Below are 72,089 nucleotides of genomic sequence, written 5' to 3'. Positions count from 1 at the left end.
GACTCTACTGCCCACATTGTTGTTGGGAGAACTGATCAACGGTGAAGTGCCTGGCACCGTGCCTCGCACAGGATGTATATCCAATATGTGTTAGTTGTTGCTCTTATCTTGTCCTCCTCTCAGACCTACCTCCAGGCTAACTGCACATGCCTTCTCTCCAACTCACACTTATCCATCTGATCTTGCTTTACTGGGCCGGGAAAGGGTGAAGACTCAGGGTTCTTCACTGACCGTATTGTAGGGCCAAGAACAATACAGAGGCTCAAACACTCTGTTCCATAACTTCTGCTGCATCCTTCCATCAGACTAGGCATTTCACCAGGTTGTTGGAGGGGCCGAGGAACAGTAATGCCCTGGCTGTGTTAGGTTTCATTGTAAAATAAATCATCTCTAGGAAAAGGATACTCCAGTCAGGCACTGAACTTCTAATGGTAGCAATTCTGAGGACGGCCAGTTACACAACTAGATGTAGTACCTTGCCCTTTGCAACTATCTGAAAATGATTATTGTTTATTTAGCTAATAAATTAAATATACTTCTGCATTTAAAAAATCTCTTTCCATTATCTATATCCATCTGTAAGAAGTAGTTGTGACTACTATCATTACATCCAAGGAGATAAATTGATTTTTTTTTTTACTGGATTGTGTCTGATTACACCTTTTATCCTCACATTGGAATATTATTTATGGAGTTGGTGAGAAGCAATATTTTTCATTAATGTGGTCTTCTAGGTAAAACCAAAGTCTTCCCTTTAAAAAAAAATACTGCATATTTTAGAGCAGTTTTATATTTACTTACATAAAAAACACAAAGATAGTACAGAGAGTTCTCATATACTCCATACCCAGTTTCTCATATTATTATCATCTTATTTAGTATGGTACATTTGTTATAATTAATGGATCAGTATAGGTATATTATTATTAACTAAAGTCCTTAATTTACTCAGATTTCCTTGGTATTTACTTAATGTCTTTTTTCTATTCTGTTTTCTATAGAATAATGTCTTTATTCTATTCTCATCCAGGATACCACATTACATTTACTTGTTGGGTCTTCTCAGGTTTCTTTTGGTTGTGACAATTTCTCAGAGTTAATTTCTTCTTGAAGAGTACTGGTCAAATATTCTGTAGAATGTACCTTAATTTGGATTCATTTGACGTTTTCCTAATGATTAGACTGGGTTACTGATTTTTGAGGAAGACCGCAAAGATAGTGAATCATTTTCATCACATTGTAGCAAGGGTCCATTCCATCAACATGGCCTATTACTGTTGATCTTGACCTTGATCACCTGGTTTGTTTGATTAGTTTGTAAGCCCCTTCCATACTGTACTCTTTGTAAGGAAGTCATTATGTACAGTCAACGCTAAAGGGGTGGGGAGATATGTTCCACCTCCATGAGGGTGTGGTATCTACGTAGATTATTTGCAGTACTTATGCATGGAAGATTTGTCTCTTTGCCCTCATTTATTTATTTATTCAATTATTTATTTATATTAGTATGGACTTATAGGTGTTTATACTTTAGGTTATAGTCCAAGACTATGTTTTTATTTTATTGCTCAAATCGTTCCAGGTTTGGCCATTGGGAGCTCTTTCAGTTGGCTCTTGTATCCCTTTGACATCTCTCTATCATTGTGTGTGTGTGTGTTGGTGTGTGTGTTAATACTTCCTAACTTTCTGGAACTACAAGTTGCTCCAGGACCATCTTGTGTATTTCCTGACCTAGTCCTAGAGTCAGCCATTTCTCCAAAGAGCTCTGGTTCCTTTTCTTGATGCATGGTATTAGAAAACAAGATCTGGGCACTAGGAGTGCTCCTTGCTGGAGATGTCATTACTTCTAGGCTCTCTCAGCTGAAAACAAGGAGATATACTTGTGTATACTAACCCCTGTATATACATGTACTTATAAATATTTCTGTATGTAATTATATGGATCTATGTTAAAGAAAACATGAGTTCATACTGATAGCGCCAAATCTAATCCATTACCACATTGGCCATTCTAGCCTACTCATTGCTTATCTGTGAATTCCCACTCTTAACAGTGAGAAATCTGGCTTTCCCGCTATCCACCATCCATTTACTTAACTGTTCATTTCCAGTGTACATGTATAACAGTATCAGGATTATTAACCTGAAACCCCATGGGAAACAACTTTATCCAACTAGAGTACAGTTTGATATACATTTTCTTTTGCCTTTAGTCTCCAGACTCCAGCCATTTCCAAAAATACTTAAGTGAGCACTTATCTCCCTATCTCCTTCAGTGAAGTTGTTTCATATATTTTTAAAAACATCTTTATTGGAGTATAATTGCTTTACAATGGTGTGTTAGTTTCTGTTTTATAACAAAGTGAATCAGCTACACATATACATATATCCCCATATCTCCTCCCTCTTGCGTCTCCCTCCCTCCCACCCTCCCTATCCCACTCCTCTAGGTGGTCACAAAGCACCGAGCTGATCTCCCTGTGCTATGTGGCTGCTTCCCACTAGCTATCTATTTTACATTTGGTAGTATATATAGTCCATGCCACTCTCTCACTTCATCCCAACTTACCCTTCCCCCTCCCCGTGTCCTCAAGTCCATTCTCTACATCTGCATCTTTATTACTTTCCTGCCCCTAGATTCTTCATAACCATTTTTTCTTTTAGATTCCATATGTATGTGTTAGCATATGGTATTTGTTTTTCTCTTTCTGACTTACTTCACTCTGTATGACAGATTCTAGGTCCATCTACCTCACTACAAATAACTCAATTTCATTTCTTTTTATGGCTAATATTCCATTGTATATATGTGTCACATCTTCTTTATCCATTCATCTGTTGATGGACACTTAGGTTGCTTCCATGTCCTGGCTATTGTAAATAGAGCTTCAGTGAACATTGTGGTACATGACTCTTTTTGAATTATGGTTTTCTCAGGGGATTGCTGGGTCATATGGTAGTTCTATTCTTAGTTTTCTAAGGAACCTCTCTTCCTTAAAACGTACTGTTCTCCATAGTGGCTGTATCAATTTACATTCCCACCAACAGTGCAAGAGGGTTCTCTTTTCTCCACACCCTCTCCAACATTTATTGTTTGTAGATTTTTTGATGATGGCCATTCTGACTGGTGTGAGGTGATACATCACTGTAGTTTTGATTTGCATTTCTCTAATGATTAGTGATGTTGAGCATTCTTTCATGTGTTTGTTGGCTATCTGTGTATCTTCTTTGGAGAAATGTCTATTTAGGTCTTCTGCCCAATTTTTAATTGGGTTGTTTTTTTGATACTGAGCTGCATGAGCTGCTTGTAAAGTTTGGAGATTAATCCTTTGTCAGTTGCTTCATTTGTGTTTCATATATTTTTAATCTAGTTAGATTGTTCTGTCACTTCCTGAATGCCTTCCCAGGATCCCTCAACTTCCTAAATCAGTTTTTTGTTTGTTTGTTTTTTGTGTTATTTTTGCTGTACGCGGGCCTCTCACTGCTGTGGCCTCTCCAGTAGTGGAGCACAGGCTCCGGACACGCAGCCTCAGCGGCCATGGCTCACGGGCCCAGCCGCTCCGCGGCATGTGGGATCTTCCTGGACTGGGGCACGAACCCGTGTCCCCTGCATCGGCAGGCGGACTCTCAACCACTGCGCCACCAGGGAAGCCCCCTAAATCAGTTTTTAAGTTTGCATACATTAAGGTTCAGCCTTTGTGTTGTGAAGATCTTTGGATTTTGACATATGCATAGTGTCACGTATATATAATTACAGTATCATACAGAATAGTTTCACCACCTCAAGAAATCTCCCGTGCTTAATCTACTTAACTCTTCCTCCCCTCTCCCTGAGCCCCTGGAAATCACTGATCTTTTCTTTCTATCTCTATAGTTTTGCCTTTTCCAGAATGTCAGAAAATTGGAATCACATAGGGTATAGCCTTTTCAGACTGGCTCTTTTCACTTAGCACTATACATTTAAAATTTATCTGTGCATGCATGACTTGATAGCTCATTTCATGTAATCTCTGAATAATATTGCATTGCATGGACATACCACAGTTTGTTTATCCATTCACCTATTGAAAGGCATTGTTCTGCTTCCAGTTTTTAGTAATTATAAATAGAGTCACTATAAATATTCTTGTGCATGTTTTTCCTTGGACATAAATTCTCAGATCAGTTGAGCGAATACCTAGGAGTGCAATTGTTGAATTATACGGTAAGTTTATGTTTAGCTTAGCTGCCGTATTTAACTAACACGTGCCACTCCTCGAAATCAAGTGGTGACTACCCCGAAAATCATCCATAGCCATCACCATCAGCTATCTACTCCTTCCACACCCATTGCAATTTTCAGCACATGAATATGGTTACTGAGCTTCCCTCCTATGTCAGAATAATCATTTTTTATATTTTTCACAGTCCTTTTATGTACATGATTACAGTATCAGTATAGCAGCCAACCTGTTCAAGGGAGAATGCTGACTCTGCCCCTACCCTACAACCTGACTCTGGGAGAGTATCTAAATCTTTTCACCTGTAATAGGGGATACTAGTAGTGCTCATCTAAACCTTCCTCAACATGCTGTGAGAATTTAATGAGCGCTTAGAGCAGTGGCCTTCTTTGACCAAGTTATGCTGCTTGTTTGAAGGCTCAGCCAAGATTAGATGCAAATCTGTTGATTCCTATTTCCATGCTCTTTCCACTAGAGATGAGTTAACACCCCAACTTTATTTTCCTGCTACCTAGCCAATATGTGGACCTCATTGACACCAAAGCCATTGATCTAACCTAGTCAATTTAGGAAAGCCCTTGGTAAATTTTGTGTATATGCATGGTAGGCAAGGGATCTGTTTTTAGTTAAATGGGATGATCCAATAGCCATCAGCAGAAGTAGTCTTTTCTCATCTTTAAATGAAAGAAAAAGAACATTTTAAGGTATAAGCTCTCAGATCAATGAATGTACTAAGCACTGAAGTAGTTTAATGATCCATGAATTTAACTGTGTGAACATGAATTAGTGCATTAAAACGCTATGAACAAACCAAAAAAAAAAAGTCTTAAAAAAAACCCCTCTATGGACATAAAACAGATCTGTTCAGAAACAAGTTTGGGCAGTTCCCATATGATACACAGTGTTTTAAGAGTAAGGTTTAATTATTTCAAGAGGTTTTAGAGCTCTGTATCCCAGCCAGAGAATGCTTATCTGCTTTATGCTAGTTTTTACCTGCAGAGTTTTTGTCTCTGTGACATCATTTATTTGCTCCTGTATTTTAAAATGCATTGCACAATGGTGAGAACTGAGTTAAGAAGGTTAATCATACCCTGGCAATCCCTGAGCATGATGGGAGTTACTGAGAAAATTTGAAGAAGAATGTTATTTCAAGATACACCAGGGTCTCTTCTATATGGCCAGGTTGACTTTCTATGATTATTTGTTTGCTTATGTAAACAATGAATGTACAAAATTCCTCTAGGACTGACAGGCAGAGATTAACATTGTGTTAGCAAAATAAGCAAACACAAAAAAATCCACAAGTGCTTTCACACACACACACATGCACAAACATACCTTTGCTGCAATCTGTTTGGCTTGGACTAGATGTATGTGTGGGACGTGACTAGAGCTATCAAAGAGTATCATCAAATTTCCAAATCACTTGCAATGATTGATATCAGTTAAAAATGCTTTAATTATCCAGTTGACCAGTGTCACAGTCTAGTTTGGAAACCATTTATAAATAAAATCACATTCTACACACAACAGAAAAATTTAAATATGCAGGTATTTTTATAATGATATAAATATTTCAACTAAATATTAATTACATCATAGTGTCATTAGCAAGGGAGAATAATGATCATATCATCCAGTGTTCTGTTTCTAATTATAATGTGAAGGATAGCTTTCTGTTGGGGGGGCCAAATGTTTGTCCCTGGAATATTGGTGTCCGAACTTAGAAGTGTTTACTGACCTGTGTACTCCTATCGGGAAAAGCAGGAAGTGTAGAATTTTTTTGTTCATTACGTCACTTAGTTTATTCATTCTACAAATCTTCAGCACTCACTATGTACCTGGTATTGGACTTGACACTGGCGAACAGACAATCCAGTGGTGTTTGGGGAATTGAAACCGTTTATAGAGCCAAGTGCTTTGACTGACTACATGTTTTAATTCATAGTTGAAGACTCAGGCAAATTAAAACAACCAAAAAGTTTTGACTAGTTTTACCGTGCACACCTAATACGCCCACACCAACCTTTCACTAAATCTTTCTTGGTATCCTTGCATGCTTTCTAACCATGGCCTATTGGCTATAACTCCTACAGATATATTGGCTATAACTGACACATTTAATGGCTTATAAATGTAAACAATCTTCATTTATTCACTTCAGCTACTCAAAGTACAATGAGAGTCAAATATAGGTGTCATTTCATACCAAAAAAATCAGGTATAAGGTTTTAAATTTTTACTTAAAAACATCAAAATGGACCCAGAAATGACCACAACAGAGGTGGGTGATCATTCCTTAGAACCTCTTTCTACTGTCCATTTGCTGGCACTGTTTTCCCATAGTTTATTCCTTCATTTTGGATCACAGATGACAATTTGGTAAGTGTGTTTAATTCCCCTGCAATTAGATTTGCAATTAGATTTCATTTTAATGAAGAAGTTTTTGAACTGCAGCCAAATTGCTGTAGGACAAGCAGATTTTGTTTTCTTACAATTTCATTAGTAAAAAATGAGGATACCAATATTGAAATGTCACAAATAGGGAGTTTTAAGTCAAACATCTGTGTTCCCTTAAAGGAGAATATCTTTTCTGAAGCTTGGGAGCTTCATTAGTGAACAAACTAGAAATAAACCTGTAATAAAATAAAAAGAATTCAATCAAAGTAATGGGAATTTTCTTTCATTACAAATGTTCCATTAGTTTGGTTGAATTCTTTTTGTTTTACTGCAGGTTTATTTCATTACTATAAAAATAGAAAAAACGCATAAAACTATATAAGAGTAAGAAAAAAAAATAATCCACTTTGGCTCCACTGTGTAAATGACTCTGATGTGCTTCACTGAACACAAGATGTAACCTGAGCCCCCAAGAAGCTGGTTCTTCTCCCTGGCTTGACACAGCATCTGTTTCTCACAAATGACTGAAAAGATACCCAGCCCCTCTGGGTGGCTGGAGCTCATTTCCATTCATTGCACTACCATAACACAGAGTGTGATCATATATTCCGTCTGTAAGAGATGAAGGCTCTAGTGTTGAATGTTTAGTGTACTTCAACTTCTATGTATGAATGAATGTTTGGATCTCCCCAAAATTCATACGTTGAACTCCTAATCTCCAATATGATGATATTTGGAGGTGGGGCCTTGAGGAGGTAATTAAGTCATGAGGTTAGAGCCCTTGTGAGTGGGATTAGTGCCATTATAAGAACAGACATGAGGAGGATGATCTCTGTCTCTGCCATGCAAGGGAGGGGCAAGAAGGTAGATCAGGAAGTGGAACCTCACCAGAAACCAACCACGCTGGCATGCTGTTCACAAACTTCACAGCATCCAAAACTAACAGAACTACCTTGCTGTTTTAGTGACTCAGTCTATGGTATTTTGTTATAGTAGCCCCTGCAGACTAAGACATCCTCGTACCAAAAAGAAAAATCACTGAATTCACGGCCCACGGTTGTACGAACAATAGGGAACATCATGTCTAGTGCTGCAAAAAAAGTAAGTGAAAGAAAATAACAATCTCTTATTTAGATAAAGTAGTTAAGAGCACATATCCAGTGCAAAGGAAGCAGTATCTATTCCTCTTAGCTCTGGGGATTGCTATCTTTAATAACTTCAGAGAGACACTTATGAACTGGAATGTGAGTGCATAACTGTTGTGTTCCGTACTGACTACACATTCCTGGTACGGAGCAGTCAGTGGACACTCATAAATAGTCAAGTAAATGAAAGGAGAACAACCAGCATGTGGTATAGTTCTAAAACAGGCCTAAACAGGCTGTGTGACCAAAGAAGATGAACACATTTAGCCGATGAGAGTCTCAGGGGACACAAAGTTCTCTTCGAAGTATTTGAAAGAAATCTTCATGTAGAAGAAGTCTTAGGCTCAATTTGGAGAACAAAATAAGTGACTATATACAGAGGAATTTACAAGTACAGCTGCCCCAAATTGGAGAGTAGCCACTGTAATAACTCTTCATTAGTCTTGCCCATGCTAATTCTTAGTTAGTCCCCACATCTTCCCGTCACTGGAGTTGTTCATTTATTCATCTGTTCCTTCAGAGCCATGTATGGAGCGTCTTCAATATGCCAGACACTCGATTAGGTACTGGGGAAACAACAGTGAGCCCAACAATCATGGCCTCTTCGCGCATTCAGTTTATGAGCTAGTGAAGGAAACACTCAACAATGAAATCAGACGTTGCAAAGTAAATTGCTCAAACAGAAGCTGCATGATTATTTGTTAAAGGAAACAAAAAGGGAAATTCTGGATAACATGTAAGGGCTGGACAAATGATCTTACTAGTCCTTAGAAGCCTGGAGATTGCTGGGAGTCTACATTTTCTGTCTGTATTCCCATCTTTTAGGGACCCCGTGATGACACCTGGGAGTCATTATGTTCACCTTCATCCTCCTCCCCTCCACTCTTGACCATGCTAATTCTAGTTCCCACACCCATACCACAAGGTTATCCTTATGGTTGCTGACATCTCCTAACTGGGCCCACTTCTCCAGTCCAGCAGTGTGCAAAAGACAGAGGGCAGCATTCCCGGAGATCCTAACGCAGCTCGTCTGCTGATCATAGGTTGAGAAATAGAATTCTTCTGTGTAGTGGGTCGAATGGTGGCTCCCCCAAAGATATGTCTATGTCCAAATCCCTGGAACCTGTGAAAGTTATCTTATTTGGAAAAAAGAGTCTTTGCAGACATAACTGAGTTAAGGATCTTCAGATGAGATCAGCCTGAATTCTCCAGGTGGGGCCTAAATGCAATGACAAGTGTCCTTAGAAGAGACAGAAGAGGAAAAGACAGAGCGGGGAGAAGGGGATGTGAAGATGGAAGCAGAGACTGAAGTCATATAGCCACAAGCCAAGGAAGCCAAGGGTTACCAACAGCCACAGGAGGCTGGAAGAGGCCAAGAAGGATTCTCCCAGACAGCCTCCAGAGGGAGTGCAGCCCTACTGACACCTTGATTTCGGACTTCCAGCCTCCAGAACTTTGAGAAAATAATTCACTATTTGTGGTATTTGCTACAGCAGCCTTAGGAATCTAATACTTTGTGCCTCCCACCATCCACAACAACCAATTCTCCACAATGCTGTCAGGGGGATCTTGCTAAATGCAAATGTGACCATCTCACACCCCTGCTTTCAATAACCCTTTGCTGTCTCTGTGCAGCCTGGTAGCAGCACTTCCTTTCCTTGTCACGACTCTAGGAAAGACAGTGTTCTCCTGAGTGACACAGTCCCCTGGGGGCACACAGGTGATGATCAACTCACAGCATGATGAAATTAGTGTCACCTTCCATCCCCTCAAGAATTCAGATCAGAATGGAACTGAGTGAGATGAAACTTTTATAGGGATAGACACCCTGATTTAATTATTAAATGTAATAAAAACAGAAAAGAAACCATTTGCAAACTGCCTCTTGCCGTTAGATTACTTGACACGCACCCCGCTGATCATACTTTGCCGACTGCCTGGTGTCTGTCTGTCGCCCTCCTCAGCTTCTCCCCTGAGCAGGTTAGGTTCAGCAGTGCCAACCTGCTTCTAGTTCTGAAGACACACCTTGCTCGTTCAGGCCTCTTAGCTTTTGCACCACCTCTTCCCTTTTCTTGGAATGCCCTTCCATACTTAGTTACCTCCTAACTCCTATTCATCTTTTTTTTTCCTATTCATCTTTTAAAACCAGATTCATAACATTTAATCCACGAAGGCTCTTTGTCCATATAAGTTTTGATCATTCCCTCGCTTATGCAATGATATTACTTTTCATAAAATACAGAGTCTTGGTTTACTTATTATACTATAATCGTTTATGTGTCCATTTCCTTGAAGGTCAAGCCATTTAAAACTCACCTTAGTGTCTGAGTGTCTAACGCACAGAAGCAGCTCAAAACCAGTCTATTGAATTATTTTGGTTCAGAATTTACACTCTGGAATTGGTGATCATGTTTGAGGCTCGTGATATTTCTTTTGTGACAAAAATAGAACAAATATCAATACTTAATGGAATTTCTCATTATTTTCAGGGAGCAGTTGTGAGAGGTTGGTAAAGATAGTGAAGAAAATGCATTTATTCCTTAGGCAGCCACACTGGATTTCACAGAATGAATTTGAGAACTGAAAACACGATGATCTACTTTACGAAGACCTGGTGATAAAATTGAGTTAGTTTTATACTCCACAAAAAGAAACAGAAGGAGTTTTGAGAGTGAGACAGCATTTTCTCTTACGTTTCTTGTGTTTCACATGCAGATTTGCCCTGGACCCTGGTCTTTGTAAACTGTCATCTGCTGTGTCCCTCCACGTAGCTTTCTCCACCCTACCAGTACAGTCCTGTTTTCCCCAGAGACACAGAAGGGCATTGTGGTTCAGGGTTCCTTTGGGAATGGATGTTTGGAATAAAAATAACACAACAATACCATTTTCCATGAGTTCTCTAAATGGCTTAAAAGGACATCTCTTGGTAAAAGCACTGTTTCTATCCCTGTCCTGAAGCTAGGATTCTGCCTGAGCTATTTTCAGCCTTGTTTCCAGTTGCCGCTGGCCAGTGGCAGGATTTCATACTCGGCTGCCACTTCTCATTATTGCCCACAGCTCCCTTTCTTGGGAAGGCTTCTCCTCCCAGGCAGACACACGCACACGGGAGGCGGACTGCAGATGGGTGGGGCGCTGCCCCTGTCTTGCTGGGACAAGAAGGATGCTCGGGGAGGTCTGGTGTATTTGCGTTTTGGCTAGGTAGGACCTGCATCTCACCTTCCGGATAGACTGTGCTTTCTCCCCCAAAGCTGTGTGAGCAGGAAGTTTAACTACTTCCTTAGGAAGTTGCAGTCAGAAGTTCATCCAGATAAATGCAGCTGAAGCAGACATCTCTACCCCGGGACGGTGAGCTATGCGGACAACAGGGATAGGTTTCCTTGCACTCTGGCTTCCGCTGGAGCTTGGCCAACAGGGAGCCCCAGCAGGATCTGGAGGCAGAAAAGTGAGGTCAGCATCCATTTGCCCTGATTCCCTTTCTGAGAGGTTGCCTCGGGCTAGCTATGCTCCTTGACCAAGTCACTGTTCCTCTCAAGGTGTTTCTCTGCCTAGGACTCTCTCCTTCTGAGTTCCAGTAACTGCTGCCTTCCTTTGTGCTTTCAGGCGCAGGCATGGTAAATGCTGTGCAGTTACTAACCTTGGGTTTCTGCACTATCCCCTCTGGCTCTACTAATCCCCTGCACCTTTGTAGATCTTCAAGTTGAGTGTGCCATCTGTTTGCTATTGGGACTCTTACTGATACACTCACCTAGACTGGAGTTATACTAAAAGGTCTAATGAACGGGGATTTTTGTGGTCTCGAGGAATTATTTCGTTTCGAGGAGCAGAGACTCACTCAGACTTTAAATGTAAAGAGGCCTGATTGAAAGGATACAGGAGAACTGAAAAACAAAGGATGTATGACAAGGTCAAATCATCCCCTCTGAGAACTAGAAAGACTCTATGTCTTGACTTTTGTAGTTTCTTGTCTCTGTCATCTGTTCCATTTTCTCTATAGAGCATCCTCCTCTGTTTTCTCTTGATTCTTCCTTCATATCTCATCCCCAAACTTCATCTTGTGTGTGAATTTGTCTTGCCAAAATACTGACTTTTATTTTTCACCTCTGACCTGGCAGTTGCCCTTAGTAATTAAGTAGAAACTATTGGATCATAAAGAAAATTAATAAACAACAAATAATATTGTAGTTATTAGTGAGGAGATGAAAGCAAACTCAAATACTTTTTGGAAGAGGTAGAGTGCAAAATGAATGTTTGCAAATGATGAAAAGTTGGGTTGGTCGAGGTATGCACATACCTATTTCTTTCTTTCTTTTTTTTTTTTTTTTTTTTGCGGTACGTGGGCCTCTCACTGTTGTGGCCTCTCCCGTTGCGGAGCACAGCCTCCGGACGCGCAGGCTCAGCGGCCATGGCTCACGGGCCCAGCTGCTCTGCGGCATGTGGGATCTTCCCGGACCGGGGCACGAACCCGTGTCCCCTGCATCGGCAGGCAGACTTTCAACCACTGCGCCACCAGGGAAGCCCCCTATTTCTATAGCATCATAAATGGTGACGTATGTCTACTAGGTACCCGTATTTCTCAGAAACGAGAGTCAAGTCTTCCAGGCAGTTAAAGAGAACATCGTTGTTCTCAGGCATGATATTTTAAGGACAACATAAAATGGGAGGCCATAGTTTTCTGTACACAGTGGCCTAGGAGCCCTGCCTCCCTCAAGTTGGTTTGAATGCTTCTGGGAGCTCAGAATATGTTTGTTTGAATCTTATAATGGTGATAAAGAACCCACAGCAGCTTGATAATGGTTAAGTTTATTAGACTTCGACAGAGACTTCGAGTTGACAGGACACTTTACTTTTCCATCTGGTGTGCCCAGGTCCTAGGAGTGAATTGGAGAAAAGAGTAAGCACTAAAACTCCGTTGGTTTCAGCCAAGGTGACATTTATTGCTAAAAAGATCATTTACTTTAACACCATTATTTTACATGAGGAAATTAAGGCCAGGAAATGTAATTGACCTAGTCATAGTCACACAGAGAGTTGATGTATCCTGTCCCAGTTACTCTTTAGTTAATTACCTGTAGTACCCAAGATGTCTTCAAATCTAGGATGGCCAGGATAGAGGCAGACTTCAGTGTTCATGGAAAACCCTTGAGAGACTGACTTCCACAGTAGGTTGATAAGACATGAGGTAACCATATAATTTATTGTTCTAATTGGGGCCATGTTTAGAGTGAAAACAAGTGCTGTTAATAATTGGGCCAGAACATCAGGCAAAATCTGAGGGTGTCTTTCTATGTAAGAGGCCATTCCAGAGAACTGGTAAAGAGGAAACTTTATGCTAATCCATGAAACCAGTGAAGACTGAAGAATAGGTGCCAATGTAATTAGGTCCTTGTCAGTGAAGTTTGTCAAGGTTCTGAGCCTCCACTTCCTGAAATCAAGAAGATGGACTTGTCTTAAACACAGAGCTTTGGATTGAGGTTCTTTATGTAATTGGGGGTTTACTGTTTCCTTTGATGGGAAAGAAGAATCATTTATCTGTCAAATTATAGGCCACTAGTTTGAACAAAGATGTTATGGTATCAATTCCACCACTGATTTTGCTCTGTTCTCTTTTACTTTGTTTAAAAAAAAAAAGTAGGAGTAATGTAAGTCCTTTTATAGTGCAGATCAATGCTCTCATTTATCTCACTCCATAAACAGTGGACCAAGCTACATAATGTTTCCAGGTCACTGGCCATTAACGCTTCTCCCATGTCTGTATCATGGCACCACTGTTAAAGTCTAGTGTTAATTGAACTCCAGCCCTAAGTTGTAGAAAATAGGGCTGTATACCAAGTCCTTTGTCTCTCCTTTCCAATGTATATTCAAATAACGTGTTACTGTTATGCAAAAGAATAGGATCCTATGCCTTCCAGACAAGGCAAAAAGGAAGAAAATTTTCTGCTCAGGACTTGGTTTTATTTTTTTCAAAATACAAGCAAATGAACCTATTAACTAATAATTTCCAGAAAGAGCAAGATGGCTGAAAAATACCAAAAGTATAATTTCTCAATTGATAGACAACCTTCCTCAATTAATTGAAACAACTCCATCAGGTAGATTATTTATTCATTCATTTGTTCTTTCTTTCCATCAATAACCCTTGAGTTCCTTTGGTCTGGCCCTAAGCTGAATACTAGGTGGTAGTTTATTTCATCATGTTAATTTTTGGTATATTTTTCTTCTAATCTATCCTGCCTAACCTATCAATGAAAAATATTATGGAAAATTACGTATTTTTTAGCGGACTTAATAAAGATTTTTCATGATCAAGGCAGTCAACTGTTAACACCTATTTTTAATATTTTTTTCACTTCAAAATCATATTTTCCATGTTGGCACAGAACTCTGCGGTGTCAGCCAAATATCTGTCTATATGCATGGATAGATTCAAAAGTTTTCTTTTGGAAAAATATTAGCCTAACTGCCGGGAACCATCGTAGCTTTGGCCAACATTGAAGAGGAATGACTTTCTCTCTGGCCATCTCTGAATGACAACTTTTCTTCCCTCATTCCAGCTTTCTCAAGTGCCTGGCTACATCTCCCTGCAGTCAAAAATAGTGTCTCATGCTTTTCCAATGTCAGAAAATGCCCTTTGACATTTTCCAAGGTTTCCCTCCAGACATCTGATATTTGAAAGAGACAGTCCAGAGATACTATTTGGTTCTTCTTCCAGGTTGCCTAAGTTCTGTTGAGCTAAAGCAGCTTCACAGCCAAAGGATCTACACATCATTGCATGCCCTTTGGGAAACTCTCAGAATTATATACATTGGAAGACATTCCAGGACCTTAATTTATTTTATTTTTTTTTAACATCTTTATTGGAGTATAATTGCTTTACAATGATGTGTTAGTTTCTGCTTTATAACAAAGTGAATCAGTTATACGTATACATATGTTCCCATATCTCTTCCCTCTTGCGTCTCCCTCCCTCCCACCCTCCCTATCCCACCCCTCTAGGTGGTCACAAACCACCTAGCTGATCTCCCTGTGCTATGCGGCTGCTTCCCACTAGCTATCTATTTTATGTTTGGTAGTGTATATATGTCCATGCCACTCTCTCACTTTGTCACAGCTTCCCCTTCCCCTTCCCCATATCCTTAAGTCCATTCTCTGTTAGGTCTGTGTCTTTATTCCCATCTTACCCCTAGGTTCTTCATGACCTTTTTTTTTTTTTTCTTAGATTCCATATATATGTGTTAGCATATGGTATTTATTTTTCTCTTTCTGACTTACTTCACTCCAGGACCTTATTTTTTTTTTTTGCACAGGCTCCAGATGCACAGGCTCAGCGGCCATGGCTCATGGGCCCAGCCTCTCCGCGGCATGTGGGATCCTCTCGGACCGGGGCACGAACCCGTGCCCCCTGCATCGGCAGGGGGACGCTCAACCACTGCGCCACCAGGGGAGCCCCAGGACCTTATTTTTAAGGATCTTATGTAATAAAACATGCTGTACACAGATGAAATTTAATGTTTAAACACAAAATTATATTTATATATAATTTTATACCCCTTTATATGTAATAAAAGGAATCTTATTTCTGTCATTTACCTTTCAAGTTAGGAAAAAGGCATTACTCCCTGCTAATCCTCCCAAATTTAATATGAGTTCAGGCTGTTTCATATTTGACACCACTGGGAAAATATCAAAAGGAAGAACTTGTGGCAAAGCCATGGATTTAGGATTTGTTTGTTTGTGATACTACAAAACTGTAGTGTTTCCTGAGTTATTCTCTCTATTCCTCCTAATTTGGGGAAAAGGAGGTGTTGCTGGACTACTCTTTCTGTCTTAACTCCCACAAAATCCAAGTAGAGGATTCTACAAAGCTTCTGCTATCAACTCTACTGTAACTAGTGGATCAGTTAAAGCTTAAAGACAAGAACATAATCAAGGCGTGGAGTTTCTTGAAGGTCATGCTTCTATTTCTTTTCAGGAGAAAATGTTGTACTAAGAAATTAAATTGTCAGTTTATTTTGAACCTCATTAATAGATAGTAAATAATTCTATTTGGTACATGTTCATCACTTAAAAACTAAACATAGAATCTAAACAATCCAGTACTTAAGTTGAGAGGGATCATGGGAATGGAAGAAAGGAAAAGGACCATTTTGGAAAAGAGCTCATGTAAGTAAGTTGATATTAATACCGGTTAGACAGTTGAATTTTGCAAATTATTTACCTTATTTTCTAAGTTAAAACAGTATTAAGGGCTTCCCTGGTGGTGCAGTGGTTGAGAGTCCGCCTGCCGATGCAGGGGACACGGGTTCGTGCCCCGGTCTGGGAAGATCCCACATGCCGCGGAGTGGCTGGGCCCGTGAGCCATGGCCGCTGAGTCTCCGCATCCGGAGCCTGTGCTCCGCAACGGGAGATGCCACAACAGACAGAGGCCCGCGTACAGAAAAAAAAAAAAAAAAAAACTGTATTAAGTTTATACCCATGGCAATGCCCCCAGAATTTGCATCCAGATGTTCTTTCTTGAATGGAAGAGAGACGAAAGGGATGCATAAGGAATTAATTATCCAGAACTGTGGAAGTTTCATGACAATATGTTACATTTGTAAGCATGTATAAACTTCTGTTTTGGGTAGAACTACATTATTAGATCATCAAAAAATAATTTCTTATACAATGTCACATGATCTTTCCCATAAAATGTTTTCACTGAGTTACAATTTAGTTTTATACCTTCAAGGCTTTATATAGAATCAATACACGAAAGTTCTCTCGAACACTTTCATAATTTCATAAAATGTCATAAAAACATTGTTTTATTTTACAAAATTTTTGTTTCCCTCCTTTTATTAGACAACGTTACAATATAGCCGAATATGTTTCTCTTTTTGTCGAAGCTGCTAAAAATCTCCAAATTAGATTTATTGCCCAGTTGTAGCAATTCATTTAGTTCAAGTGCCTGGTGACTTTCATTTCTCTTATTTTAAAAGTTGGGCATATACATTTAGGTATGATCATTTGGATTTACCATATTAAAATGAAAAAGGTACACATATGAAATAGATTAGGCGTTTACATTCATAAATTCTATTTGATGGCTTTTTAAAAATTCTCATTATCCAAGAGTCACACGGGTTTCGTTTTGTTTTTGAGAACATTTATAAGGCTGAAATATAATAATCTAATTGATATTATAAGTGGGAATCATTATAAATAGCAAGTTTGTTAAAAAATATACACACATGTTTTCTCTGACACGACAGTTATTAGAGGTGATAATAAAATTAACTTCCAATGCTTTGCCAAATTGGTTGGGAATAAATACTGGTTGCTTTGTTAATGTGTTTATTTTCACATTTTGCTAATGTGTTTATTTCATATTTTACCAATATGGTCTTCCTGGTTATTGGCCTTAAAAATAATTATGGATATAGATTTTGCTCAGCACTTCCGAGTTCACCTTGGTAAATAAATACATTCTTTCTTTAACCATGTCTTGATGGAAAAAAGGAGTATATTTACATGAAGTAAGTAGCATATTACCCTGGGGAGAGATGAGCCTTGACTGAAATTTTAGTTTTACGTGACAGCAGCTGTTCTGCAATATGTGTAGCAATATTGACTAATTTTGATTCTTGGAATAAGTATCTCCCATTTCCTCCTGACTTCCAACAAAAGTCATGCTTAGGTAGGGACTACAGTTCCTAAGGTTATTCACTTCATCAATATTAGATGTAATAACTATAACTAAATATATGTTTGGTTTTATGGCTTACAATATTAATAAATAGGCAGGCAGCCAAAAATTTTGTCAACTTCTGTATCATTTAGGATCAAATTTGGCTACCTAGACAACAATAATAAAAGAAAACACAGACACACACAAATATAAAAATAAGTAGAAGGATAATTCTCTCTTAGCCTGAAAGAAGATCTGAGGTAGGCTACCTATGATTCACGTAGTGGCTCCACAACGTCTCGCTGTTCTCTCATCCTTATGATGTCATTTTATGGCCCATAATAGCTGCTTGCACTCCAGCCTTTGTGCCTACATTCCAGTCAGAAGAAAGGAGGAACAAGAGAAAGGCCTGCCTCCCTCCATTTTAAGGAAACTCCTCGGAAGTACCATGGAACAGTTTCACTTATACACACTGGTCAGAATTTAGTCATATGATCACATCTCGTTGCAAGGAAGCCTTTAGCTTTGGTAAGTTAATTGGACACATTGCTACCCCAAATAAATGCAGGGGTCTGCTACGAAGGCGGAGGGAGAGAATGGATACTGTACCAGGCACTGCTTTGTTCACTGCATGAAGTGTATCATGTAATGGTTAAGGGCATAGGTTTGGAGTCAGGCTGCCTGGTTTCAGATTCTGGCTCCACCCATACTAGTTTTATAACCTTAAGCAAGTAACTTAACCTTTCAGTGCCTTGGTTTGTCAAGTGGAGTTGACAATGGAACGTATCCCATCGGGTTAGTGAAAAGAATATAAATCACTTAATACAGTGCCTAACAGAAAGAAAATGATCAGTGATAGCTATTAATGTGCTTTTTATGTATATTATCTCATTGAATCTTCAGAACTCCGAAGTACAAATTCTTATCCTCATTTTACAGATGAAGAATCTGAAAGCTGTAGAGGTTCAATAATCTCTACATGGCATTCAGTTAGCAAATGGCAGAAACTAGACCAGAGCCCAAGTCCCTTGACTTCAAATCTTTATCTTTCTATAACACAGACTGCTTCATTCCCAGATGTTGGAAATATGATATCGTAGCCTGGGTTTTCCAGAAAGCAAGTCCCAAGGCAAAATCTGGGCACCACCTGGTATCAAATGCAACTGACTCCGTAATCCCCAAGGACTGTCGTATGAAAGTTCAAATGAACTACTCCATCTCAGAACAGCCAGTGCTGGAGGAGGAAGAGAAAAAACTGTATTCGCCAGCTCCCGTCTCCCATTTCTGAAAATACCCCTCCACATGTAGACCCACGAGTGGGTCTCACAGTATCACATTTCAGCGCAATATGAAGGCCCCAGGGCAGAAGGTCAGATGCACATATCATGGGTATGAGGCAAGGCATCATGGGGTTGTTCTCGTGCAAAACTGATTGAAGCCCACCCAGAGTTGGTACCACAGAATTGGCTGGAGCAGAACCAGTGTCCACAGACTGTGGAGACAGGTGAGGTCAAAAGGATATGGTGAGTTCATTAGAAGAGTTCAACTAATCTGACAACCGATACTCCCTTCACAAATCTTTTATAGCTCTTAGCTTGCAGCTAGGTCAAACAGGATATTGCTTGGAGTAACTTTAGTTTGTGCTCATCCTTACAGGTTTAATAGCAGCTAAATATAAATAGTAAATGCACTGTTGACTAAGGCACCATGTAGGTGGGGTTGCCAGGTAAAATAGAAGATGCCCAGTTAAATTTGAACTTCAGACAAACAACGTGTATGTTTGTTTCCAATATTTCATGGGCATCTAGTTAAATTTGGCTTTCAGGTAAACAATGAATAACTTTTTGCTGCAAATATGTCCCAAATATTACCTAGGACATACTTATATTTAAAAAGCTCTTTGTTGTTTATCTGACAGACAACCCTAATGTTAGCTCATGTGATCATTCTGGATCCTAACTAAACACCCAGAACTGGCTCCACAGAAAAGTAACCAGACACATGTGATTGAAGAGGGTAACAGACCTTTTCTACTTAAAAAATCTTAGTGAGTTTGCAACATAGGAACTGAAATTTCTACCATTCGAATAGAATAGTAATTTCTATGTTGTTTTGTCTGCAGAGATTTTAATTGAAATGTAAATAAAGTAACCCAGAAGGGTTCCTCCCATCTACTACCTACTACCAGGTTAGAATGGCTTAGTTATCATCCTGTGGCTATATAACCTGAGACACGTGGACTTAGATGCTATTAGGGGAGGTGGGACTAGAGAACTGTGCACAGGTTTTTAGGGCTCCCCATTTCATTGGCTAGAACAATTCATGTGGCACCTTGCAAGAAGGCTGAGTAGTCGCCTTTGTGTGTCCAGGAGGAGAGGAGGATTGATGTCCGTGAACACAAGTAATGTCTTTCTCATAGGACACCGAAGGATTAGGAGAAACCCTGGAAAGTTAGATTTCAATTGGAGAGAATACTGGAGAAAATGATAATTTCTTCTATCATACACCTCCATAATTGGTGGTATTTTATTTGCACATTGTAGAATCCTAGAAGTTATGCAAATATAAATAGTCCCATTTTTCAGATAGAAAATTTGAGACTGAAACATGAAGCGACTTGGCCAAGGTAGCATAGGGACTGAACATACATTTTGTGACTTGAGATTTCCTGCAATTTCAGCATTAGGAGACCTCATATTTATTCAAGTGACAGAGCCTCTAAAGGTTATGATGTTCCTTGGGTAGCATCTACTTAATTCACGAGACTATGTTATATGTACACGATATTGAAATCAGAATCACGAGCAAATATGTCCACGTTTATAAACTGTCTGCAAAAATCAAAACGAGCCATCTACAAGTCTTTCCAAGAATATCACTGTAGCAACTAATAAGCAATTTACAACCGTCTTTTGAGAGAGGTACTGGTATTACCCTCACTTTGCACGTGAGAAAATGGAATAGAAAAGTAACGGGCCTACAGTCACACAGCGACCCGACCCACTCTCCTTAGAAGCTGGACCACCTGTCACTACTGCAGTAGGGCTCATGCAGGAAAGGGTGTCTCATCCTCTTTCCTTCCTCCCCACAATGACTCATGGAAATATGTCTACCAACCACATACAGTATTCTTCTTGAAAGGATTTCTGAGTAATATTGTTTTCTTTGTCCTGTTACATTTCTTGTGATGTTTTAATGTGCCTCGTTGGTTAGCAGCTTCCCCCAGGGTGGCTCTTTTATCCAGCTTAATGGGAGCGAGTGTCCTAGTTCTGAAAAAGATGAGTGCCTCCCTCCTGGATTATTGTAGTTCCTCCTATGGTGGAAACTACACAGAGAGACAGAAAACCAAAATTTTGCAGCTGACCACCCCAAAATATGGTCTTGTTGCTATTATTGGGACTCTTTTGTACCCACGGGTGGGTATGGTTTGAGCAAACGAAAACAGATGATGGTATAAACAGAGTAATCCTCCTTGCTCCCCTGAATACCCTGATCATATGATTTGGCAGGGTTCAAGTGGCAGACAGGTGGCATTCAAACCAGATGAACAGAGTTCAGTAAAGGGAAGATATACAAGGGTGAGGGCAGGGTTGAGGGAAACCAACAGGGGATAGTGAAACCCTCCTGTGCTAGAAACACCAGGGTGCTGCTACAATGTCTATGACCTCTAAGAGGAGGGGGAAGTTACAGGAACCTGGAGAGGTCCGTCCAACCGGGGCTGTGGCATTTGATTGAGGAATGCGGTCACTGTCAAACCATGACCTGGCAGGGTAGAAATAATCTCTGTCTCTTTCTCCTTCCTTCTGTGCTTTTGCTGGTGATGCTTATCAGCCAAACCCAAGCAGAAATCAGACAGCCAAGGAGCCAAACAGATGCAGTCCACAGAGGTCAGCCTCTTGGAGGCACAAAGCAGGGTAGAGGAGGGTAGAGAATATATCTAAATCAGGGAAGTGGAGACCATCCAGTACAATTGTACTGCAACCTATGATAACCATATCTTTGAAACGACTCAATTTGCTCACATTACGTTAAACACAGTGAGTACACTGAATCTAACAATTATGGGGAGTTACTTGTAACCGGATCCTAAGGGTACAGCATGATTAAAGTTATCCCTCTTGTCTATACATATTGCAGATGCAGTCCATAAAATTTCTGAATTCATCTTTGAAGAACTGTGCTCTTTACACAAGGTTCTTAAAGGAATCACTGCCATACCAAAAGCATTATAGTATGTTCACTGAAGGCTATAATTAATTTTGTACAACCTATATAGACTTTGAAATGCCTTGTTGAGAGGTCAAAATTTCTGATGTTTTCTGGAAGGAAATTTACCTGACAGGCAAGACAGGGATGTTATTGTGGGTTAATAGCTGTCCATGTGATTCACCAGTGTAAGCAAATTCCTCACCATTGGACTCTCAGATGGTATATCAAATAATTAGAAATTCCTTTCTATGGCTTAGTGGTTTATTGTTGCTTTTTTTTTTGTAAAATGTAAATGCCCTGAGAAGTAGAACATCATTCTTTCATTTAATTCTTCCATCATTAAACACTTACTTATTGTTGCTGTTAGTAGTTAGACATTAGTGTAAAAGCATGAACAAGACAGTCCTTATTCTGAAGGTGCTCAGAATCTAGTGGAGATTGGGCAAAGTCATCAATGACTCCAGAATTGGTTGACAGATGCGATGGTAGAAGTATCACAAGATACTATGGGGGAATATCTAACTTTCTTGGAGGATGGAAGAGGGAAGAAGGGTGGTGAAGATAAAGAAAGACTCTTCACAGCTGAAGTAAGACATGAACTGAAGATAAATGAGAGTGCATCAGGTGGATAAAGTAGAGGTGAGGGTAGAAATTAGATTTTGCAGGGAAAAAATGGGACCTTCATCAAATCATACCCAGAGGATATGAAACTAGAGAGTACTCCGAGGTCAAATGATGAAGGACCTCGCATGTCATTCTAAGGAGTCAAGGAGGGATTAAGTGGAGGAGTGTCTCTTTAATATTTGAACCACAGAAAAATCATCCTTGAGACAGTGCAGAGGGTTGAGTGGAGGAGGCAAGACTAGAGAAAGAGTCAGTTAAAAGGCCTTGCAATGGTTTTAGAGAGAGATGAGAACATGTGAGCTAATGAGGCGGCAGTGAGAGTGGAGAGGACGGAGGGATTCTAAAAGCATTTAGGAGGTTATTGGACATGACTTTGTAACTCATTTGCTGTGGTGAAGACTAGGAGAGAGTATGAATAATTGAGGAAGAAAGAATCATGCCCATGTTATTGTCTTGGGTGACTCAGAAGAGGCTGTAGCATCAGCTGAGATGAGAAATACAGGAGGAAGAGAATGTCTGCAAAGGAAATTGGTTGAATTTGGTTTTAAACGTCTTGAGATCGAGCCTGGGACTGGGGTCTGAGGGACTTGTTGGAGTATGGGTGTTAATAAAAGAAGTGGGTCCAGCAGGACTCTCCTCAAAAGACTACGTGGGGTAAGCACAGAAGAGGTTTAAAGATTAATCGTTGCGGAAGCACCTATATTTGAGGGACATGTGAAGAAAGAGGAGTACATAGATGAGAGCCAGAGTTGACTGGGGTCATGGAGAGAAGAGTTTTTAAGGGAAAAGTGGTCTACAATATCAAATGCTACAGAGAGAGGGTGTATTAATTAGGATCCATTTGGCTGCAAGTAATGGAATAAAAGTGAGTTATGTTATTACAAATGATTTATCCAGAAGTCTGAGGTGGGTGGTCTCTGGTTTTGTGACCACTTTCCATCCTTCTGCTCTGCCACTGTCAGTGTATCAAAAATGTCTCCCTAAGGGTCATAGGCTGGACCCTCCAAGCAACTGAGAGCATCCCAAGCAGAAAGCAAGGGGAGTGGGGACAATAAAGCATTCTCTTTGTGCACCTCATTCTCTTCCAGGAGGAAAGTCTTTCCCAGGGGACACATCAGACTTCTTTTGTCTCATTGACGAAGGCTCACTCCCACTCCTAGATTAATCATTGACAAAGTGGAAGGAATTGCTGTGACTGGTTAGATCAATCATGACTCATCCCCGAGGGCTGGGCCAATAAAATCATTCTGTTAGCAAGAAGGGTGGGGAAAATGACAGTTTTCATTGTCTCTCTCCTACAGGAGCTTAGGAAGAAAAGTACTGAGGAGAATCCACTGGATTCAGCAATTAGGAGCTTATTGGTGGGCTTAGAAAGAGAAGTTTCTGTCGGGGGCTGGGTTAGGGATTGGCACTGGAGCCAGATTACAATGGGTTGAGCAGTGTGTGGAAGTAGGCTGTGGACTACTCTTCAACTAAATGTAAATAAGTTTATCAGTCCTTTCTGAAAACATATCTTTATGAATGGAGAGGTGGCAGAAATTATCTAAGGGCTCAAGGAAAGAGAAACCAAGAAAGAAGAAGTTGGAACATGGAAGACAAGTTTTGCCCAATTCATCATTTGAACAAGGACCTCTCTTTGGCAAGGAACATGGTTTTCTCCAAATTTCTCCAAATTTAAATTTCTCTTCATTGCTGAGCTCAGCCACAGACTGTAATTTTTGGAAATCTGAGTCAGCAACGAGAAAGAGAGGTTGTTCTTAGCTCTGAATAGAGCCACACTATTCCCCAGCTGTGTACTATTGGGGGGGAAATGTGATTAAAATGTTGCTACAAAGCACTTAAATTATCTAGGAGGAGTTTCAATTTTGAACTCTTTACAGGATTTTTAATAGAGAGATTATATATTTCATTAAAAATATAAGGATAAGGCAGAGGGTGGAGTGATACATCTTATTGAATAAAAGCATAGATTTTCTACTGACGCAAGGCACTGCATTTTTTTCCCCTCTGGCACTTAAGAATAGTTTGTGTGTGTCTGTATCAGCCTCAAAATGAATCTTTTCCTCTGTCTGCCCATCACTGAGTAGGGTAGTAGGTAGTCTCGTCTTCATGTCAATCAACCTGAGAACATATACATAATCAGCTAATTTTTTTGGTTGGTGAATCCCCTTTTTTGGTCTCTTTTGTTTGTTTTTTATGGCTTTATTTTTATAGCAGTTTTAGGTTCACAGCAATATTGAGCAGAAGATGCAGAGATTTCCCGTACCTATACTCCCTGCCCCTGTACACACACAGTCTTCCCTATTATCAACGTCCCCTACAAGAGTGGTACATTTGTTATAATTGATGAGCCTACATTGACAGATTATCACTCAGAGTCCACATTTTACACTGGGGTTCATTCTTGGTGTTGTACATTCTTTGGATTTGGACAAGTGTATAAAGACATGTATCCATCGTTATGATATCATACAGAATATTTCTTCCCTGAAATCCTCTGTGCTCCCCGTATTCATCCTTCCCTTCTGGCTCCACTGATCTTTTTACTGTCTCCAGACTTTTGCCTTTCCTAGAATGCCGTGTATTTGAAATCATACAATCATATGCAGCCTTTTTAGATTGGCTTCTTTCACTTAGTAATATGCATTATAGGTTCCTCCATACCTCTTCATGGCTTGATAGCTCAATTCTTTCTAGTGCTGAGTAATATCCCAGTATCTGGATATACCAGCAGTTTATCTACCCATTCACCTACTGAAGGACATCTTGGTTGCTTCCATGTTTTGCAATTATGAATAAAGCAGCCGACAAAACAAACATAATGAGCCAATCTTCTTGATTGATGAGTTGTCTCATGCAGCTCTGGTCGCTAGAGTCAGCTTTTGAGCTTAAGAAAATATAAAGCAGTAGGAGAAAAGTTGTGTCTTGTAGATAAATTTACTGGTCAAAGTACACAAAAGATAACAGATGACCTCTTTTCCTGGTTGCACGGCACTATGTCTAAACATGTGTTTTAGTGAAAGAATCTTAAGTACAGAGACGTTAAATACAGACTGATTCAGTCTGATTCTATCTGGCTGGCGCCTTTTTGAGCTGCATTAACCAATTTGGAACAGAATTCACTCTGGGCTTTCACAATTTAGAAGCATAAAGTATCAGAGATGAAGGAATCTGAGCAATCATCTGATTAATATGAGAAAACGGAGATCTAGTAATCTTTGTCAGATACAGCCCCAGACTAGAATCTGGGTCTCCTGACTTCAATTCAGCTTTTACTCTATTTTACCTGGTGTCCTCACTTTCCCAATATCTTATCTAATTAAGACAAAATCCTAAGAAAATCTTAAAATCTAAATTGTTGTCAAGCTCACTTTAATTCTCAGGTGATTCAAGTAGCTTAAAACGCACGTTGCCCTGCAGCTCCTGTTCTAGGCAATGAGAAGCAGCCAGCTAAGAAAAGCTCTATTCACGTAGAATTGCTAAAGGAAGGTTAAGTTGCTATTTACTTACTTATCCAGTCCCTTGAATTTCTTTTTTTAAACTGAAAGTTAAAGAGGACTTCATCTAGTTCTTATAATTATTCTTTCTTGCAATAACATGCCAGAAGCTAGGCACTGTAGCAGTCAGGGTTTTGGCCGCAAGTAACAGATATCAAACTCTGGCTAATTCGAGCAGAAAGTAGAATATAGTAAAAAGATATTGGATAGCTCCTAAACTCTCCAGAAGGAGTAGGAATCAAGTTTAGAGGATACACATCAAAAGAAAAGCTGAAAATCATGCCATGGAACTAGTTCTATGAGCACACCCTGTTGCTGCTGGGTGGGAGACATTGGTGATGGCTTTCCTTGAATCACCAGAATTGAAACCTTGGGTGTTGCTACTTTCCCTGATGACTCTGGAAATTGGATGTAGCTGCCGTTCCAGCTACCACTCATCACCAGGAGGTATTTGGTTCAGTCCCTTCTCGTATCTCTAGTCTCCAATTTAAAGTCTGGGGCAGCTGCACCTGACTGGCAGAAACTTGATCATGTGTCAATGTCCTAGCAGCAAAGGAGGCAGGAAAAGCTAGTGTCTGGCATATTCAGTTTCTACAGTGAGAGGTTAACTCTTCCTCGTAAGGTGAGTGGTTCAGATGCTGGGCAGCCAAAAAGAAGGACAAATGGTGACTACAGGGACCTATCACAGTAGTTTCATTAAAGTCTTTTAAAAATTTAATTTAAAAATTTAAACATAATGTTGATGTACAACACATCAGTTTCAAGTGTATCATTTTAACTCTTATTTATTGTTTTGAGTAGGCAATGTATTTAATAGGTTGCAAAATTCAAAAGAGAAAAAATGTAGTAAAAAACAAGTCTTCCTCTCACCTGACTCTCAGACGTCCACTTCACCTGCCTTGAATGTTTTACTGTCACCAAAATTCACTTGCCCTCCCTGGAGAATTGTATCTCCCCACTGCTGCTCTATCCTTTGAAGTCAGGCTTGGCTATATGATTTGCATAGGTCAATGAAATGTAAGCCTAAGTGGGCAGAGTGCTTCTGGGCTGAAGCTTAAAAGCCAGTTTAGGTTTTTTCCTCATTTTCTTCCCTTCTACCATGTTGACTGTCAATATTCAAGGTGGCGGCAGCCTGGGTTCCAGAGTGTGCTAGATATTTTATACTTGCCTCTACAGATTCCACCCTATCCATGATACTCTGTGCCCTGGGAGGCTGCCTTTTATGGACTATAGCAGCAGACCCCCTGTCCTCTGTCTTCTGGTTGGGTTTGACTAATGAGAGGTACTGGCCAGACATCAGAGGGCAGAAGGAGAGTGGTGATGGGATATTTATTCTCTCACTCCCTCCCTTCCAGGTCTCCACGGGCTGGTTGCATTCCTCCACCAAATATCTCCAGCTCCTCTCGGGTAGCATCTGCTCTCCTCAGGTTTTGGGAGCTGCTGTCATTGGCCCTAGGGTTAGTACCTTCTTTTGTTGATTTCCCTCAACCTTATCCCTCACCTTTTGTAAATAGTCTGTTTATTAAGCTGTACTTAATTAATTATTTGAGTATGTCATCTGTTTCCTACAGAACTCTGATACATAGAGTGAATGATAGCTATCATGAACAGAAGACCCTTCCACCAACCAGCGTTGGTCATGTAGCATGAATACTGAGATTTCTGAGTTGTTTGTTACCACAGCACAACCTTGTCTACCCTGACTAATACCCCATGTTTCTAGTTTCATACAATGCAGTTATATTTTAACCAGAAACTGATGTCACAATCAGTGTGGAGCTTAAAAAAAAATAGATGTGCTTCGGTTCTATTCCTAGGGAGTCTAATTCAGTAAGTCTTAGGTGGGGCCCAGGCTTTGTATTTTTAATCAGCTCTAAACCACTGGTTTTGAGGATTTCCAATATTAAGAGTATTTCTCACATTGGCCTGTGGTTGTTTAGATATACATTATGACTTATGGCATATAGGGGTATATTAGTCAGGGTTCTCCAGAGAAACAGAATCAATAAAAATGTACATCTGGGCTTCCCTGGTGGCGCAGTGGTTGAGAGTCCGCCTGCCGATGCAGGGGACACAGGTTCATGCCCCGGTCTGGGAAGATCCCACATGCTGCGGAGTGGCTGGGCCCGTGAGCCATGGCCGCTGAGCCTGCAAGTCCAGAGTCTGTGCTCCGCAACGGGAGAGACCACAACAGTGAGAGGCCCGCGTACTGCAAAAAAAAAAAAAAAAAAAAAAGTACATCTATATATAGAGAGAGATTTATTTCAAGAAATTGGTTCATGCAGTTATGGAGGCTGCTGGTCCAAAATCTGAAGTCCAAGTCTGAAAGCTGCCTGCTGATGGAATTTCCTCTTGTTCAGAGGTCAGTCTATTGTTTTATTCAGGCCTTCAACTGATTGGTTGAGGACCACTCATGTTATGGAGGGAAATCTGCTTTACTCAAAGTCCATTGATTTGAATGTTAATCTTGTCTAAAAACACCCTCACGGAAACATCCAGAATAATGTTGGATCAGATATCTGGGCATTGTGGCCCAGCCAAGTTGACACATAAAATTAACCATCACAGGTAGTCATGTGACACATGTATAGGATTAAATGCAAATAATAGAAGGGACTGGTAACCTGATTCCATTGGCAGAAATGGTTAAAAAAAATTGGATACATGTTGGTATCTGTATCTGTCAGTGTCAGATTAGACACTGGCTAAAGTCTAAGTAGAAATTCTACATTCACTATGTGTATATAATTTCCCTTAAATCTATACAGAGCAATTCTAACTGTGTAGCTAGATCTGTCTGTTTGGCATCAGACACTTAGTTTTGAGCCCTTGATTCCACTCTTTGCTTGCTGTGTGGATTTGGACCAGCTCCTTGAACTCTTTTGGCTTTGGTTTTTCTCATCTATAAAATATTTTCTTTAATGTGAAGATTCAATTAGAAAATGTATATAAAGCAGTTAGTACAGTACCTGAAACACAGTTGATGCCCAATATGGGTATTATTAAATATATAGCTTTAAAAAAGATTGAGTGCAAAATTGCATTATAGTTCATAGTCAAGTGAAAAGAGACAAACCACTGTGAAGTCATTCAGATATTTTTTCTTTGAAAAATTGAGGAACGGTGGTAATGTAACTCATCACTTCCAGGCTTTTTTTCTGATGTGCACACACCATAATAGGGCTCCTGGAAGTGAGGCAGAAAAAGGGGGCTTGGCTAGGTGGGTGGGAGAACAGCTCAGATGTCTTAGCCTTCACAAACCTTATGTCTGGGAACAGTTTCAGATTTGGAATAGTTACATGAATGTATTGGCAAAGAATCCTCCTCTCCTTTAACTAAGTACAAATGATTCATTCCTAACCTTAATGAGAAAAATGAGAAAGGAAATGTGAGCCCAGCGTTGGCAGGAAGAGTCTATGTACATTGTCTTCTGCCTTTCAGCAATCAAGACTGTGGTGTATTGTATAAATGCAGCCTCAGCTTCCCCTCGTTTGCAAGGCAGAGAGAAACCGATGCTCTTGAACCAGGGATACGTTCAGTTCAACACAAACAAGAGCCAGGGAAGAGATTAGCAGCAATCTTGTAGTTTTGATAGGTAGAGGTAACCAGAGCTAGCCATGTGCTCCCCTGGATCATAATCTTGACTTTGCCTCATCATCTTCATTATTTGCAGCACATCTTACGGGCAGCTACTAACATTCTGATATCATCAGTTTGGGATCATCACAGCGTCCTTGTTATACTGGTTTAATCCCATGCTGCTTAAAAGACAGGGGATCCAAAACAGCAATCTTAAAACGTTTTGTGTAAAATTCCATAGCTTCCTACAGTACTCTACTACTGTTCCTGAGAAAGTTTTTGGATAGAACAGCCGATAAGTATTTCCGCCTCTGTGTAATGCTCTTAGCTCTTTCTTTGCTCATCACATTTTGCTTTGCTCTATTGATTACCTAGGTGCCGGGATATTGGCATCGAGGTTCTGGTGAGAACTACTTTGGATCTTTTGAATGTCTGGTCACCTTCTAAATACTGATGAGGATTTTTCAGAAACACTCCTCTGTTTCATGTTTTCCTGTTCTTAAAAGTAGAAAAACAAAAAGTTGTGCCATGAGCTAAGTGCAAGATAATGTCAGCTGGGGGAGTGTAAATATTTCACAACTATACACCATTCTATCATCTTTTAGAATGATACAGAAGCATCAACACATCGTTTGCTCTTATTGTTTTCAGGGGTCTTTCTTCCTCTGTTCCTTCCTTTCCTCCACTACCCATTCCTTCAGTAAAGATAATGTGGTACAGGAAAAAGGAAGAGCTGGTGGATAGATCGCGAAGGAAATCAGTAGGACTCAATCTTCCTCAGTCACATCGTCTAACATTTGGGCCCTGCAACTCCGATGGACTTTTGTGAGACACAATGAAATAGAACTACATCATCTCTAAGTTTTTCCAGCTCTGTAATTCCATGAACCCCAAAAAGTATTTAAACAAGGATGTTATCTTCTTCAAATGAGGAAATGCCAGGGTTACATAATATGCTGCTTCATCCAAGGTTATCCAAGGCTGTCCCTTAGTGGGACATAATTGTATCCCTGTTTTTGAAGAACTGGGTATTAATGGACATTTGAAAAGTAAAGATTATTCAAAGTATTGATATACAACTTGTTACTGTCTTCAAGAGTTATCTTTTTGTTTTGCATTTTTTTGTGTGATTTTCACCCCTTCATGTACTTTTTGTAAATTGAATATAGTTCCCTGTGTGATACAGTAGGACCTTGTTTATTCATTTTATATATACTAGTTTACATCTGCTAACCACAAGCTCCCACTCCATCCATCCCCCACCTCCCCTCCCTCTTGTGTTTTGCATTTTTTTTATTGTGGAAAAAAGCACACAATGTAAAATTTACCATCTTAACCATTTTTAAGTGTACAGTTCTGTGGTGTGAGGTATATTCACGTTGTTGTGAAACAAGTCTCCAGAACTTTTCCACCTTACTGAAATTCTATATTCATTAAATGATAATTCCCCTTTCCCCACCTCACCTCAGCCCCTGGTAGCCATCATTCTACTTTCTATTTCTATGAATTGCACTAATTTAGATACCTCATAGAAAGGAAATCACACTGTACTTGTCTTTTTATGACTGGCTTATATCAATTAGCATAATGTCCTCAAGGTTCCTTCAAGCTGTAATATGTGATGAGATTTCCTTCCTTTTAAAGGCTGAATACTATTCCATTATATTTATATATCACATTTTGTTTACCTATTCATCAGCTGATGGACATTGGGGTTGCTTCCACCTCTTGGCTATTGTAATATTGTTGTTTTTGAAATATAATTTAAATTTCACTTTCTGATTCACTCTGGTGGATTTAATAAACACGATACCATCTGCAAGGCACATCTGACAATCAGAGAGAGTGTGTAGCATGAGAAGAAAGTTGAAGGCAGAACCCTAGGGAACCCAGCCCCTTTAAGATGCCAGCAGATGAAGAAGAATGATGCTGAGAAGGAAGGATCATTGAGAAAGAAGAAGCCCAGGGGATGGGGGCACTTCCAAGGGGAAGCAGACAAATGTCAGAGATTGCAGGGAAGCCAAGTACGATAATGGCAAAAGGGGGTTGGTAATAACAAAGCTGTGAGGATTGTTTGCAATTTCAGAAGAGGTGAGAAGCTTGACAAAAGTGGGCAGGGGAGTGAGTGGGAAAGGAGAAGGTAGAGAAATCTGTTGAAGACCACTCAACATTTAGGCATGACCAAAGGGGAAGAGATTTAGAGTAGCTAAAGAAGATGTAGTGTTTTTTGTTTGTTTTGTTATTGTTGTTTCTTAAGCTACAAGAGACTTGAGAATGTTTACATGTTGGTTTCAGTATAACTGTTGTTACATGAAAAACTATCCCCGAACTGAACAGTTTAAAATAACTTTTAATCTTGCCCCATAATTTTGGGGGTCAAGAATTCAAGAAGGGTTTGGCTGGATGGTTTGGCTTTGAGCTAGGCGGTGTCTGGGACTGGAGGGTCCACTTCCAAGATATCTATTTCACCCACACGCGTGGCGGCTGGTGCTCCTTGGAACCTTTCTCTCCCCCAGGGCCTCTCAATGTGGGTTGGGCTTCTCACAGAATAATCACACTCATTACATGGTAACTCCCTTTCAAGAGCGATTATTCCAAGTGACGCAGATGGAAGCAGCAAGGTTTCTTTTGACCTAGACTTGAAAGTCAGAGAACATCATTTCCACTGCTTTCTATCGGTCATGCAAGTCATTGAGGCCCACTTATAAGAGGAGTGAAGGAATAGACTCTACCTCTCTGAGGGGATGGGATGAACCCAAAGAGAGGGAAGGACATGATGGTGGCCATCTTGGAAACAAGTAGAGAAAGAGGGTTTGAAGTTATCCAGGGACCTGAGGTTGCAGAAGTGGATGAGACTTTTGAGATTGGATACCCGAAGATGGGTACATTGAAAAGTGTTTGTCAGGACGAGGGAGCTCCTTTCATGACACTATAATCCTTTATAAAGCACACACTGGAAGGTAACCTAAGGATGTTTTCCAGTGTGTTGCAAAGTCTCAGAGTTCAACCTACTTTTTTCAAGCAGCCGGCCCTCCCTGAGAGGAAGTTCAGGTACTTAGGGAGCCCTTTATTAAGCCAAAGGGTACTATGGAGAGTCACAGAGTAAATACACTAAATGGTCTACTGCCATTCTTTGATCTTCTGAACGCTCCCATCTCAAGTGCATGCTGAGGTAACCTCTGTGGTCAAAGGTCTTCCTTTGAACACACAGGAAGTAACGCTTCTGATAAAGCTAGTGTTCTTCCTCTTTGAGAGGAAGTGTAGTTACAGAGTTAAGATAACTACTCCATTTACTAGCAATGTGATCTTGGGGCAAATTGCTTGACCTCCCTGATCATCAGTTTTCCCATCTGTACAATAGGCACCAATAACCTCACAATAACCTCAAAGTGTTGTTGTGGGAATAAAATAATCCACGTTAAGAGGCACTTAGTAAGCTCTCAACAAAAGAGAGGTATTTTTATTATTAAAACTATATGTCTTCAGATGAGCTCCTCAGTTTCATCTTTGGGTGGGAAACAGAAGTTTAGATCATTTAACAGCCAAGGGCATTTGCTGGAAAAGCTGGAAATCACTCTGACTTACTCTCCACAAACGCTGCCCTTTGAACAGAGTGGAATTTTACCTCGTGTGTCACAAAAGCTTTACAAGCTTCTCCAAGGGCTAGTTTACAAGGAGAAAGTATCTTGGGCGCTTATATTAGATAATAAAGCCTACTGAATCAGAGGGGTAAGAAAGGGACTTTGAGAGTCTGTCTAGTTTGCTACTACTTCAGCTCCAGACGTGTGAGAATATGCCTTTGTGAAATAGCTCCCTCCTCCCGCAGCCAGCCCTGCCTTCCCTGGATCCAGCTGAGCTCCTGGAGCCCAGTCTGGCCTGGGTGAGAGCCCTGTGCCCCCTTCTTACCCAGGAGCAAAGTTGGAACAATGATGGTCACCAATCTTTGGCCTTATTTTAAAATGAGATATGACAATAGAGCACTTTGACTAGCATTTTTATAAATACTATAAAAGAAAATCTTCCTTGGGCCAGTTTCAAGAATGTAGGGCCTTGTGCTGGTGATTAATGATGTGGAACTGACTTGATCTCTTTGCTTTGGCTGCCAAATACCCATGGCTGGTTGTAACCACCTTATTGGTTCCTCAGCCTTCCCGAAGCCCTTCATGATATTCAGGTTTCTGCAGCTAGAGTCTTTCTACACATGACACTGAGCGCTCCCAGAGCCTGCCATTACCCTCCGGAGTCCAGACTAGACACAGCCTGCCTTCCAAGCTTCCCCAGTGGCTGCTTCACCTCCTGCCCTTGCCGTGAAAGTGCAGGGGACTCAGGCAGATCCTCCACGGCTTCCCTCCAGCCTGGGCATGACCAGGGCCTCTTTCTTCCTCACCTGCTAGGTAGGGTTTCCTGACCCTTTCTTCCATTCTCACACTCTTCATACCCCTGTTAACTCTCAGAAAGACAGAGCTTCTATGTACGCTTAGCCTTTTTCTCTTCTTGCTGGAAAAAAACAAAAGGAACAAACTCTGATTCTAGCTCTTAATCCAAAACGATTCTGCCCAGAATGTCAGGAAAGGGAGATGAAATGATGGGGGGTGGGGATGGGGACAGGAAGTAGGTGGTTAGCTAATTATAAGTAGCAGCAAAAAGGTTGAGATCAATAGGGCTCACCAGTCATGTGACAGTAGGTGCATATCTCCAGGTCAGAAGTACCTTGTAGGCCAGACCCATGTGTTTTTCTGTTTTTTAAACTATTATTTTATTATTATTATTGTACATATCACATAACTATTTGAAGTAAAAAAGAATTAGAGGTCAAAATTTATATTTGATCCGTCATTCTAAGAAATGTTTTCATTTGTCTTAGCTTGGGTTCCCCCATTCACAGCGTTCCTCAGGCTTTTTTTTTTTCTTTTTTAAATTAACCCCTTTAGGAATTTTTGAGACATTTTTTCCTAATCACCCACTTCCCCATGAAATTTTTCATATTTTTTAATATATATATTTTTTATTGAAGTATAGTTGATGTATACTATTATATAAATTACACTTGTACAATATAGTGATTCAAAATTTTTAAAGGTTATACTCCATTTATAGTTACTATAAAATATTTACTATATTCCCTGTGTTGTACGATATATCCTTGAAGCTTATTTTATTTTATTTTTTTAGGGGGAAAATAGGATAGGCTTTCTTTTTTTTATATATAACACCTTTATTGGAGTATAATTGCTTTACATTGTTGTGTTAGTTCCTGCTGTATAACAAAGTGAATCAGCTATATGTATACATATCTCCCCATATCCCCTCCCTCTTGGGTCTCCCTCCCACCCTCCCTATCCCACCCCTCTAGGTGGACACAAAGCACTGAGCTGATCTCCCTGTGCTATGTGGCTGCTTGAAGCTTATTTTAAACCTAATAGTTTGTACCACTTAATCCTCTACCTCTATATTGTCCCTCCCCCCTTCCCTCTCCCCACTGGTAACCACTAGTTTGCTCTCTACATCTGTGAATCTGTTTCTCTTTTGTTATATTTACTAGTGTGTTGTATTTTTTAGGTTCCACAAATAAGTGATATCACACAGTATTTGTCTTTCTCTGTCTGACTTATTTTAATTACCATAATGCCCCCCAAGTCCATCCATGATGCTGCAAATGGCAACATTTCATTCTTTTTTATAGCTGAGTAGTATTCCATTGTATATATATATATATATATATATATATATATATATATACACACACACACACACATACATATATATACCCCATCTTCTTTATTTATTCATCAGTTGATGGATACTTAGGTTGCCCCCATATCTTGTCAATTGTAAATAAGGCTGCTATGACCATTGGGGTACATGTATCTTTTTGAATTAGTGTTTTTGTTTTTTTCAGATATATACCCAGGAGTGGAATTACTGGGTCATATGGTAGTTCTATTTTTAGTTTTTCAGAGAAATGTCCATACTTTTTTTCACAGTGGCTGCACCAAATTACCTTCCCACCAACAGTGTACGAGGGTTCCCTTTTTTCCACGTCCTCACCAACATTTGGTTTTTGTATTTGGACAATAGCCTTTCTGACAGGTGTGAGGTGATATCTCACTGTGGTTTTGATTTGCATTTCCCTGATGATTAGTGATGTTGAGCATCTTTTCATGTGCCTGTTGCCCATCTGCAGTTCCTCTTTGGAAAAATGTCTATTTGGTTCTTTGGCGCATTTTTAAATTGGGATGTTTGTTCTTTTTTTTTTTTTTTTTGCGGTATGCGGGCCTCTCACGGGCTCATGGCTCACGGGCCCAGCCGCTCCGCAGCATGTGGGATCTTCCCGAACCGGGGCACGAACCCGTGTCCCCTGCATGGGCAGGCGGACTCTCAACCACTGCGCCACCAGGGAAGCCTGGGATGTTTGTTCTTTGATGTTGAGTTTTATGAGCTGTTTATATATGTTGGCTATTAACCCCTTATCGGTCATATCATTTGCATATACTTTCTCCCGTTCATTATGTTGTCTTTTTGTTTTGGCAATGGTTTCCTTTACTTTGCAAAACCTTTTAAGTTTAATTAGGTCCCATTTGTTTATTTTTGCTTTTATTTCTTTTGTTTTAGGAGATAGATCCCAAAACATATTGCTACAATTTATGTCAGAGTGTTCTGCTATGTTTTCCTCTCGGAGTTTTATGGTATCCGATCTTATATGTAGGTCTTTAATCCAATGTGAGTTTATTTTTGTATATGGTGTTAGAGAATGTTCTAATTCCATTCTTTTACGTTTGGCTGTCCAGTTTCCCAGCACCACTTATTGAAGAGACTGTCTTTTCTCCATTGTATATCCTTGCCTCCTTTGTTGTAGCTTAATTGACCTTAAGTGAATGGTTTATTTCTGGGCTCCCCCAAGAATTTTTAATACCTGAGATATATTGTAAATTTGTTAGTGTACTGTGTGATATCTGTACTTTTTTTGGTATAATGTACACTTTATGTATAAAGCATAGATATACACACAGCACACTAACATCCTCACCCAGATAACCAAGTTTCACCCCTTTGGAACTCTGTCACCCCTGTTGAAAACATATGCCCCAGAACCAAACCAAGACAAGGCAAGTAGTTAATTTAGGAGATGCGGAAATTTCAGTGAAGTGGGACAGTGAGACAGGAAGGAAGGAAGCCAAAAGAGCATGAATTAGAGCAGGTTGCCGCTGGCCTTTCATCTGACAGGGGTGCTCTTCGAACCAGGGTGCAGCTCCTACCTCCAGGATATCTTGCCTGAGGGGCCAGGTATATACCCAGCCACTTTCATCAGTTGCTGGTTGAGGATTGTTCCCAGGAGAATGTTAATTCTCCAGCAATTTAATTTTGCCCCTTGCTCGGGCAGAATGTCTGTAGAGGACAGAGAAAGTCCCCAGGCAGAGTCGTGGGTGCTGGCAGCAGTCTGAGGTGCTCATTCAGGGCACATAAAATCGTAAGTACTGGCAGGATCTGGGGTGGGCACTGACATTTGCTGTGTTATTATTCTTGTAATAGACTTTATTTTTTAGAGCAGTTTTAGGTTCACAGTAAAACTGAGCAGAAAGTACAGAGAGTTCTCATATACTCCCTGCCCCCCACACGTGCATAGCCTCCTCTGTTATCAACATCCACCACCAGAGTGGTACATTTGTTACAATCAATAAACCTACGCTAACACATCATTACTGCCCAAAGTCCATAGTTTACATTATATAGTTACATATGTTACCTCACATAGTTTGCTCTTGGTGTTATACATTCTATGGGTTTTGACAAATATATAGATCTACCATTATAGTATCATACAGAATAGTTTCACTTCCCTAAAAATCCTCTATGCTCTGCCAATTCATCCCTCCCTCCCTGCTGCATCATTTTTTGTTGCCTTCTAGTTCAAATTACCATGTTTCACAATTTTTACCTAGTTGTAATCCCAATCAGGGTGGGGATATAATTTTGTACTGTGCTTTTTTCACTTGAAGTATTTTTTCAGGTTGATACAGTTTTCATAACTATAACTTTTAAGGACTCGCATAATTTTCTTCATATGCATATACTGCAATTCCCATGACTATTCCCTTATTGTTAAGTATTTCATTTATTTCCATTTTTTCCTGCTATTATAAATGAATAAATTGCTAGAAAGACAAAACTAGAAGGCATTCATTAAAACACAGCAAAGTGTTAACAGTGGTTGTCTGTATGTAGAATTCTAGGCAATTTTTTTTTGTTCTGCCTATTTTTCTATAATTATTTTTATAACAGGAAAAATAACAGTTTTATGTATTAACTTGGTTAGGTTAAACCTAGTTGTTAAATCAAATGCTGTTCTAGGTGTTGCTGTGAAAGTATTTTGTAGACATGCTTAACACCTAACAATCAGTTAACTTTATGTAAAGGAGATTATCCTCGATAATCTGGGTATATCCTATGCAATCAGATAATCTGAAAGGCCTTAAGAGCAAAACTGAGGTTTCTGTGAAGAAGAAGGAATTCTGCTTTGAACTGCAGCCTCGGTTCCTGCCTGAGTTTCCAGCCTGCCCTTCCTGATAGACTGCCCTTACTCACAGCCTGCCCTATGTATTTTAGACTTGCCTAGCCAGCTCCCACAGTTATAGCTGATTCCTTGCTATATATGTATTCCCTCACCCTCAGGGGGAACCCTTAATGATCAAATAATCTCTCACTGCCCGCCGTCAAAAAAAGACACTGCAAAGAACATCTTAAGGCATACAGATTTGCCCCCCTTATTTGTACTTTTTATCTTCCCAGGATTGAGGTTTCTGGCTGCAGCATGAGCATATTTAACTAACACACACATTCTTTATTATGAATCCCAAATAATTGGTATAATGAACCCAGGAGCCAAATTAAAGAGTGAGCCAGATGGGCACGTAATGAGGTGTCAGTCTAAAACGGGTCCTGAAGCATCTCTAGAAATGTAATAAGATGGAACAAATTGTGTTCACCGGGAGCCCTCTCAGGGAGATTACCATGTGTGATTAGAAGGAATAATTTGGTAAATTGTTTGGGCTGGGGCAATGAGGCTTCCAAAGAGAATAATCAAAGAAAGGCTGATGGTCTCTAACCTGCCTTCTAAAAGTGGTGGTTCTGGTTAGCTGTAAGAATCTTTTTGCGGGCTGCGGTATGTTAGTTTGGGACCAGAGTTGAACTGCAAGGTGAGGCAGAGCTCTTCCCAGTGGTCAATGGGCCCCTATGAAGTCCTCGGCCTCCCCTCTAGGGTATTTGAACAAATATTTAAACAAATGTCTGTTGAATGAAGTGCCAAAATATTCATCTGAGTCCATTTATCTAGGCCATCCCTTATGGACTTCAAGTTGGAACCTGAATTAAGTTGAGTAACTACATGCAGTGTATGTTTACTGCCCTGGAACGATAGGGGCAAATGTTGACATTTTTAGGGTTTAGAGAGAGTTGCACAGAGGAGGGACTATGGAGAGCCTGAATCCCAGAAGATTCTGTAAAGATGTGGGGTTTCAAGAGCTGTTTTCCATTTATTCAAGCAATATATTTCAGGTACCAGGTATTAGACTAAGAGCTATGTGTACAGAAATCAGAGAGACAGTGATGGACCCTCTTCCCAATGGCGTCTGGGGGTAAATCAGGAAGGAGTTGCATAGTGATTACAGATATAATTATTTAGTAGTAAGCATAGTGAAGGAAACACACGTGATGCCACGAGGACATACCATAAATGAACAGACCTAGATGAGTCAGAGTGGTGGAGGCAGCTTTGCAGAAGCAGGAGGTGTTTGCTGGGACTGACAGATGGAGCTGACTTTTCCTAAGCTGTACTGGAGTCCCTGAATTAGAGGTGAGCGAGTGTGTGTGTGTGTGTGTGTGTGTGTGTGTGTGCAGGTGCATGTGCTCACGCGTGCATGCTTGCACAAGGGAAGAGCAGGTAAGAGATAGGCTGAGGACCCTGGTACTTGTGGCTATTCATCCTGGTATTTAGAAAGACCATCCAATCACATCTTAGCAAGTAGCAGAAGGAAGACAGCAAATACAGGAGGAGCTTTCTGATACCTCAAATAGTTCTTGGTCCTTAGCTGGTGCTTACTGAAGCCTGAGTGAATGTACTATGTGACAGGCACTGTATTAGGTGCTTTACCTAAACTTTCTCAGTCTTCCCAAGAGGATATCGCCATCCCAATAGAAAAAAGAGGGAACCTCAGTCTAGAGATTTTTAAGAACTTACTCAAAGTCATAGAACCTAATACAGAAGCTGGGTGTTTGCTGTAACTACAATGGACGTAAGAAGAGAATCAATAATATTGGAGGGCTTCCCTGGTGGCAGAGTGGTTGAGAGTCCGCCTGCCGATGCAGGGGACACAGGTTCGTGCCCCGGTCCAGGAAGATCCCACATGCCACAAAGCGGCTAGGCCCATGAGCCATGGTCGCTGAGCCTGCGCGTCCAGAGCCTGTGCTCCGTAATGGGAGAGGCCACAACAGTGAGAGGCCCGCGTACCGCAAAAAAAAAAAAAAAAAAAATATATATATATATATATATATATGAAATGAGTAGATGTTGAAATGGATTCTTATACTGAATGTCACCCATTCCTGTAGTATGTTTTGGAATTAACATTTATCTGCAGCTTACTGAGGAGATTTGCATTCTTTTGATCCAAGAGTATTCAGAGCAGAACAAGCAATTAAAAATAAATGGTTGGATGAGACATTTTTAACTTTGCTTTCAGACTTTTGTTGACAAGGTACCTTCTGTTCCTCTATTATTTCTACTTTACTTTTGCCTTAACCATCACTCTTATCTAGATGTTTCTTAAATGGTTTTTGCCTTAATTTATTTTAAATGGAGTAAGCTCTATGAAAATCTCTCAAATCACAGAGAGCCTCTGGTTTTTGTCTTGCTGGATCTACTAAGATCTGGCCATGGTGGTTAGGGACAGTTGGTGTGATTTATGGTCTTTGACAAGTTGATGCTTTGACATTTCTAGTAAGGCCACCGCTCTACATTTTTAGGCCTCTTTTTTGTCTGCTGTACACAATTATCCTGGGCTTCCAAGTTCATCCTCAACTTATTCTTCTGAATTAGGAATACCAGTAAGAGTTTTTGACTGCAAATAACACACTGACTCTGGTTAACTTAAGCAGAGAAGGAATTCACTAGAAGGATATCAGGGAGCTCAGAGAGTCAACCGCAAGCCCAGCTGACAAACAAGCAGAAACCAAGGTATGTAAGAAGGCCAGACTTACAGCCAGAATCACTGTCTGGTTAGACATCTCTGCTGCTGGGCACCGGATACTGCTCCTGGCACCATCACCACTTCTACAAGGATGGATTCCAAACTATCCTTTCATCTTTGAGTTACTTGCTCCAGATTCAACATTCCAGGTGGAATTCTGCTGTACCCGGTAGGCCAAGCTTAGGTTAGGTGTAAGTGGCCCAGATGCTGCAGCTCAGAGTGTCAGCAGATGTGTTTTTGGATTTCCCCATAGCTTACTAGGCACAGCCGGGAGTAGGGTGAGGCACAAAATTGAAAGAGACACCCTCTCTCAGGGTCCTTAGTTTTCAAACAATGAATAATTTTCATCAAGAATAAATTTAAATCTTGGAGATCTTTGAATTCAGTAAAATATTTCAGGTATGAACTGAAATTTGCACATAAACAAAAATATTACAACATGTAGTTTGCAATCTGTTCCATTGTCTTAAATTTCAAACACAAATGAAAACTCCTCATGATCAAATAGAATTGAAATCACACATGTTCTGTTTCTTTGTCTAGACAATTGCTGTGCTATCTTTGCTTATTTCAAATCTGTTTACATTCAGGAATGTGTTGTATCACAGGAGTCGGAGACACAAAACGTGCGGAAGGGATCTTGGATGATTTTAAGCTGTCACAAACATTCTTTCAAAAGGAACACCTGTGGCTGAGTCCACCTGTGTCAGGGACCACAACAATAGAAACAATTGTTCAGAGCTTGTAGGGAGGAGTATTTTATTACCGACACTGTTTAAATTGTCAGCATGGGTGATAATAAGCAGCAGACCGGCTTGTCAGTTTTATTGTTTTTATATTCTCTGAAGCAGCGTACCCCCTAATTGCCTGTACCCTCTCTCTCCCATCACCCTGCCATTGTACACCGCTGAGTGGACCACCACACAGGAAGCTGATAATAGATGCTGATTCTGGGGAGGAACAGTGGGTACAGCGGAGGGAAGGAGACCTGGTTTGTACCAGGTCCATATATTAACTATCCCAAAGACAAAGATAAAACAAGACGGCTTCGTAGGGCTGTCTTAGCTCTAGCCCCTTCTTAAGCCGAAGCCCAGTGTGCATGAACCAACCAGCAGGCTGTGAGCCCGGGGCTGTGTGGCCCAGTTAGATGCCCCCAGCTCTGCGCTAGCCAGCTGCCTCCGTCCGAAGTGAATGACTCTGGCCCTGCTGGCAACAGGGCAAGGGGATCCACAGTTCAGTTCACATGCATTGCTACTGTGAGAAAGACAAGAAAAAATACACAGTCTGCCCAAGATGTGCCCTCATCTCTGAAAGATGGGACTCTGCTGATTAAAATCAGATTCCCATCCTAGAAGCAGATCTTCCGCTAATTAGGTACATTAGCTTTGTGCAAGGTCGGGTGTAAAATAACTTTCATTTCGCTCATTTCAGAAGACAGGGCTGATGAGAGCAAGAGGATCTGGCCCACAAAACAAGAGCTATTGTTCAGTTCTTCAGGAAGGCATTCCCAGTGCACGATGGTGGGATTCGCACAGCTGGACTCACCCCCGAAGATGATTTTATAGTGTCCTTTTCCTTTTTTTATCTTTTCAACTTCATTAGAAAATACAAGAATTGCCTAACCTTACCCCTAACCCCAGACGAACAGACATAACGAATTAGACTTGGCAATGACTGCTTCACCCCTGAAAGGTTGCTTTGCACTAAGCGCTTCTGACACTAACGTTCATGCTTAAGCAAACACATTACTTAGAGAGAAGAATGGCTCTGTCAGCCTGCCTGGGCTGCTCTGCACCATGGGAGATGCAGCTGCGCTGAGTCTCATTCAAACAAGCTCAGAGACCCAGTCCCGGAGACACATGTGGAGACCCTCAGGTTTGCACACTCTGGCTTACACATCACACACAATCGGCACCAAACATCTGACTTCAAGCAGTTCCTAAGGACAGAGAGACAACTTGACTGATTATTAATAAGCCTGACATATTTGTGTCTCTGAATTCTCTGCCATTCTTTTTCTTTTTTTCTTTACAGGAAAATATTCACATTTGTGAAAAAAGGCCCTGTTGGAGAATCAAATGATTTCTAGACAGAATTCTATCTGGGACCATCTCTTAATCTTTTCCACTGTAGTTGGTTCCTTGGAGCGTCTGTGTTCACATTAGCATTTCTGTCTGGGGCTATGAATTATGCTGTCAGAGGAGTTTCAAACTGTGTTTGTTACCTGGATACCCACAAATATGCTTGGTCTGTTTGTCTAAATCTGAAAAACCTTCCTTGTCCTTAGGAAACCAGGCCATTCTACATGTTCGGAAGGGGCCAGTGAATCCAAGCTCCTGTTGGTGTTCTGGGCCGTTAGGGGAACGGTGCCTGGATAAATAACCGTAGAAGGGAGCCTAGTCCATTCTTGACTGGGGTGGCTGTATTCCATTCACAAAGAGGTAGACTTCTCTGCCTGGAGAGGCAGGGTTGAGAATGCCATTAGACAGGCCTAAGGACAAGCTTGAGACTAAGTCATGTCTGCCTACAATCACAGCCATCGCTGTTAAAAAGTTCCTCCAAGTGGTGCACATGACGCCAGCAAACGGTCCAGCTGTTGATGTACAGACGAGAAGCAGGGACCAAAGGAGACAAGGGCAAAGCAGGCACTGGAGGGATGACAGCATTTTATGGCTATAATCCTGGACCATCTGCACACCGAGGGGGGCTACCAGGAGATATGCTGAGAGATGATTCCATCCATTCTTCTCTCATTGGGTCAGACTCCAGCATGTGCTTCTGATAATGTCCCACATATGTCATCTTCACTCTCTTCAGAGCCCACTTCCCCCAAACCCGCAGCCCAACCCCAGGAAGCTGACTGGGAGTTAGGGCGATCATATCAAGCTCAGGACCATGCGAGGCATCACACTCCCAGCAGCCTTGTAAAGAAGATGCCTCTGGGGGCTTCCTATCCACAGATGCACTCCCCAGATGGCTGTTGTCAATCTCCATCACCAGTCCCTTGGGGTTAAGCCCCCAGGGATTGGCTCACATAAGAGGGAGGGGAAGAAAGGCAGCCCATGCTGACGAGGCCAGCTGCTTGAGTGTCATTTCCTTTCTGCTGGTGCCGGACAGATGTTCTACTGCTGTTGTCCCCACTCACTCATTTCCTTTCTCTCTCCCAGCAGCTTGATTTTATCTATTCAGGGTGTCTCCAAGTATGACCCATGGTCCACTGACAGGAATGTCATCTAGGGTGTGTATTTAAAATGCAGGTTTAGAATCTCTGGGTGCGGGGCCCACACATTTGTCCTTTTAGCAGGTACTTCAGGTGATTCTCATGCACTTTAAAATTTGAGAACCACTGGAGTTCTTTGGCCACTGGCCCTATGTATTTCTATTTTGGTCTTTAAAAATTAATTAATTATTTATTTTTAACATCTTTATTGGAGTATAATTGCTTTACAATGGTGTGTTAGTTTCTGCTTTATAACGAAGTGAATCAGCTATACATATACATATGTTCCCATATCTCTTCCCTCTTGCATCTCCCTCCCTCCCACCCTCCCTATCCCACCCCTCTAGGTGGTCACAAAGCACCGAGCTGATCTCCCTGTGCTATGCGGCTGCTTCCCACTAGCTATCTATTTTACATTTGGTAGTGTATATATGTCCATGCCACTCTCTCTCTTCGTCCCAGCTTACCCTTCCCCTCCCCGTGTGCTCAAGTCCATCCTCTACGTCTGTGTCTTTATTCCTGTCCTGCCCCTAGGTTCTTCAGAACAATATTTTTTTTTAGATTCCATAATAATTAAATTTTAATTTATTTTATTGAAGTGTAGTTGACTTACAATGTTGTGTTAATTTCTGCTGAACAGCAAAGTGATTCAGTTATACGTATATATACATTCTTTTTCATATTCTTTTCCATTATGGTTTATCATAGGATATTGAATATAATTCCTGGTGCTGTACAGGAGGATCTTGTTGTTTATCCATTCTATGTATAATAGTTTGCATCTGCTAACCTCAAACTCCCACTCCATCCTTCCCCCACCCCTCCCCCTTGGCAACTACAAGTCTGTTCTCTATGTCTGTGAGTCTGTTTCTGTTTTGTGGATAAATTCCTGTCATATTTTAGACTCTCTATGTAAGTGATGTCATATGGTATTTGTCTTTCTCTTTCCGATTAACTTCACTTAGTATGATAATCTCTAGGTCCATCCATGTTGCTGCAAATGGCATTATTTCATTTTTTATGGCTGAGTAATATTCCATTATATACATGTCTATTTGGACTCCAAGAGAATAGAATAATCATTCATCAGTTTACACAACACTGTCATCATCCATTTACACTCTGTACTGAAGTGTAATTGACATACAAAAAACTGTTTATGTTTAAAGTATATATTTGGTAATTTTTGACATATATATATATATATATATATATATATATATATATATACACACACACACACACACACACTTGTAAAACTATCACCACAATCAAGATAAACACTTCTCATCCCCATTCCCTTCTCCAACATAGGTACTGACCTGAACTTCTATATATACTTCCAATCCACCTCCACATGTTAGATATATATTCTTAAAAATATACTATGTGTTCCCATTTTGTGTGTGCGTGTGTGTGTTCTTACTTCACAAATGTGGTTCTCTGCTATGGAACTCATTCTGCTTCTTACCTATTTTCTTCATCGTTAGGCTTTGGTGACCCATCCTTATTACTCTGTGTAAATCTCCTTTACTACCACTCACGAGCCTAGTGGCCCAACCTGTTTACGTTTATGCTTAACTAAGTCACTGCTTTATTAATAAACACCAGGTTGCCTCCAAGTCCTTGCTGACACACACGTGCGCGCCGTGATGAACACCCTTGATGTGTATCCTTATGACCTGCACATTGAGGTTGTACTGGGCACATACTCGGGGCTGAGACTGCATCTTTGAATCCTTTAGGGACTGACTGCTTTGCAGAATGGCTCCAACAGTTCACACTCCATTAGCAGTGCACCTTGGCTGTACTTGATAGTGTCTAACTTTCCGGGAAGTGACCTCTCATTGAGGTTTTAATTTGCATTTTTCTGATGGCTAGTGATGGTGGGAATCTCTTTCTAAACTTACTGGCCATTCAGAGATTTCCCTTCCTATGAACTGCCTATTCATCTATTTTGCCAGTTTTTTCTGTTGTTTTCCCTTTTTTTTTACTGGTCTGTAGGATTTCCTAGATACGGATCCTTTGGTTTCGGATGTTAATAACGTCTTCCAGTCAACTGCCTACCTGTTGACTTTGGGGTGATTTTTGTTGTAGGATGTTAATAATGTCTTCCAGTCAACTACCTACCTGTTGACTTTGGGGTGATTTTTGTTGGAATAAATCTTTAATTTTGTTCTGTAGACAAAGCTGTACATTTTCCTCTGCTTATGGTTTGTACTTTTAAGGTTTTCTTTAAGCTAGAAGTCTCCACTTAAAAGTCACAGAGCTATTCACCCATATTTTTCTTCTGTACCTACAGTTTTTCATTTAACATTGAGACTATAATACATTTAGGGTTTCTTCTTAGATCGTCTGAGGTAGGGTTGAATGGACTCAACTTTCCCAACATTAAATAATCTGTTGCTTTCCCAGTGATTCGTGATGCCCCCTCTTATCATGCACCAAGTTCCCATCAATAGCTAGGTCTATTTCTGGGTTCTCTATTCTGTTCCACCGATTAACTTGCCTTTTTTCCTTTTTAAAATCATGACTTTGCGATATGCCTTAATATCTAGTAAGGCATCTTTTTGCTCATTTTTAAAAATTAGCTGTTTGTGAATGTTTATTCTTCTACGTACATTTTAAAACTGTTTTTTCAAAGTCCCCCCAGTTGTAGGGAGGACATTTTACTGAGATTACACTGGATTTGTAGTTTAATTCGTGAAGAAGTGATATTCTTAAAATATTAAATCATCCCACATAATTGAAGTATCACTCCATTTTTTCAGGTCTTTGTTTATGCCCATTCTTGGAATTTCAATTTCCTACAAAGAAAGGTCTTGTGCAATTTTGTTAGATGATTTCCTAGTCAATTAAGAAATTAAAATTTTCCATTCCCAATTCCTCTGTTATTCTTATTTCTGACTATTTGATTGCACTTTTCCTTCACCTCAATCTTTTAACTTCTTTGGTTTTTACGGCTTCTTGGTTTCTCTCAGCATTCCTGGCTTCAGCCTTCACTGCTCTGCCTCTTCAATTCTACTTCCTTATCCCATTCCATTCACATGTAGCTACCTGATCACCAGGTGTGACAATTTAGAAATTCTTTGTTCAGAGAGATTTAGAGGTATCACATAAAGCCAAATATGACATGTAGCCCAGGACGTCAATGAGGCTTATGTCTGAGGTAGACTGTAACTTATATGGGGGTAAAATCAGGATCCCTGATCCGCTTACCCAGCTCTAGGACATGAAATGGACATGAAATTGGATTTGTTCCACAGTGTCTCAGGAAAAAAAATTTGGCTCCTACAATACAAAATTCAAATAACAGTCACCTAAATAATGAAGGTGTTTATGATCTCACATAACAAGAAACCTGGAGGTAGTTCCAGGCTTGGTACAGGAATTCAATGAGGTCATTTTGGCATTTCTTCAGGCCTTTCCTTCATGGTTGCAAGATAGTTGCCGTGGTTCCAAACATAACAGCCTCACCCTACCACATCTAAGAAGTGAGGGGTTGGGCATAGAGGAGGCTAAAGAGAACTCTCTCCTCATACTTTCCCTTCCTTCCATCAAGGACAAAAAATCTTCCCCAGAAGCCCCCAGACATCTCTTTCTAGTTCATTAGCCAGAACAACGTGGCAATCCATGCTGACAAAATGGAATGGGATTGCCATGTTTAGTTTAGATCAATTTATGCTTTCATCCCCAGGCTGGGCATTTTCCAACCCAACAAAATTAATATTCTCATAGCAAAGAACACATGGGGAATGGCTATTGGGTAGAAAACTAACAAAGGTTTGTAGTGTGGATGGGAAAAGATTTGAGGCAATATCATCCATGTTATTCAATCTTAGGGCCCTGAAGTTGGAGTTTCTCATTTATGGATTTAGCAGTTTTGATCAAGTACCTATTATGGTAGGCACTGGAAATACAATGAGCGACACTGGACAGGAATTGATATGTTGCAATGTTGTGTGAGAGGAAATGTTAAATGAATGTTCCCACCAAAATATAAAGTTATCAGTTTAGTAAAGTTCTATGAAGGACAGGAACAGGGAACTAAGGGAGTAGATAACGAGGGCACCTATTCTGAAGCAGCAATAGTTCTTTCACATCCTATGGAGGAGACATAGATGCTAAGAAGGTTAGGGGCCTAGGGGAAGCCTAAGGTTGCTGTGAAAGGAGAGGAGTCTTGAGGCAAGTGGCTGGGGCTCTGAGTTCAATGGTGGGTACCAGCCCATTGAACCCAAATAGCCAGACAGGACCAAGGGCACATTACTGCTTACCAGCCTGCTAGCAGACTTGTCCAGCTACTCCACAGCAGAGATCAAAGGGGTCCAGGGGACACTGGATGGGTTTAAGGACCTTGCATCTCCTTTGCTGCTACAAGGTCCCTGACCCATAGACCTCTCCTCATGTACCCAGATACCATCTTGGAGGAAAGAAGCAAACGCCTAACATTTATTCCCAAAGAACTGAGATCACTTAGGAAATATTCCAGGTATTAGGTCAATATAAAATGAATGGATTGGACAAAAATTAAAGTTGTTTCTATGCTCCTCAGCAGAAGCTGTTTGTGAGGAAAACTAGAGCACATAACTAAAACATTAAACACATTTTCACTGCAACTGAGTTAGTGTGAGTATATTTGAATTCCTCAAAACAACCTTGTAAGGAAAGTACTATTATTGAATCCATTTTATAGACAAGGAAATTGAGGCTTAAATAAGATAAATAACTTATCCAAGGGCATGTTGTTCAAGTGGCTGATCCCAAATTTGAACCCAATGTGACTTCAAACCTTCTTGCTTTTAACCACTTATAAGATACTATTTTATAAGGTGGTATGTGCAAAAAGAAGTACAGGTAAACTTTCAGGATTATGTGGAGGAGGAAAAGATGATTTCTAGAAATGGAGGACAAAAGAAAACTTATTGAAGAGGTAGCAATTTATTCCACCTTTTCATCACTGTTGTCCATCTTTCCCTTTTTAAAATCCAATAGTAGTGAGTTGTCAGTGCTTGTTGGCTAACTTCAACATCTGAATCACCTGTCTGTTTCTACTGTCTCTTTTTCCTTGGGTTTTCAGTCATGTGATCCTGTCTTTTGGTAGCCCTAGTACATTTGAACTGAGTGCAGGACATTATATATAATAAGTCACAGAGACTTCGGATGATCTCTTCTTTCCGAGAGGGTTTACCATCTCCATGCTGTCCAGATGGAATGGTAGCTGATCATGTTATTTCAATTAGGGATTTGTTGAGTCAAGGTTGAATTATAGCTCTGGTAAGTCTCACTCTTCCACTGGTCCATCTCTGACTTCCTGGACTTTCAACAAAAAGCCTATTGTGTTCTGCAAGGCCCCACCCACTGTGGGTACTAAACTCTGATCTTAGTCTTACAGGACTGCTGAAAAACTTCACTTAGCTTTTCAGGGGCAGGTTTTCCACTTGCATTTTAAACCCCCTTCTCTGAACAGCCCCAGTATTTGGCAAAAGTTCTCAGAGGAAAACAGGCTGTATGCTTGAAGGCTTCCCAAGTCTTTCACCAAAACTCTGCTGGTTTCTCTCGCTCCTTTGCAGCCCTCTGCCAGACTTTGCACCACATCCTGCCCTGGGATTCTCAGCCTCCTGTAAAAGCCCTGAGTATAAAAATGGTTGCAGAAGCAGCTCTTTCCTCTCATTTTTCCCTTTCCAGTGCCTTAGCTTTTCCAGTATTCTTTGCTTCAGCAGCTATTAGCTTCCTTCAAAGAGATAATTTCTATATTTCATTTATTTGCCTTTTCTAATTCTTCTATTGGGAGTGCTCTTCTGCTGACAGCAATTCTATCCACCCAGAAGTGGAAGTAATTGAAATGGAAAAGTTGGATGGATTTGAATATGGGAAGTGACCTGCTCTGAAGAGCAGCAATGATCTTCCCGTCACCAAATCCACTGTTTTTGTTTTTTCCTTATCCTTAACCTCATTGATCTTTCTGTATTATTTGTCTCCTTCTCAGACTCTGCACTCTTCATCTTTTATTCTTCCATTGCTTCCCCTGTAGTTTCTCTTCTAGCTCCTCCTTCACACTTTTCTTTGTGTAGTAAAACGTTTGCAACTCATCACTCTTCTTCACCTACATACTCTTCCCTGTAAATCAGCATTCTCTGGACTTCAGCAGCCACCTCTGTGTTGATAACCCCTGATTCTATGCTAAGAGCCCTGCCTTGTCTCTGAAACTCCAGTCTTACCTTAATAGCCATTCACCTATAACCACCTGGATGAGAGTAAGGATTTATGGTGGGGGTGGGGAAGAAGGGGAGCAATTTGCAATCTCTTCTTAAAAGGGAAGAAGAGGCACAAATAATCCTAAAAGTAGGGGTAATATCTGTCTGGGAAAGCAGAAACGCTGATGCTAAGAATGTGAGAGAGGTTTAGAGGAGAAATTGGTCTGCAGAGCATATATATATATATATATATATATATATATATATATATATATATATATTTTGGTATAAAGACAGGTTTTTTTAGAGCAGTTTTAGATTCATAGCAAAGTTGAGAAGAAGGTACAGAGATCTCCCATACACTTCCTGTCGCTCTCTATGCATAGCCTCTTCCATTATCAACATCCCCACCAGAGTGGTACATTGTTATAACTGGTGAACCTATACTGACACATCATAATCACCCAAAGTTTACATTAGAATTCATTCTTGGTGTACATTCTATGGGTCTGGACAAATGTATAATGACATATATCTGCCATTATAGTATCATACACTGCTCTGGAAGTCCTCTGTGCTTCTTCTATTCATCCCTCCCCACAGCACCCAGCAAACAGTGATATTTTTACTATCTCTATAGTTTTGCTTTTCCAGAATGCCACACAGCTGGAATCATACAATAGCCTTTTCAAATTGGCTTCTTTCACTTAGTAATACCCACTTGAGATTCTCCCATGTCTTTTCACAGCTTGACAGCTCATTTCTTCTTAGCACTGAATAACATTTCATTGTCTAGATGTACCATTGTTTGTTTACCCATTCACCTACTAAAGGACATTTGGTGGCTTCCAAGTTTCGGCAATTATGAATAAAGCTGCTATAAACATCTGTGTGCAGGTGTTTGTGTGGATGTAAGTTTTCAACACCTTTGGGTAAATGCCAATGTGAGAAATTGCTGGATCATATAGTAAAAGTATGTTTGGCTTTGTAAGAAACTACCAAACTGATTGCCAAAGTGGCTGTACCATTTTGCATTCCCACCAGCAATGTATGAGAGTTCCTGTTGCTCCACATCCTTGCCAGCATATGGTGTTGTCAGTGTTCTGAATTTTGGCTATTCTAATAGGAGTGAAGTGATATCTCATTATTGTTTTAATTTGCATCTCCTTGATGACATATGATGTGGAGTACCTTTTCATATACTTATTTGCTATCTGTGTATCTTCCTTGGTGAGGAATCTGTTAAGGTCTTTAGCCCATTTAAAAAATCAGATTGTTTCTTTATTGTTTGTATACTTTGAATAACAGTCCTTCATTTTAGATGTGTCTTTTGCAAATATTTTCTCCTTTCTGTGTGTGGCTTGTTTTCTCATTCTCTCGACATCTTTTGCAGAAGTTTTTAATTTTAGTGAAGTCTAAATTATCAGTTATTCCTTTCATGGATTATGGCTTTGGTGTTATACCTAAAAAGTCATTGTCATACTCAAGGTCATCTAGGTTTTCCCCTATGTTATCTTCTAGTTTTGCCTTTTACATTGAGGTCTATGATACGTTTTGAATTAATTTTTGTGAAGGGCATAAGATCTGTGTTTAGAATCTTTATTTTTTTTTTGTATGTGGGTGTCCAGTTGTTCCAGCACTATCACTGAAAAGAATATTTTTGCCCCATTGTATTGCCTTTGTCAAAGAGCAGTTAACTAGATTTATGTGGGTCTATTTCTAGGCCGTCTATTCTTTCCTCAGTGCCACACTGTTTTGACTACTATAGCTTTATAGTAAGTCTTGAAGTCAGGTAATGCCAGTCCTCTAATTTTGTTCTTCTCCTTTAATATTGTGTCGGCTATTCTGAGTCTTTTGCCTTTCCATATAAACTTTTCCAGTTTGTCAATATCTACAAAATAACTTGCTGAGATTTTTATTGGAATTGTGTTGAATCTACAGATCAAGTGAGAAGACCCAACATCTTGACAATGTTTGAGTCTTCCTATTTGTGAACATGGAATATCTCTCCATTTATTTAGTTCTTTGATTTCATTCATCAGAGCTTTGTAGCTTTCCTCATAAAGTTCTTGCACATATTAGATTTATACCTATATATTTAATTTTGGAGGTATTAATGTAAGTGGCATTCTGTTTTAGATATCAAATTCCACTTGTTCATTGCTGGTATATAGGAAGGCAATTGACTTTTGTATATTAACCTTATATTCTGCAACCTTGCTATAATCACTTACTAGTTCCAGGAGGTTTTTTTTATTGTTGTTGTGGTTGTTGATTCTTTCAGATTTTCTACATAGATGTTCATGGCATCTGTGAACAAAGACAATTTTATTTCTTCCTTCCCAATCTGGATACCTTTTGTTCCCTTTCCTCATCTTACTGCATTAGCTAGGACTTCCAGTACGGTGCTGGAAAGGAGTGGTGAGAGGGGACATCCTTGCCTTTTTCCTGATCTTGGTTGGAAAGTTTTTAGTTTTTCATCATAAGTATGATGTTAATTGTAGGTTTTTGTAGGTATTCTTTATCAAGTTGGGGAAGTTCTCCTCTATTCCTGGTCCACTGGGGACTTTTATCATAACAAAGTGTAATATTTTAAAGCAAAAAGAGAGAGAAAATAAAGGGAAGAAAATTATGAAAATGTGATTTTTCCAGTGATTGTAAGAGACTGATATAAAATCATTATAAGATTTATAAAGATTTTGAGGAGAGTTGTTACAAGGGAAAAGTTTTATGATAAATTATAACATGTGAATACCTTGAAAATACAGATATTATAAAGATAGTATTTCAAATTAGTAGAAAAAATAAAAATTATTTAATAAATAGTGTTGGAATAAAACTATTTAATAAATAGTGTTGGAATAACTGGTTAGACATCTGCGAAAAAATGTATCCAAACCTAAAACTTCAGACCAGGATAAATTTCAGATAGATCAAATATTTAAAAGTAAAAAATAAACCATAAATTTGTAAAAAGAAGCCATAAGGTATTTTTTAACAATCTTAGACTGGGAAAGCCTGACAGAAAACACAGAACCCATAAAATAAAAGGATTTCTAAATGCCAATAGTTTAGTCAAAGGACAAGTAACAAACTGGGGGAAATACGTGCAAATAAAATCACAGATGAATCTCTAGTTGCTCTACTGTATAAAAAGCTCTTACAAATAAAAAAAAAATAAGAAGAAGATCAGTAACATACTAGACAAAAAAGACTAATGGTATAAACAGTTTATAGGACAGAAATACAAATTGCCCTCCAATATACAAAAAGATTCTCAATCTCATTCATAATAAGAGAAATACAAATTAAAGCTATACTGAGACACCAGTGTTCAGTTATCATAGTAACAAAGGTTAAAGTTGGTAACACTATATATAGCAAAGATGTGAGAAAACAGGCACTTTCAACATTACTGGGAGGGCTTTAAATTGGTACAGTCTCTAAAGGGGGAAATTTAGCAATTTTTGTCAAAATTACAAATGCTCATCTCCTTGTATCTCATATTTCACCTTCTAGGACTTTATTCTTGATATAAATTGTTGATGTGTAAAATAATAGGGACTTCCCTGGTGGCACAGTGGTTGAGAGTCTGCCTGCCAATGCAGGGGACATGGGTGTGATCCCTGGTCCGGGAGGGTCCCACATGCCTCAGAGTAGCTAGGCCCATGGGCCACAGCTGTAGAGCCTGTGCTCTAGAGCCAACGAGACACACACACACACACACACACACACACACACAAATAATAATATACTAACTGCAGTATATATAACTGCAATAATATACTAACTGCAATAATATACTAACTGAATAATACTGCAATAATATACTAACTGCAATAATACTGCAATAATATACTAACTGCAATAATACAATAATAATATACTAACTGAATAATACTGCAATAATATACTAACTGCAATAATATACTAACTGCAATAATATACTAACTGAAAACTTACATCCACACAAATAATAATATACTAACTGCAGCATTGTGTGTGATGGCAAAATCTGGAAAATAAATATCTTTCTATTTATGCAATAGAGTGTAATGAAATGCAGCTATGACAAGGAATGAGGTAGCTTTTAATGTACAGAACCAAACAGCCCCAGGATGCATTAAGTAAAATTGTCAAGGTGCAAAACAATATGTGTAGGATGCTACCCTTTGTGTAAAAATTCTCACAGAATAATATATGTGTGTACTTATGTATTTGAATATGTTGAAAACAACTCCGGAAGTGTATATAAGAAACTAGAACTTAGTTTTCCCTAGACAGGAAGCTGGGTAGCTGAAGACCACAGGTGGGAGGGAGATTTCTCACTATACATCGTTTTGTGCCTCTTGCATTTTAAATCATACGGCTATATTTTCCTAATAAAAATTAAAGTAGAGAACATCTTTAAAAAACTAAACTCTTTTTTTTTTTTAACTAAACATATTTTTAAAACTTCATTGATGTCAGATAGAAGGTGGTTTGCTAGAGAACGGATTTTCACCAGATGGGAGGTAGGAGGGGACCTGGATGGCTTTTATAGTACACAGTTCAACAAACTAAGTGGTTACAGAGGGGAGAGAGGTGGGGGAAGGGCAGGATAGCAGAAGGGGATTAAAATACTAAGTATAAAATAAGTTACAAGGATGTAATGTACAGCACAGGGAATATAGCCAATATTTTATAACAACTTTACATGGAATATAATCTGTAAAAATATCAAATCACTATGTTGTACATCTGAAACTAATATTGTAACTCAATTATACTCCAATAATAAAATGGAAGAAAGAACACAGTTTGAGAGTTTTCTCGATAGAGAAAAGAAAACACAACATACACACAACCCTCCTCACATTATCAGTGTTTCCTCCCATGCCTTGGCTACAAAAAGCTTTTCTCCTTTGCTGTGCTCACAGAGCTCCATACATTTCCTGCCTCTCCGCTGCTGGCTTTTGCTGGCGTCTGACCTAAATGACCTTCACAGAGTCAACCATGGTGAGAGTGGCACTCTTGAGAAATGCCTGAAACTTCTGTTTGAAAGCTCAAAGCTGGGTAAGCTGCTCCTACTGACTGCGCATGTGTGCTTGTGTGCTCACTCTGGTGCGTCTGTGATGTCCCCTTTTCATGCTGAATTTTCTAACGACTCAGTCAGGTAACGGCAGGGGCTCCTATACATTTAACTCCCTTCTCAAGGTGATGCTCCAGAAACCTCCCATTTCCCTCCAAGTTCCTGGAGATGTAGAAAAGAAAGGCTCATCCTTTTATTGATTCTGCTTTTCCTGTCCTTGATAGACCCTCACTCCATCCATCTTCCTCCAGCATGGTTTTAGCGGAATACGCTTTTGTTCTAGTCTCAGCCTGGCACTGCTAGCTATGTTAACCATAAACAAGTCAATTAATATTTCTAGCACTCACCTGTAAAATTAGGGCTTCGGAACAGACAGTCTATGTCTTTCCATTTTGAAACTTTATGACCCAGGAGGAAAACTCTCTCCTTTCCCATAGCTCCTAAGGACGGAAATAGACCTTGTTCTTTCTATTAAAAGTAGCATCCATTATTCAACCACCTTACAGAGTCTATGGAATAAGAACTTTCAATCTAGATAGTTAAAATGATAGATAGTTCTAAAAGACTTAACATACATGGATTTAGGGCTTAAGAAGACTACAAAAAGCAAGTAACGGAAGAGCTCAGGTGTCTGTAAGAATTTAGAGTATGGTAAACAAGATATTTCAAATCAATAGGAAAAATATGGACTCTTTAGTCTGAGTGTTAATGAAACAATTCATTAGCAAGTTAGGAAAAAAATCTAGATCCCTGCCTCATGCTACAAATCAAATTAATTCCAGGTGACTTAAAAATATAAATGTAAAAAACAAAAGAGGACAGAAAAAACACAGGTTAAAAAAGTATATATAATCTTGGAATGAGGGATACTCTTCTAACCATGAATCAAAAGTAAGAAACAACAAGAGAATTATAGGTATATTGGTTCCTTAAAACAAAACAAAACCTCTGTATGTCTTAATTACATATTCAAAGTTATGAAAAACTGAAAAAAGAATTCACAACATATATGGCAGGAAAGGGTTAATGTTTTTGAGTTATGAAGAACTCAGAAATTAAGGAAAAGACAAAAAATGCATTAGAAAACTACAGCTGAAACATGGTCAGGCAAGGTACACAAAAAAGGAGAAATGCAAATAGCCAAAAGACTGTGAAAATTATTTTACCTCACTAGTAATAAATGAAATGCCAATTAAAATAAAAACGAAAGTGCCTTTTAACCTATAAAACTGGAAAAGTTTGAAAAGAACGATAATAACTAGTGTTGATGAGGGCGTGAGATAACCGGTATTTTCATACACTTTAAAGGGAATATAAATTGGTTCAAAGTTTCTGGAGGGCAATTTGGCAAATTGATATAGCATTTTAAAATGTGCATATTGACATTTAAATGCTCACATCTAAGAATATATCCTAAGGAAATAACTGGATAAATGCACAAAAATGCCTGCATAAGAATGTTTTTTAGTGTGTCATTTAAAATAACCAAAGATTGGCAAACCTAAATATTTGTCCATAGGGGAACAGAAAGCTGTGTAATAACGTAAAAAAAGTGGACAGAGATGTCCTCAGCACATTAAGTGAGACAAAAGATTTTGTAACGGAGTATATATATGATCATATATAGATCTATTTTTTGTATTAAAAATAAAATCTGGAACACCAAATGTTAATAACTATCATCTCTGGATGTTTTGACTAATAGGTAATCTTTATTTTCTTGTTTATACTTATCTGTATCTTCTGATGATTCAAAAATAATGAGCATTTAAAAATTTTTATCGTTAGGAGAAACAATAAAACCCTATCCTTCCTTCCAAAATTCACTTATGATCCTTAGAGATGAAAAGAAAACAATTTAGATGGGTGATGCATGTATTTCCGTGACATGGCTTTTGTTACCATGGCAAAGTGCATGTCCAAGACTAAACAACTGTGTGTCTGTCAAATGTCTCAGCAAGATTTGCTTCCTCTAGCAGATGGAAAGCTGAATTTTCCATGAACATCCTACAAAATTGCCACTTCACCAGGTGGGTTCCAGCAATAATATTTTGAACAAGATACGTCATGGAAAAGCTCTTTGATTTCCATTTTCCGTAAGGAAAGAAATCTAAGGCAGACGCAATATACAGTTGTCCTTTCTGTCTATCTCATTCACTCTCTTTAGCTGCCCCACTCACGGCTCACTCCTCCCCTTCTTCTTTTACCTTTCTCTCTCTTCTTTTTTCTTTTTCTCTTTTCCTCTTCCCCCTGCCTCCCCCGCTTTCTCCTTTTCAGCCACTCTCTCACCAGACCTCTCCTAAGAGCTATCCAGATGCCAGCACTGGGCGAGGCGCTGAAAGCAGCTTCAGAATCGTCACGGGGGCATGAGAACCAGTACTCTTTCCAGCTCCTTGTGGGTGATGGCAATTCCAAGGCAAAATGGTGATACCAGGATTTTGCGATTTACTTCACTTCATGGTGAAATACTGGGATTGATACTGTTATTATGGTTTAAAATATTCAGAATTCATAAAATTTAAAACATCAGTGAAACATGTTCAGTACTTTTCAAAAGCACACATTTATAAGCCTCTTTCAAAACATTAAGGAAATGTGTAAGTTATTAGAGATATAAACAATATAGTGTTAAGTGATTACAAACTAGTAGAAAAATTAACAATAGAACATTAAAAATGAGCACTCATAAAGTGAAAATGTAATTAAAGTTGAAAGAAATTATAACTGAAACACCATATAATATTATTTGATCTTTTAAAAAGAGTACCATTTGTAAAAACAAAGTGCTTCAGTGGTGTCATTGTTGAAGTGTCAGTGCGTGTGTGGTCTGTGTGTGCACGTGTGTGTTGTGTGGGACGTATGCAGTATATGGTGAGTGTGTGTGTGTGTGTGTACACAAGGTATGCATACATGTATAAAGTGTGTGTGGGGTCTGTGTGCATGTGTGGTGTGTATGGTGTATGCGTGTGGACAATTATGTGGTGTATGTGCGTGGGTAAGGTGCGTGGTATGTGTATGCGGTGTGTGTGGTATGTGGGCATCTATGCTGGGAGATGGCAGAGACTGGCCAAGTTCTCTAGCTCAGCAGTTTGAATATAGATCTTTCTCCATCAGATCTCAGCTGTCTGTGACCCGAAGGCCATGTTCCGTGTTTTGTTTATCCATGCAGGGATAAACTGCCACAAGGCCAATGCCACTTTGTGAGGCCGAAGAACTCCAAGTCACCAGTGGAGCTGCCAGGTCCGGGGAGAGCTAGCCACTTACCTTGCTAGGAAGAAACCTCAGAGAGGCTCTGGGCAGCCCTGAGGAATGTCAGGAAACTAGGGCCGGAAGGTGCCTCAGAGGGTATCCAGTCCAGAGTTTGTCAACCTGAGGATTTCAAATTCTAGTGGGTAGTAACATCAATTTAGGGTATTGCAAAGACCTGTTTTTTGAAAAAGTAGAATAGAAAAGCTTACATTGTTCTATTGGGTTGGCCAAAAAGTTTGTTCGCGTTTTTCAATGTTACAGAATAAACCCAAATGAACTTTTTTGGCCAACCCAATAGCAAGGCTAAGTACAGATTCTTGGAACTTTTGTTTCAGTTGTGTGTGTGTGTGTGTGTGTGTGTGTGTGTGTGTGTGTGTGTGTGCTGGGTTATGATGTAAGATGATTTGTTATCATCAGCTGTAGTCACTTTATGTTTTTATTTTATAGTGAGAAAACAGAAGGTACCCGAGGAAAGTGATGGGCCTTCTAAGGTCACAGCTACCCTAGTGATGGGAGCAGTCTTTCTGTTGCATGGTGTCTGCTAGGGAGCCAACAGTGAGTCACTAGACAGAACCAGGTAATGACTTCCCTCTTCCTTTAGTGGAATACACTACTTTCAGTCTTTTTCTGAAATATTATGCCTTCTCATATTTTTCAAACTTCCTGCAATTTCCAAATGAGAGAATTCAACAGGTTGGTTGATGGTCAAGTTTCACTGCAACTTGGAAAATTCTAGAGTTCTATGATGTTAAGGAGGTCAGAGAGAGTTTGTAGGTGACTCAGTGGGTGGTCTGTGGGAAAAACCGTTTCAATCTAGAAGCAGTGAATGTGGGTTCAAGTGTCCCCTCTGTGCCTATGGGACGTGAGTCAAGTCATTGGACATCTTCCCCACTGTTAAAATGCTTTTGTGGGAGTCAAGAGTAATCATTGTGTGAGATGCGTGGGAAAGCACAAGGGTGAGACAAGAGTTGTTAACAGTGAGCTTCCATGGTATCTGGTCTGGTCTTTGCATCCTGTCTTGGAGCCAGTTTGCAGGGTATCCTTCATGTACCTACACAAGGTGACTTAATATGCCTCTCTTATCCTAGTGAGAATTATGTAATTTATTATTACACATTTAAAGGATTTTTCAGGTTATGGAAATGCAATGATAGGATACTCCTGGGAACATTAAAATAAAAACAAAACCTGGAACTTGGTAAAACACTGTGTCCTGACTTTAGCAGTCACCATGTGTGCCCACATAATGACCCTTGTGGCTGGAACTACCCTGCCCAGCTCTCTATGCTGACCACTGTACCTTTCACTCGCAGCCACGCTGGCCTTCTCTTAGGTCTTCATGCTTCCTCACCCCATGCTTCCTCTTTGCCTTGGTACACACTATTCCCTCAGCCTGGGAAACTCTTCCCTTCATTTTCCTCTCAACACACTTGCTCAGCCTTCCGATCTCAGCTCAACTGTTACCTTTTGGAGGCCAAGTTAGGACCCTCATGGTAAGCTCCCCTGGCACCATGAACCTTGCCTTGGAGGAGTTTTGGTTGTACTTTTACATTCGTTTGTGGAAGTGTTTGATTAATGTTCATTTCCTCAACTTACGAGCTCCATGAGGGCAGGGAGGTTTTCTGTCTTCACCTCCCACTCTGTCCCCAGCACCAAGGAAAGTGTTTTGCGCATAGTTCAGTGCTCAGAAATGCTGTGCTGAATAAATATTTGTGGGTCTATAGCCCACACTCAGGAAGCATGTATTTCATGCCCATTTCTAACCAAGTGCTATGCTCATGGTTAGGTAATAGGTGCTGAGTGAATAAGGCAGCTCTTGAGTAACTTATTTTAATGTCTAAAACATGACTAGAGATGATTCTTCCAGAGAAAGTCGGCCTCGACCTAAACCTGTTCATTGCAGGAAGATTCTATATTCTCAATAGGCATACTTCGCATTTTCCTGAATAACCATTTTAGATGCCATAGTTTCTTCCTGCTGCCTTTGGGCCCCTCAGTAGCTGAAGGGAGGGGGAAGAGAGAGGCCCTTATTTACTACCTCCTATTCATTTCTCTTTCACTTCATACAGTGGAGATTCAAAACCTGTTGGCATTGGTCTGACAGGTACGTCCCTGTTACCTGGATTCATTGTGCATAGAGGAAGAAGTATTTGGGTGGCTGCCTGTGGAATATTTAACAAACAACATTTGTGTAGCACTTCACAAAGAGCCACTGCCAATGTTATTTAATTTAAACTCTACAATAATATTAATGAGAATATAGCATTTTCCAAATTTTATACACAATAAAACCCAAAGATATTAAGTGACTTGTTCAAGGTAACAGCAAGTATTTTGGAGAGCAGAACTCAAACCCAGCTCTTTTAATTCCAGTGTTTTATATTAAGTTATAACATTGCTTTTGTACCCATGTTTCATAGGCTTGGTAATACTCATAATCACCCTTTATATTTTATGGCATTTCTTAATTTTTCGAATATGCTACCTTAATTCACATGATACTCACAACAGCTTCTTGAGGTAGATGCGGCAAGTATTCATCCTATTTTTACAGCAAGTAAACAGACCCACAGTAGTTAAATGACACATCCAACTAGTAGAATGGCTTGGGCCAGATTTCATTCTCTGCTGTCTAGGTGACTACCTGTGATAGACAGAATGGCTCCCCAAAGATGTGGTAAGTCCTAATCTCTCACACCTGTGAGTATGTTACCTTACATAGCAAAACGTAATTTTTCAATTGCAGATGTGATTAACTAAAGCACCTTGAGATAGGGAGATTATCCTGAGTGATTTGGCTGGGCCCAATATAATCACAAGGGTCCTTATAAGAGGAGGAGAAACAGAGTCAGAGAATGAGCTGCGATGGTAGAAGTAGGGGTCACAGAGAGAGAGATTTGAAGGTGCTATGCTGTCAGCTTTGAAGCTAGAGGAAGGGGCCACAAGCCAAGGAATGCAGGTGGCCTCTAAAAGAAACAGATACATCCAGAAGAAACAGATTCTGCCTCAAAAGGAGCAGAGCCCTGCTAACATCTTGATTTTAGGACTTCTGACCTCCACAACTGTAATAAAAATGTGCTGTTTTAAGCTACTGAGTTGTGGCTTTTGTGCAGCAGCAATAGGAAACTAACACACGCTTCTAAACAATGACTGGCCTTAGCAGGTAAGGAGAAGATCAGGCTATTTCTGGTGTATCCTAAACCCCAGGCCTGGAGGGAAGGGCTGCAGTAGGTAAGACAGTCCTTGGTATGCAGAAAGACGTCAATAAGCTGCACACCTCTGCTGTCTCAGGGGAGATCTTCTAATCGCCTCCAGGACACGGGGAACAAAACCCAGACTCCCTGACCCAGCCCACCTCCCTGACCTCGTCTTGGCCCATCTCACGCTCACTTGCCACACTGCAGAGACATGCACCTTCTTCCTGTTTCTAGAAGCCTTGGCACTTCCTGTTTGATCTGCTCAAAATACTCTCACCCCAGAATTTCACATGGCACCTTCTCATTACCTCCTCAGAGAGGGTGTAACTGACCACCTCTCCAAAATGGTACGCCCTCCCCCAGTCATTCTCTACTCCATCAACTACCTTTACTTTCTTTATAACACCCATCACTACCCGAGACTATCTTCTTTATCGTTCACTCACATTGTGTGGGCCTCTCACTAACGTGGACACTCCAGGAGGACTCTCTGGCTCACAGCTCTGTCTCAAGTGCCCAAGTATATTAGCTGTTCAGTAAATGTTTGTTGAGTGCTGAATGAATGGGCTAGGGGCAGCCTTACAACAGGAACATCTGGCTTCCCAGGCCTCTCCTCCAGCCCTCCAGGAGGAGCTTCTGCTTAGACATGAGCATTGCGAGCCCTCAGATTCTTTTCTGTCCAGGGTTCCTGGCTGCCTTTAGACATGGGCCTTGTTTCTTACTGAGAAAGAGAAAGCAACTCCCAAGAGCCAGGACCCAGCCTGGCACCCACAGTGGGGTCATGGTGTTCTCCTACTAAACATAAATGTTTCCATAGGACATCAGACAAGGCCGCTCTGTGACCATGAGGGGGCAAAACAAAAATAGGATTACTTCATAATCACACCTGAACCCAGACAAAAATAAGAACATTGTCTAAACCACAAAAATGACCAAAGATGTCCCTTTCCTGGCTAGTATGAGTGACTGCTGTTTCTTTACTATTTATAGCCTGAGGCTTGTCCCATTCCTCCTTGCCTTCTAGGTAAGAATGATTAAGATACCCCATCATAGAATTACCCCTGCTTCTTGATAACACCCATTCCAGAGCAAGTCGCCCTTCTTTGAACCCTCCCCCAAATCAACAAACCCAAGCCTAAATCCTTTTTTCAATCAATATTTTTTATTGAAGTATAGTTGATTTACAATGTTGCGTTAATTACTGCTATACAGCAAAGTGATTCAGTTATACATATATATATATATATATATATATATATATATACATTCTTTTTTAAAATATTCTTTTCCATTATGGTTTATCAGAGGATATTGAATATAGTTCCTTGTGCCATACAGTAGGACCTTGTTTTTTATCCATTCTCTATATAAAAGCTTACATCTGCTAATCCCAACCTCCCACTCCATCTTTCCCCCAACCCCTTCCCCTTGACAACCACCAGTCTTTTCTCTATGTCTGTGATTCTGTTTCTGTTTCATAGACAGTTTCGTTTGCGTCATATTTTAGTTTCCACATATAAGTGATATCATATGGTATTTGTCTTTCTCTTTCTGACTTACTTCACTTAGTATGATAATCTCTAGTTGCATCCATGTGGCTCCTGTAAGGTCTTTGTCATATCCTCTTATTGAGATGCCCCATGGCTCCCCTGGCATGTGCCCTCCCTCACTGCAACTAATCTGTGGACCCAACATTGTTCAACTCCGGTGATCCTGGGGGTCTCTGCCTGGAGGGCACTGACACTGTGGACTGAAAGGCAGGCCCAGCTGTTCTGCCATCTTGGAGCGAGAAATACTAGTTGGGCCAGCTGGACAGCTAGAACATCCTGAACCACTCTGCCAATGACATAATTACACTGGCTGAAGCGTGGGCGCCTATTACCCAGCCTGCACAAGAGAGGGGCTGGTGAGGTTCCTGGTGGAGCTGCTTCCTTCCAGGTGTAGGGAGTGAATGGGCCCAGCAGGTGCAGCTGTGGCCTGCCTGGCTTTCTTCAGGGATGCCTCTGCCCGAGGCACAGCTGCTCCCTGTTGCCCATCTAGCCAAGTCAATCTCCTCAGTGGAGGTTCAAAAGTTTCTCATACCTCCACTCTCTTCCCTGCCCATTCCCCAAGCTTCTTATCTTCCACCTTGAGCTCTCCTTCCTGCCTGAATTAATCTCCTTGTTGATCTCCATCACCTCTCCACACCCCACCTCACAGCCACAGCCTACACCTCTGCCGCAGGTATGTGCATCTGAGCTGCCAGGGGCTCTGACTTCTGGGTCTCCTTTCCTCTTTCAAAGCCCTGCTTGATGATTAACTCGCTTCCCCTGCCCCGCCCCCCGCCCCTGTCTTCTGGGGCTCAACGGAGAAGCTCAGGTTACAGTAGCTGAGTGGGCTGACTGGTGGGTTTGGGATAATTATGTGGACAGTGAGTATGTTTGATTTAGGTGGGGTGGTGGGAGTGAGATTCATAGCATTCATCTCCCCATCTAGAGGTTAAGCTCTCCCAAGGTAGAGGCCACACCTGCTGGCTTCCTTTTTGGACCATTTTCTAATACCTGAGGCCAAAACGGTAAGTGCCCAGCACCCCACAGTCTCTCAGTGCTCCAGGAGAAGGCCAGTCAAGGAACCGATTCTCTGTGGGGTTGCAGATGATACCTGCTTCTTAGTCAGTCTCCCCCATCCCATCCCCAGACCTGCAGATGCCAGGAAGGGGTCAGAGGGAGCTTTCATCGGGGATCCTAGAAGCTTATCGACCATCCTGACAGGCCTAAGTTGTTTGCTGTGACTCGGAGCCTCAGCAGTTTCTACCCACAAAACATTGATCCAGAATATTTTTCTTTCTAGAGCCAGACACTTTTCAGCCTGACTACTCCAGAGCCCAGCTGACTCCAGCTGGGGGCGAGTTAATCTCTGATGCCCTTCTCATCAACCGCCTCTTATAAACACCTGCTCACACTTTACAGTGCAAGGTCAGAGGTACAGCCAAACACATTTTTTTAAAAAGAGAGCATTGGGGTAAAGGATACTCCGCTGCTTTAAACAGAGCCAAGTTAATTTAAAGGCAAGACACGGGGAAATGGCCAAAATATGTTAAGTGAAAAAAGTAAAGGTTGCAAAATAGTATATACACCATAAGCTCATATATAAAATATATATTTAGTGTGTTTTTTGCATAGAAGGAGTTATATAAAGTCATATTTGATATTTTTGTAATCAGTAAAAAATAAATTAAAAAAAGCACTTGGGATAGCAACTCTTGCTTTCAGCCCATTTAATTACACTTTTAATGATTCCTACAAAAAAATATACAATTTTGCTTCACCATGAAAAGAATTCTACTTAATTAAATTAGGCTTATCTATATCTTTAAGTTTTTATTATCTATCATTTCTAGTTTATCATTTCCCTTCTTTTAACATGTCAAAGCACTTCAGATTTCTCACAAGCTTCATACTGACACTGGCCTGGGAGAAGCAAGGATCATTCTACAAGCCCTCAGAAAAACATTTTCCTTGGGGAAATGGTCGAGGGGCAGTTATTTGCTGTACTCGTTTAACATACATTATTCAGTGCTGCTTAGATACAGAGCGTGTGCTTGATGCCAGGGCCGAATAGTTGACAAACGGGATTAAAATTTCAAGGAAACTCTCTAGGCTATTGGGTTGCCCTAGGCCCACAGGCTTGCCCCAACTATGGATAAGAATGTGGGTTGGAGAGTCAGGCTGCTTGAGTTTAGATCCCGGCACCACCACCTAATAGCCCCAGGGCCTCATGCCAGTTCGGCACTGGGTCAGATGCTAATAACAATGACCAAAAACAACACAGGCTTAAATAAGATAAAAGTTTGTTTTGCCTTCCTTTAAACAAACAAGTCTGGAGGGAGACAGTCTGAGGCTGGGACAGCAAGTCATGGTCATCAGGGACTTGGGCTCCTTCTGTCCTCCTGCCCTGCCATCTTTAGCTTGAGGTTTCCTTTCTCAAGATCACAAGTTAGTGTTGGAGGCTTAGCCATCAAATCTGTACTCTAGGCAGGAAGCAGGGGAAAAGAGCAAGAAAAAGCCCACGTAAGCAGCCCTTACCCTCTTTAAGAAGCCTTTTTGGAGGTCTAACCCAATGACCTCTGCTTCCATTTAATGGGCCAGAGCTGCCTGCAAAGGAGTCTGGAAAAAGTAGACTCGGAGCTGGCCATATTGCCTACCCAAGGCAGTCAGCGTTCTCTTCATAAGTACGAAGGGGCTTTAGATCCTGGTAACTAGCTGTCCCTGCCCTGGTCCTGGTAGATCCTGGTAACTAGCTGCCCCAGGTGGGTAATAATATTGCCCACCTGCCCAAGTACGAGGGGGAGTGAATAAGATAATAATTGTAAAGCTGTCACCTCCCTTTGAAACCTTCCTCAGATAAAGTTGGTCGTTTTTCACTTAGGGATCCAATAGCACATTCTTCATACCTAAATCCTAACACTGGCTGGTGTTTATTGTAGTTTTACGTTGACCGTCTCCCCCACTGGGCATTAAGGTCAGGGGTGAGGCCTTAGTCACCTCTGTAACTGGAGTGCCAGCACACTGTAGATTCTCATAAATCTTTGTGAAATAAATAAAAGAATTTCCCTTCCTTCTTTCCTTGATGTAACTTCCTGAACTAGTTTTACTTTTAAATCCCAAAACCCTCCAGGCCCTAAGCCATCATCTTTGAAGTCACTTTCAGGCTTTAGTCTCCTCAGGCCTGAGACAGAGTGGAAAGAGCCATAACACTGGCCTAAGATATCTGCTTTGCCCCTTATCTGCTGTGTGACATTAGGAAAATTGCTTAACCTCTCTGAACTTTAGTTTCCATTGAGAAGTAGGGATAACGTTAGTGCCTTCATGTGTGAGAGACATATAGATTAAATAAGAGCAGGTACCTGGCATAGACCAGCACCCAGTAGACATAAGCATCTTTGGTCGTTCGATTTTTTTCTCTCCTATCTGACTAGAGCTAAACCAGGCGGTTTAAAAATAGCTAATACTTTATGAGCACTTACTGTCTGCTAGGTGCTACCTTGAGGTAGGTACCATGATATCACTCCATTCTACAGATGAGTATACTGAGGTTCAGGCCGTCACCCAGCTAGAGGACAGGGGCAGAGGCAGAGCAGTCTGGCCACAGAGCTTATGATTCTATCCATTACACCACACTGCTGTTCTTGTTGCATTTGGCAACATTTAGCCTCAGCGTGTCCCCCATCGACTCTTCCAATGTCCAATCATTGACAATTTTTCTGGGTACCCCAGAGTCCACATCAGTCTGGAGGTAGGCCAGGAGGATTCTGGGTTAGCTTACCCACAGGAATGATTTTCTCAGCTAAAATTTCCCATAGAAACCTGGTAGCTGTTCATACTCCTCAGAGAGCATTATGAAAAGTTGTTTCAGAGAACAGCTGTGACCTCATACCAGTCATCATTATAAGTAACAGGCACCCCTACTTAATGAAAATCCAGCTTGCGAGAAATTGCAAGCTTATAAAAAATATCAGTGTAGGGCTTCCCTGGTGGCACAGTGGTTGAGAGTCCGCCTGCCGATGCAGGGGACACGGGTTCGTGCCCCGGTGCGGGAAGATCCCACATGCCATGGAGCGGCTGGGCCCGTGAGCCATGGCCGCTGGGCCTGCGTGTCCGGAGCCTGTGCTCCGCAACGGGAGAGGCCACAACAGTGAGAGGCCCGCATGCCACAAAAAAAAAAAAAAAAAAAAAAAAAAAAAAAAAAACAGTGTATATGCGTGGGACGGATGATATGCATTATGTAAAGATCATTCACTTTATATAGTATGGCCCTTTGGGCTTCCTTTATTTAGCAATCTTTCCTATGCACTTACAATGATTTAATTAAAAAAAAATTCCATTTATGTGAAACTTTACAGGGACAGGGCTATTACCCAAGTGAAATACACCCACAGGATTCCTGTGATCTTGATATTACCAGGCAATTGTCGCAAACTTTGCCTTATCTGACCCTTTCCCTTGTATTTTTCTCTTCCAAATTTGCCTCTGAGGAGGTAGGTTTTGAATCCAATTATAAGAAGAACATCCCTGAAAATCATTCACTTATCACAATAGAAAGAAGTTAATTTTGGCTACGTGGGGAGCTCCCATCAACCACTCCCATCTTTTCCCAGCACTGGAAAATTACAAAGTTTCTTTCCCTGGTGTTTTAAAACTTTCAGAGCCTCTGGGAATCAGCAGTTAAGGATGTGCCCATCAGCCAGTAACAATGAGGCAGGGGCAGAGCACTCACGACATCACAGAACTCAGAGGCCAGTGAAGGAAGAGACAGGTCCAGAGCTGTCCTAGTGCTGCCTCCAGTGAGGAGTAACATGTGCATTTGTGACCAGACTGCCAGGGATGGGGTGTGAAATCACTGACAAAAAAGCAAGGAGGAGGAGGGAGAGTGAGTGGGGATAAGCATCTGTAAAACCTTGGTGAGAAAAGTGAAGTGTATACTTTCATTACATTTTCAGAAAGTTAAAACTATTCTTGAATACAAAACAGTTGCCAGGGACTAGCGGCTACTCAAACATCACCAGCCTGGACGGAAAAAGAATGAGGAACACAAGCATTTTGTAACTTTTAGGAGTTGCCTTCTAGAGGAAACTGGAGTCAGCTACAAGTTTACATTTCAGGAAAACCTGGCCTGGTGAAGCCTCTCCTGACTCATGCTTATGGGCTGGAGCTCATGTCCAGTTGCTCAAAAATGTTGACATTTCCTTGTAAAGCAACAAGATGTGGAGATGGGACTCAGGGCAGGTCAGAGCCCCACTGCAAGTTCTTCTCCACAATCCTGCACCTACTTCTTTTAACAGGGTCTGACTGGGGTGAGGCCAGCAGGGGTTGTGCAAGTACAGGGTCAGCCCTGAGAGTGAGGGCCACCTTAAATCTTGCTACCTGGAGGCCCCATTTGCCTCACTTTCCTCCTGGCCCTGCCTTTCAAACTCCCCACTCAGCAGCCCCCCAATTCTCAGTCACTTGGTTTGGGATGGGGTGTAGGTATTTTTTTAAATCTCCTCAACTGATTCTAATATGCAGCCAGGATGGAAAGACACTGCTTTAAGGGAACAAGGGTTGGTGGCAAATTGAAGGAATCCAACTGAAAGCCAAGAATCGACCTTGGCTTCATCCTTTCCAAGTATGTTAAATGGAGAAAAAAATTCTTATCAAATTCATTTTGGTTCAGTCTGTGCACTGTATAATAGGTCACAAAGGGTTCTGTATAGGATTTCCAGACAAAATACAAGACACCCAGTTAATTTGAATTTCAGATAAACAACAAATAATTTTTTAGACTTATCTGAAATTCAGATTCAGCGAGGCATCCTGTATTTTTGTTGGGTAAATCTGGTGGCCCATCAGCTCGGTGCTTTGTGACCACCTAGAGGGGTGGGATAGGGAGGGTGGGAGGGAGGGAGACGCAAGAGGGAGGAGATATGGGGATATATGTATATATATATAGCTGCTTCACTTTGTTATACAACAGAAACTAACACACCACTGTAAACCAAGTATACTCCAATAAAGATGTTAAAAAATAATAATAAATAAATCTGGTGGCCCTCATTCTGCATGACATGCCAAAGTATTGATTGTATAGGGCAGCATTTCCTAGTTTGTATTATAGAACACAAGTTGCAGTGGATATAATGGGTATTATACCAAGAAAAAAATTTCCATAGTCAAATAAATCTGGTAAACACTAGGTGAAACCAAGTTAACCAGGTTTTTTGACCATAAAACTTCTCAGAGCCTTTAACGTGTTGGGTTGGCCAAAAAGTTTGTTCGGGCTTTTGTTTGCATAAGGAAAAACCTGAATGAACTTTTTGGCCAACGCAATACAAATGTACACTGACTCCTCAAGCTGGGGACTTGCAGAGTTCCCAAACTTACACAACTTACACAATATAGAACTATTGTTCCAGAAAACTTAATGTGGAAAACACTAAGGGAGGGATGAGGTGCTACTGAAGGATTTTTAGCAGGCAAGTGACAGTCAGGCTAGTGATTGAGATAGATAACTCCACTTTTAGAAGTGACTTGAGAGGGAACCCAGATAGAAAGCTATATTGGTCTGCTAGGGCTGCCATAACAAAATAACACAGACTGAGTGGCTTAAACAACAGAAATTAATTTTCTCACGGTTCTGGAGGCTGGAAGTTAGAGATCAAAGTGCCAGTAGGGTTGGTTTCTTCTGAAGCCTCTTTCCTTGGCTTGTAGGTAGCTGTCATCTCCCTCTGTCTTCATGGGGTCTTCCCTCTGTGCATGTCGTGTTCTCATCTCCTCTTCTTATAAGGACACCAGTCATATTGGATTAGGGATCACTGATATGACCTCATTTTACCTCAGTTGCCCCTTTGAGGGCCCTATCTCCAAATACAGTCACATTCTGCAGTACTGGGTGTTAAGACTTCAATGTATAAATCTGGGGGGAGGACACAATTCAGCCCATAACAGAGGCTTTTACAATACCCAACTGGAAGATGATTAGGTTGCAAATTAAGGTAGTGGCAGCGGGAATGCAGAGAAGGGATTGGGTCCTAGAAATATCAAAGAGTCAGAACTGAAAGGACAGGGGAATTGATTAGATGTGGTGAATAAGCAAAAATAAAGCATAGTGTCTAAAGCAGGGTAGCACTCAAATATATTTGTTTCCATCTCTTCACTGTCCCCTGAGTTCAAAATAGAATCTATCATGTAACAAAAATCCATACGCATAATGCAGCATTGGATTGAATTCATTTCAGGGATAGAAGTATAAATAACACAGTTGTTAAATATTTCCTGTTTATTTCCAAAAATGTTCACTAGTATTTGTATTGGGATGACTGACTAATCTCTGCATCATCTGTCTCCACCCTTGGTAAAAACACTGAGCATTATGGGAATGCCTGGCTTACCTGTGCCAGATTTATTTTGCTCCAGTGGGTGGAGTTCTAGTGGTTTCCAAAGAGAACAAAAGCTTGGTGAGGAGCAACAGGTTGGATAGAACTGGCTCCCTTGGTGGGCCGTGGTCCTCAGGCCCTTTAAGACACATTGAAGACCAGCCCATATCCTGCCTTCAACCTAAGAATTAGTCAAAAAAGCCAATAATTTCTGTGAATCAAAATTTGAGTTGAATTTTGAAAGCCTGAAAAAAATCACTGGGTGGTGTAGACAGATGAAAAAGTGGCCAAAGGACATTTTCAGTGGGGCCTTAAGTTCTATAGAACAAGCTAATTCCACAAAAAAGAAACTCTTGGGATTTCTGGAGTCAGGGACTAAGGACCCACAGGTCAATGCCCTCTGAGCACCAGCCATTGGGCTTTCTTCCTGGCCTCATTTGGCCTGGGCACTGAGAATACCAACAAGGGGTGGGATAGGGAGGGTGGGAGGGAGGGAGACGCAAGAGGGAAGAGATATGGGAACATATGTATATATGTATAACTGATTCACTTTGTTATAAAGCAGAAACTAACATACCATTGTAAAGCAATTATACTCCAATAAAGATGTAAAAAAAAAAATCCGATGGCTATGGTATCAAGGGGGTGTCTTGCTAACACCCTGAAAATCTGCCAGAGCTACCACAAGCTAGGACCCATCTTTGCTGAGGTGTACAGAATTCTTGTTGATACAAGTATTCTTTAAGTTAAAAGCAATAAATTCCTTCTGGTTTAACTTAAAAAAAAATTAGTTGGGAGAACTTGGATTCTTTTTCTTTTCTCCTTTGTTTCCTGAGCTTTTTGGCCTCTACCAGTTAAATAAGGGTGCTGGCCAAAGTGTAACCACTGCCTATAATCTTTGCCTCTTTTGAGTCTTTAATCTTTCCATGGCTTCCTGCTCTCAGCCTACACTTGAAGTCTACCTCAGTCCAAAGATTTCCCTTGACCAGTCGTCTCAACGCATTACTATTCTGCCTTGTTATAGAGCTGGAGGTTTGCCCTGCACTCCTTATGCAAGTAATCACTACTTGAAAAGCAGGAAGCACTTCCCCTGTGACTCTCCCATGGCTCCCAGCTCAAACCTTGATTATGGCAAACACTCAACTGGTTGTCCTGAATCCGATGCAGAGCCTCTACCACTACCTCCTCTACCCTCAGAAATTACTCGTATGCTCTACTGTTGATGTATTTTCTCCTTATATCTAACCGAAATTAATCCCACAATAATTTAAGTCTTTTCATACTCCATTGGTAGTACATTGTTTGCAAAAATGGCCAAAATCATTCTCTTCCTTGTATCCACGCTCCTTTGCAATGTGGCTTACCATCTCCTCCCATTAAGAGATGGAATCCGTTTTCCCACCCTTTAAGTGTGGGCTGACCATGTGACCAGCTTTGACCAATAAATCACAGCAGAAGTGATGTTGTGCCCTTCCTAAGCCTAGCCCTTAAGAGGTTCGTGAGTTCCTATTCTCTCTCTTAGAACTCTGCTCAGCTACCAGCAAACAAGCTTGAGCAAGCCTGCTAGATAGTGAATGACCACATGGCCAAGTCAACCCTGTCAGCCCTGTTGGCGTTAGCTGACAACCAGTTACTTCCTCAGGTGCAGAGCTCCTTAGCTGACCTGTAGCTGACCGCGGATGCA

This window comes from Phocoena sinus, chromosome 2 (assembly GCF_008692025.1).
Source record: "Phocoena sinus isolate mPhoSin1 chromosome 2, mPhoSin1.pri, whole genome shotgun sequence".
Lineage (NCBI taxonomy): Eukaryota > Metazoa > Chordata > Mammalia > Artiodactyla > Phocoenidae > Phocoena > Phocoena sinus.
Note: the sequence above shows the minus strand (reverse complement) of the source record.